This window comes from Sminthopsis crassicaudata, chromosome 3 (genome assembly GCF_048593235.1).
Source record: "Sminthopsis crassicaudata isolate SCR6 chromosome 3, ASM4859323v1, whole genome shotgun sequence".
NCBI classification, from domain to species: Eukaryota; Metazoa; Chordata; class Mammalia; order Dasyuromorphia; family Dasyuridae; genus Sminthopsis; species Sminthopsis crassicaudata.
This window is the reverse complement of record NC_133619.1, coordinates 375933010-376005098: the sequence shown is the minus strand read 5'-3', so window position 1 is coordinate 376005098 and position 72089 is coordinate 375933010.

Below are 72089 nucleotides of genomic sequence, written 5' to 3'. Positions count from 1 at the left end.
TAAATTCAATAGGACACTGGAAAGTTATTCTATTAGAGACAGCCACAAGCATCATTATTTAAAAGGAAAAAAAACAATAAGTACCAAAGGAATACAGTAAGAGCTTGTTCAAGAAGTCTACTGCCCACAGAAAACATTTTAGTGAAAAAGCAATTACTCAAAATCCTTTTGATGTTATAAGGGTTTTGTTGCTTTGAAAACATTTCCAGAGGGGAGAACATTTTTGAAAGAAAAAAATAATGGATATATTACCAACTGTATTCTGATGGATCTAATTAAGTTGTCTAAGTTCCTCAAGGAGTAAAGATGCTTCAAAATCCACTATATTTCTTAACTTTATTCAATATAAATTCAGATGTCGATATATATCAACTTTTATGTATTAGTAAGACTGGTGAGAAAAAACTCAAAAGAAGCTACATTTTCAACAGAGAAATATGACATACATAATAAAATATGCTTGCTATTGATATAATTTGTTTTCACTCATGCTTCAGCTACCATTTACTTACTAGCTACATGGAGAACTGGATTTATTACTGAAAACAGAAACAATAAGCAAAAGACAAATGGCCCAAATAATTTTGAGTCCTCAAATATAAGAGCTGAGGAAACATCCATGGTGGAATTATTTTAACTAGATCAAGCAAATCACAATAAAAATGCCAAAAACAAAGGAGTTTATTAGTTAATATGGTACCTAAGCCTGGAATGTTTTTACAGTAAGTCATCAGACACAGCAACTCAATCATATCAAAACAGTGACAGATGCTTGGGTACAAATTCTGTTTTCAGAATGGACAGACAGTGCCCCTATTGATGCCAAGGGTAGCTATGTGGCTCCAAGAGCCAGATTTGGCCTGGTCTGGAAATTCCAAAGTAAAAACATCCAGTTCCCTGTGTAGGCAGCTCAAACATTTTCTTTTAACAGGTGTTGTCACAGTCTCTCCTCAATTCTATTTTCTTGGATTTTATACAACTCCTGAAATCCAAAATCCTTTAGTGATTTAAAAAAAATGTCTAGTTAGTATGGCTTCTTCACATCTTGATCTGAACAGTATTTTAAAACAAGTTCTCCCTGTGGCTTAAATGAAATTTTCTGGTGTACCAAGACCAAAGTTTGCCTATCCATGGGAGAGAGAACTGGACTCTGCATTGGAGACATAAGAGAGTGAAGGAAGAGACTTAGTCTCACGAATTTACCTCTGGGTTGCTTCTCTGTTGCTATTTCTTGTCTGTTTTTTGGGTGACCATCTAGTTTGTGAGTTATTTTGGCCCCTTATTTCTCTGCCTTTTCCCTCTTAATAGAAAACTTTCAATACTCCATTCCTCTTCCAGAGAACAGAGGACTTCTAATTGTAACTATACAACAATAAGGTTTAATTTTCTTTAAAACATAATGAACACAGAAAAGAAGTCATATTTCAATACTTACTTAAAGCAATAGAGACCTGTTTTATTAGTCTCTGTTTTGCTGTCCAGCTTATGGTCCCAAACATTTCTTTCCATTTTACGTTTCTAAAAGTCAGAGGAAAACAATGTTAAAAATGGAAATGACTCTTAGAGATGGTCTAGTCCCAAGTCTCTTTCGGTATAGATGAAGAAACCGAGGTCCACCCACATGAAATAAGGTACCCAAAGTCCCATAAATTGTAGCCAACCCAGATCTCTTGGCTTTCAGTTTTGTATCTTGCTTAAGTCAGTTTAGTGGAGGAGAAAATAAGTTAAAATATTTAGCCACTGATAACTGACAATCTTTTCACATACTTCACTCACATTTATCTAGAGCTTTAAAGTTTAGAAAGTATTTTCTTCACAACAACCCTATGAAGTTGGTAGCACAAGTATTATTATCCCCATTTTATAGATAAAGAAACTGAGTCTAAGTGCCTTCCTCAGGATCATATAGCAAGTGTCTGAAGCCAGACACTATGTCTCCAGATTCCATGAGAAATTCTCTTTCTATTATATCAACTGTCTATCTTTCTATGCTTCTTTTTTCTCCCTTTGAATAGATCAAGACTTAGTCTCCTTTTCTAATGATTCAAAGTACCAGTGAAAGTAAAGAGACCATTGATGGGTAAATAAAATGTATTTCATTATTATAGAACCAAAGAAATATTATCTAACTTAATAGGGTAACCTAAGCTTCCTTGGTTCACTTCCAATTGGAGAATGAATCAAAGAAATGTGTTATCTCACCTCTCGGAATAACATCAGTAAAAAATGCAACTAGGTTGTAAAAGGATTTAGAGAAATTAATGGACAATGGCTTCACAATATAGCAAGGAAAAAGGGACAAATATTCAAGGCAAGCCTCTAATAATTTTGAGGCTAAATTTATGAATAAGGACTAGAAGTTAGAAGGGACTTCAGTGGCTGTCTAGCCCGCTCCCCTCTTATTATGATTGAGTTTGAGAGACTTTTCCAGAAGTGTAAAATAGCCACAATTAAAGGTAGGAGGCCCTCTGATTACAAAGCCAGTAAGTAGTCTTTTCACTACACTAAGATTTTCTTATAAATTATACATTTATATAAATTTATATAAATTATACAACCACATGCTAAAAAATTCAAACTGAATATAATAAAATTATAAAGTCTAAGAATTATTCAAATAAAGAGCCACAAGACAATTCTTCCCATACCCACATTTGTGGAGGTGGGAGGGTCATAGGTGTTAGATTGTGTATATTTTTGGATTTTTTTCAGGGTATCAACCAGTTATTTTTTTCTCTCTAAAAAATTCTATTTTTACATAGATAGCTTTCTGAATTAGGAAAGAGAAAGGATGATGGGGGTAATAATGATGTTGTAAGACACAGAAATAAATAAAAACCTGTTAAAAACAAAAAACCTAAAAACCTAAACCCAAGAAAGTCCCCTTTGTGCCATTGCCAAAGATAGTTTATTAGGCCAGAAAACTACTAGGGAAATTTATACCTGATTTAAGCAAAATATTTCTTTGTAGTTAAATTTATTTGAAATTGGGATGGAAGACTTCAGAAGTTTCTGGATTCATTATCACCAGAAATCTTCAAACAGCATCCATATGGGGAATATTTGAGATGTATGGATTAGAGCAGCTAGTTTATATGAGGCCCTTCAATCTTACTATCATAATTCTATGACTGTTCAGAGAGGAAGTTTTGAAATGATTGGCTAAGGGGCAGCTAGGTGGTGAAGTGGATAGAGCCCCAGCCTTGAATTCAGGAGGACCTGAGTTCAAATTTGGTCTCAGACACTTAACACTTCCTAGCTGTGTGACCCTGGGCAAGTCACTTAACCCCAGCCTCTGAGGGGAAAAAAAAAAAAGAAAAGAAATGATTGGCTAATATAATTTTCTTGGATAACAGAAATTTCTCTTATCACTATCTGAAATTGCCCTGAGGATCTGAGACTCCTTAAATAATTAACAATTATTCAACTAATTAAATGATTATTTAAAAATAATCTGTCTTTAGAAGTTTATTAATCTCTGATTTGACAAATAAAAAACTGAAACGAAAATAATCATAGGCTCATAGATTTAGAACTAGAAGTCACATTGGAAGTCATGTGGCCTAACACCCTTATTTTACAAATAAGGAAACTGAGACCAGGAGATTTGAAGTCAGAAGTTTCGAACATCCTGGGACTACATGGGGCCTACAACACTGCCAAGTGTGACCTGAATCAGATTAAAATTTAATTAGCAAATGTTTATAAAATAAACAAAAATACAATAAAACACAGATAATATTGCATTTTTAAACTGGTCAATATGCCTCCTACCTGGATGCTGATATGCAATTTAGTGGCCCCTATTTCTATTTGAATTTGGTATCACAGTATTAAGCAAGTTGTACAAGGACACATAATGTAAACTATAAGTGACTGAGATTTATCAAGGGCACAACAGTGACCAATATTTAGCCCAGGAATTCTGAAAACTATACACATAGGACCACTCACTCTCTTCCTGTTGCATCCCAGCTGGACCCATTTTCTGCTTCTGAAGCTGCTGCTCGTTACTTCCCTGGAGAGATGCTGATGTCATCTGCTACTCTCTATTATCTGCTAGAGTACTGCCTATGCTGCACTATAGGCAGACACTAATGCCTTAGGGATCTACAGAACCCTGCTGATTCTCTGCTGCACTTCTGTATGGTCATATCTTAGCCCCGCATTGTTGGCTGTCTTTTTGTGTCCGAAAGAACTGTTTCAGCTCCTTTGAATAAAACCCATAAGTTTATCCAGACAACCTAGACTCTGATCAGGTGTTTTCTGAATGGCTCTGGTTCCTCCTTCTTGGCCCTCCTTCACATCCGATTCCTATTTGGATTAGGGTGAGAAAATTCCCATCAGCTCTCACCAAGCCTCTGGTCACTATTGTTGAATAGTTTATCAGTCATGTCTGATTCTTTGTGACCACATTAGGGGTTTTCTTGTGGGAGATGCTAGAATGGTTTATCATTTCCTTTTCCAGCTCATTTTACAGATGAGGAAACTGAGGCAAATAAGGTTAAGTGACTTGCCCAGGGTCACACAGCTGCTAAGAATTTGAGATCAGATTTGAACTCAGGAAAATGTCTTTCTGACTCCAAGCCAGCATTCTATCCACTGTGTCACCTAGCTGCCCCTGTCTCTGAACACTGGGTTCATGCAAATAAATTTGATGCTTCACTTTTTGAAATGGAAGGGATAGAGTGGATCTGCTGACCTTCATCCTGCATTCCTGCTGGTACCAAAACAGCTTCTTTCCCTCTACAAATTTAGGTAATAAGTCACAAAACAAACATTTGGGTTAAGTAAAAAAAAATAGAGAGAGAGAACATATGTTTATATTTATTATATAAACACATGCATATATATGTAAATATACATAAATATATATATATATATGGAATTGACAATCCTTCACCTCCTGTATGAGACTGAGGAGAAACCTAAGGATGTATGCTGAAAGTAAGAACAGAGCTTTTAGAGCACAAATGAATGGGAAGGAGAACAACATCAGATCACATATTGTAAAGGAATGGGCACAAATAGAGTTGGCCCAGTTGAGTGGAGATGTAGGATCAGTTGTGAAGCAGAGAGATGGAGCTACACAATCAGTCTTGCATTGAGGTCTGGGGATGCTAAAGCATCCTGTAGATAACTATAGACCACTGGCTCAATATTAACTCTTCCTGACCATCCCATCGCATTTCCATAAATATATAGAACCCAGCATCAGAAGGAGATCCTGCATTATCATTCCTCCTGTGAGTCAGGGACTTTACTAAGTAAATGTTTGGAGACCATGAGTTTAGACAACAAAGCAGAGATTAATGGAAGGGTCTCTCCTGCTTTATTAAGGTTTGAGATATGAATTCTTTTCTGTGTTTATTATGCCTTAAATAAAATGATTCTTTGTTTAATGTTTTTGTCAGCCTTGTTGCTTAGAGGAATGCTGAAAGCCCTTTAAAAGCATATTAGATTCTGATGCTTCTGGAAAGGAGATTCTGGGAGAATCCATAAACTACTGAAACTATTATTAGAGATAAGCTTTAAGGTCAAAATGCATCCATGGATCAGACTCTGACCTCTGATATAATGGACTAAATCCAATTTTAGGGGACTCTCTAACAACAACTCCAGATCTATATATACATGCTGCTATCAAGGTGCTAAAAGTAAGTTGATGGTGAAGTCATAAAAGAGCAATTGTTATTAGTTAAGAACAATGAGTAAAAATAAATCCTAAGACTTATTAATAGCAGTTGATAATTCAACATAGAAGAATTGGTTAAAAGTTCAAAAACTAGATTCTAACAATGGATATAAATCATCCTCAATTTATATGCTACTTACAAATGCCCATTACATATAAAATACAGCTTCCAGGTGCCTAGGTTAATAGTATACTGGGTTGGAAATAACATGAGGTGATTCCCCCATACAAATATTCTTACTACTAGTGTTTGCTCCTCTCACCCCAAAATTGATAGATTATAATACTCTTAGTTTATTTCTACTTTTACTACTGAAAATATCTTCTTCCACATATTTCTCAGTTAACGTCCATCCAAAGTATTATTTTTGCAAAGTATTATATATATATATATATATGTATATATATATATACACACACACACACTATATATATATATATATATATATATATATATATATATATATATATATATATATATATATAATTTAAGCTCCCAATAGTTTAAGATTATTCCGATAGACCTCTGGTTCTTTCAGAAAATAAAAACAAAAAGTTTTTTTTTCTTTGACAGGAATAGACAGGTGTTGATGACATAGACCTGGCTTATTAACAAACAAGTGATACAAGGCAAGGCAATGAAATGAGTGTGGTAAAGCTCAGGCCAACATCCCACTCAGTTTCCAACCAATGGGAATCAGGAATGATTTCATGGAGTTAGTATTATTTAATTTGGTCCATGAGTAAGGATTATCCACCGAGGCACTACTGTCAAATTCTTATATATCTAAAACTCCTCACTATATTGTGGATTCATTTATACTCCAGAAAGAATCATGCTCCCCATTTAATATACCTTACTAAGTAGAACAGAGAAAGCTTGTGACATGAATAAAATCTTACTCTTCTAACTTTAGTGTTTTCCATAATAGAGTTCAATTATATTTAACATCATAGTGACCTAAGTTAATTCATCCTCCAAAATTGGAAAAATGCTTATCATACCTCTAAGGAGTAAGATGATCCCTGAAAAAATCTGACTCAGTATGTTAAAAAATAAAAATAAAAAGCTTAGCATAGGACCATGAAAATGGGATTTTTCTCCATGACAACCAGAGATTTTTTTTGGCTAACATTTGTTCTGTAGAAACCTCTGCTTTCATTCTTTTCTTGCTTTGTTTTGTTTTTGCTGTTTTTTGAAATTGGCTTTTAAACAATACCCAGTAGGTAGCTGGCTCACTTGATGTCTGGTGTTTCACTTTCCACATAGGACACTAAGACTATTCTGAATTCAAATGGTTCAGGTACCTTTTGTAGACCTGGCAAAAACCCCTTTTCTTTTGGATTATAGAAAGTCAACATTTCAATTCTGTTCAGAGGAATATTGCTTTAGGCTCTGAAGTTTGGCAGATGATTTAAGGTTGATTTAAGTCATCTCAAAGCAGATTTGAAGCAATTATCTAGGGAATTCAAGAAGAAAAAGAGATTCTGGAAGAAGTAGAGTTTTTGTTCTGAGTTTTTCAATTGGCTGTTACTTCACCACATGGCATGCTGGCGACCAGAAAGGATGTGCCAACAAGGGCAAAATAAAATGAAGAACTGGAGCAATTTATCCAAATGTCTAAACAATACAAAAAATATATACAGTTAAAGAGAATTTGCCTGGTCTGAATGGCTTAGATCATCCACTCTCAGCCAGTGAATTTGACGGATAAATGTTCAATTTCCTATTTCACTTTACTTTTATTTTTCACTTGTCATTCTTGTGGTTTTTAACTTCCACACATCTCTTCTTCCTCCACTTTTCTCTTCTGACACTAAAACGGCCCTGGTACAGATGCCTGAACTATTGCAATAGTTTGGTTAGACTCCCTGCCTCGGCTCTCTCCCCATGCCATCCTCCTTCAGCTGTCAAATTGTTCTTCCTGATGCAGGACTGATCATTTCCCGCCCTCATTTCTTACCTCCAATCAATAAACTCCAGGGGCTCCTTATAACTTATAGGATCAAATAAAAAAAATCCTCCATCTGGCTTTTAAAGCCCTTCTTAACCTGGCACCTTCTTATCTTTCTAGTCTTCTTACACTTCATTCCCTTCCAAGTATCCTGCAATCTGGTGACAGCAGCTTCTTTGATATTCCTCGGAAGGCCCTCCTTCTCCCAACTGGGCTTGTTTTCTCTGGCTATCCTCATGCTTGGAACACTCTCCCCTCCTTGTCTCCAGCTCCTGGTGTCTTTAGTTCCTTCAAGGCTTAGATGAAACCTTTCCCAATCCCCCTTAATTCTAGTGACTTCCGTCGGTTGTTTATCCCCAACTGGTCCTGTTCTTTTGAACATCATTGTTATTTGCATATTGTTTTTCCCATTAAGCTATGAGCTTCTTGAGTACAGGGCCTGATTTTTGCATCTTTTTGACTCTCCAACACTTAGCTCACTTCACTTCACTTTACATGTAAACGAAGACAAAGGAAAATCTAATTACAACTATTCAAGGAAATGAAACAAATACAGAATAAGTCAGGGGAAAAACACTTTGGAAAAAATAATGAAATTCAAGATTATCTAGTATATTAGTTTGAAGAGTAAAGAGGTATTGAAGAGAAAGATTCAAAGAGATTGGATGAGAGAGGGTCTAAATAAGATGAGTCTAAATTGATTTTAAAAATTATTTTGTTTTTTATTTTATTCTCATGTAGGGATTTTTTTTTGCATTGAAGTTTTATCTATTCGATTGTTTTCCCTCAAAAAAATTTAATTCCCCACTTTTATTATTATTTTTTTTTACTACTACTCTTGATACCTCTGTACCTATGTCAACACTACCTTTCAGGAAGGAACAGATCATGGTATGCAGGCAGGCAGGATTTTATTAGCATCAGAATTTGCTCCACCAAAATGCTTCAGGAAATTATCACTTGAACATGCATTCACTTGTATAATAGGAATAATATCTACATAACACCTGCAACATAGGCTAGGGTTGCTCTTCTTAAAACCCTACTCCACAAAGTCCAATCTAGTACTTCCTTAAAAGGTATCTGGGAATCATACTCAAGACTAAGTGGTCCAGGGAGCAAAGGCTAGAACAGCTGTTGTACCTTCATGTACCTAGCCCAGGAGACAGGAGCTCTTCTCTCAGACCTTACAGATTATAATAATGTAAACCTCCTTTTATTAACTGCTAAGTGGAATAGGAGAGTCTTATTTCTTCAGATCCTGATCCTGAGCCACAGGACCAGCCTGCAATAATTTCTGTTCACGAAAGATTTCTCTCCTAAGGCCTTCGGCTAGTGTTATAGGAGCTGCAAAAATCCCCTTTATGTTACTCCCTCTTGTTTTAGAAAGCTCTGAGTAGCAGTCTAAGGTATTTGCATAATCCAGCCCAGTTTTCCTAGAAAAGTATGGGGAAAAAGTAGAAGAAAAAAGTAGAATGTTTTTTTCAAATGCCCTCCACTCCACCACCAAAAAAGGTTCATGCAGATTAAACAAGATGTACTATCTAGAAACTAGGAGAAGAAAAAATTGATTAAGTCAAATTTACTATCCCATGACCAGGAGTGGAAAATAGAGACCCTTTGGAGAGATTAGGGAGAAAGCTCTTTTCACAGCCACATGACACTTGAGGTGGTTTAGAGAGTGGTACTATAAGATTTGTTTGCAATATCAGAGATTATAAATAGCCAAGAAGTATTTTGGCTTGAAAGCAGGAAAGAGCGGCAGTACTGACACGTAATAACCAACCATTCCATAGACCAACTGCTCCAAAACTAGACCCCTGGAAGCTTCTATCACCAACAGATGGAGAGCAGCAATGATAGAACACTGTGGAAAGAAGCCAACACAGAGGAGAAATGCCAGAAAATGAGCATCATGGGGACTAGAGCACAAAAGGGGAGCTGCTGGGGAAGAGCAATGCTCTGGCAAAGAACTAACATGGGGGATTGACCCCTAAGTCTTTCTCCTTGCTAGTGCCAGACCCAGAGTGATACTATAAGACATAAGGATTGTTCAAGTCCCTGGCGAGGGAGAAAGATGGATTACCAGGGGGTTAGGAACAGGGGTAGGGAGAAATTCTTATTCTTTATTATACGCTCAGTTTTGAATTTTTCTTTCTTGCAGGAGCCCTGACCAGAATCTAAATGTAAGTTAAGAGGAGTGTTTTATTATTTATTTATTCCCCCCCCCATGCTTTTCTTTTTTTTTAACATTCTTTTTTTATAGGATTTTGAGTTTCAAAGTTTTCTCCTTTTCTCTCCTCCCTCAAGACAGCAAGCAATCCCATCTAGGTTATATATGTGCAATCATGTTAAACATATTTCCACATTAGTCATATTGAAAAAGAAGAAACAGAACAAAAGGAAAGAACAGTGGGAAAAAAAGCAAGGAAAGTGAAAATAATGTGCTTTGATCTGCATTCAGCCTTAATCAATTCTTTCTCTTGAAGTGAATAGCATTTTTCATCATGAGGTTTGGGGAATTGTTTTAGATCACCATATTACTGAGAAAAGCGAAGTTTCTCATAGTTGATCATCACACAATATTTCTGTTCAGGTTCTACTCACTTCATTCAGTATCAGTTCATGTAAACCTTTCCAGGCTTTTCTGAAATCCTCCTGTACATCTTGTACCACAACTTGTTCAGCTATTCCCCAATTGATGGGCATCCCCTCAATTTCCAACTCTTTGCCACCACAAAAAGAACTGCTATAAATATTTTTGTACATGTGGGTCCTTGTCCCATTTTATGATCTCTTTGGGATACAGAATTAGTAATGTTATTGCTGGATCAAAAGATATGCACAGTTTGATTGTCCTTTGGGTATAATGTTTTATTATTCAACACCTTGTAATCTAAGGTCATGCAAGGAGACCTGAAGTTTATCCTTCTCAAAAGTACCAGGGATTGACATTTTCAGGTTACCAACTGAAGAGAATAGCAAGACAGAGATCCCTATGGTGGACTTTTTATACATGAAGGGATTTTCTAACACAAAAGTCAATCAATTTAGCATTTATTACATATTCTCTATACTATGCTAGAGACTGAAGATACAGAAAAAGACAAAAGATAATTCCTGTTCTCAAGAGGCTCACAGTCTAATAGAAATGCAACAAATAAACTCTTTATAAAGAAGCTCTTTATAGGATGGATGTCTCTAAAGTTTCTCAGGCTGAATTTGAACTCAGGTCTTCTTGACCTCAGGCCAAGAGTTCTATCTGCTTAGTCATCTAGCTGCCTCTCAAAAACATAAATATCCCCTTTCAAAATTATTTTAAGGTCATTTAAGGTAACCCTAACCCTAAATTCTCACCCTAAAAGGCTAAAAATTCATGGCAAGTTAGTGAAAATAAAAATATAACATTTTTCCATCAAAGTTCATAAACCCTATTTCCCTAGATCTTTCCACCAGCCCTCAGATTAAGAATCCCCCTATACTTCCTTTTTTTTTCTTGAAGCAACTGGGGTTATGTGACTTGCCCAGGGTGGCACAGCTAGGAAGTGTTAAGTGTCTTGAGTTCAAATTTGAACTGAGGTCCTCCTGACTTCAAGATTAGTGCTCTATCCACTGCACCACCTATTGCCCCTGAATACTCCTTTTTAAGGATAATGATATCAACAAATCCCACATGATAGCAATTATAGTCATAGTTTTCATGGATTGAAAAAAAATACATAAGATGACAAAAAACTACTGTAAATTCAGCAATAATCTTAAATTAACTTGTATTTTATTTATAAATAGCATCTATATTTTTAGAAATATTAATATGTGCAATATATTTATTCAATCTTCAGAAGGTAGGTTTTTTTATGGATTCATAGATATATTTAACAAGTCTTAATAATTCCAATCACTGTCCCCCACACTGGCCCACATTACACAGGATGGAAACTGCTGGTCTAGATAATATGCATAAATAGACAAAGCCTCCCCTAAGTAATTTTCTATTTTCTTCAAAGACTGACTTATCAAGGACTAACAGCTCTTGGCAAATCCCTCTAGAAGCTTAAAGAATAGGGGTATTTTATGATAGAATCTTGAGATTTGGAATAGAGAGAGGAAAGATGCAGGAAGGAGGGAAGAGACACTGGGAAAGCTATCACAGTCAATAAGCAATTAACTTTAGAATTGATTGTATGACATGGGAGACACTGGCACAGGACCGCCCAGCATGGTATGACCTCATCAGAGAACGTGCTGTGCTCTATGAGCAAAGTGGAATTGAATTAGTCCAAAAGAAACATGAGATGTGTAAAGTTAGAGTCTACCCCAAATGTTCATAGGGACTATTTGTGTCCGACCTGCAGCAGAGCTTTCTGAGATTGTACTGGTCTGACCAGCCATAGGTGGAAACACTAATTTGACTCAGTTATGGCATTTTGTTCCTCTGAGAATGAAGGACAATAATCTGGACAAGGACAAGGACAAGAAGGCAGAAAAATGAAGGACACTGTATAAGCAGTAGGGAAGAAGGACAAAAGGGAATTCTTGCCCTCGAATAAACACTAGACAATTAATTTAAAATAATCAATAGAGGGAGGGCACTAGAATTAGGAGGGATTTGAAAAGATTTTCTGCAGAAGATGGGATTTTTTGCTAGGACTTGAAGGAAGACAGGAAGCAAAGATGATGAGGGAAAGCATTACAGATATGGGGGGAGAGAAAGGAGATCAATGTGATATCAATCAAAGAATACCTGGAACACATAAGGACTAAGTTATGAAGGATTTTTAACATCAAACACAGGATTTTTTGATTTGCTATTGGAGGTATCAAGGAACCACAGCAGTTTTTTGAGGATGAGGTTAACATGGCTGACCATGTTAATCTGGTCAACAATGCTCTTTAGGAAAAATGACTTTAACTTGTGATAGAAAATGCCATCCACATCCAGAGAAAGAACAATGGAGACTGAAAGCAGATCAAAGCATGCTATTTTCACTTTTTTTGCTTTTTTTCTTTATCAGTTTTCCCCTTTTGTTCTGATTTTTCTTTCACAGCACGACTGAACTGGAAATGTGTAAAATTATTATACATATATAACCTTCATCAGATTGCTATCTTGGGGAAGAGGGAGAAGATAGAAAAATTCGCAACTCAAAATTTAAAAAAAATGAATGTTGAAAATGATCTTTATATGTAGTTAGAAAAAATAAAATATTGAGTAAAATAAATTTTAAAAATTACTTTGATGACTGAATGAAGGATGAATTGGAATGAAGAAAGATGAGGCAGGCAGATCAATGAGCAACTCATAATGAAGCAGGTTGTGGTCCCTTTAAGAAACTGTATTTCCTGCAAATTAAGACAACTCTGAGATACCACTATACACCTGTCAGATTGGCTAAGATGACAGGAACAAATAATGATGAATGTTGGAGGGGATGTGGGAAAACTGGGACACTGATACATTGTTGGTGGAGTTGTGAAAGAATCCAACCATTCTGGAGAGCAATCTGGAACTATGCCCCAAAAGTTATCAAACTGTGCATACCCTTTGATCCAGCATTGCTGCTATTGGGATTATATCCCAAAGAAATACTAAGAAGGGAAAGGGACCTGTATGTGCCAAAATGTTTGTGGCAGCCCTTTTCATAGTGGCTAGAAACTGGAAGATGAATGGATGTCCATCAATTGGAGAATGGTTGGGTAAATTATGGTATACGAGTGTTATGGAATATTATTGCTCTGTAAGAAATGACCAACAGGAGAAATACAGAGAGGCTTGGAGAGACTTACATCAACTGATGCTGAGTGAAATGAGCAGAACCAGAAGATCACTGTACACTTCAACAACAATACTGTATGAGGATTTATTCTGACGGAAGTGGAAATCTTCAACATAAAGAAGATCCAACTCACTTCCAGCTGATCAATGATGGACAGAAACAACTACACCCAGAGAAGAAACACTGGGAAGTGAATGTAAACTGTTAGTACTACTGTCTATCTACCCAGGTTATTTATACCTTCGGAATCTAATACTTAATGTGCAACAAGAAAATGGGATTTACACATATATATTATATCTAGGTTATACTATAACACATGTAAAATGTATGAGATTGCCTGTCATCAAGGGGAGGGAGTAGAGGGAGGGAAGGGAAAATCTGGGAAAATGAATACAAGGGATAATGTTGTAAAAAAATTACTCATGCATATATACTGTCAAAAAAGTTTATAATTATAAAATTAATAAAAAAAAGAAACTGTATTTTCTATTGATCTGCCACTATAGAAGTCAGTCTCTTGGTAAATTGATTTCTATCTAACAATAAACTTTCATTTTGTAACTAATAATTTGGAAATTAATGAATTCTTTCACTCCTAGAACCTGCGGCTGATTTAAAGGTGATTCTTAACAACTCTCTTATTGCCATTAACCTCTACACCACCAGGAATCTAGACCAGTCGAACAACATCAATAACAATATTCTAGTCACGGGGAGATGGCTTGCAAAAGAATAATGGTGGTATCAAAAGAGAGAAAGAGAGAGTATTTGAGGGATATTGCATAAGTGGAATCAAGAGGCCTTGGAACAAATTGTATATGAGGAATTAAAGTGAAGAGTTCAGGATGGAGTTAGGTATAAGCCTGGGAGACTGAAAGGATAGTGGTGTCCTTACCAGTAATAGATTCTAGCTAAGGAGGCTGGAGCAGAGGCAACATTTAAGGAAGGGATGAAAAAGTTTGCAAGTACCACTGTGGAGAATAAGACAGAATTATATTAATCCTAAATTTACATGTTTTTTTTCCAAGATAGAAAAAGAAAAATTCAGACATCAATGCAAAGGGCAGCAGAAGTCAAACTGCTGAGAACAATCTATTGTATTTATCTAAGTTATTGATAAAGTTGGAAAGAGCAATTTCAGGGAAAACTTGAGGCTAGAAACTAGAAGAGATTTAAGGAATTAATTGTGATGAAGTAGAAAAAGGAGTACTGATTACCCATTCAAGAAGCCAAAGAAGTCAACAAATGGAATAGTACCTGGAAAATGTAGAGGGAATACACATTTATGAAGCTGTTCTGAGATGCTTCATTACTAAGACTAATTGTTTTTGTTTTTTGAGAATTCAATCAAAGTGGATCAAATAGGTCTAGTAAATCAGTGAGAAATGTTTCAGTTTTATGTTGTGGGATTTTTAATTAGTGTATTTTAGTTAGAGAAAATAAATAATATTAGACAAAGTTTCTATTAAGTCATTTAGTAACAAGATTTCTTTGGATCTATGCAGATTCTAATTCTACTCTGTGGTTTGATGCAGATTGTAGTCTTGATTTTGCCTTTTACCTCTGCTCATTTTTTTTCTTGCCTTCTATCCTTTTATTTTCCATTAACATATTCAGAATGATGTATGTTGTCTGGGGTGGGGGATGGAGGAGTAGGGAGTGGAGATGGAATGCTTGGATATGGAAGTGGACCATAGGGAGATAGGGTTTAATGAGGTGAGAATTTATTAGAGGGAGGCAGGATACTATAGTAAAAAGCATATTGAATTGGTAATCAGAAAACCTGGGTCCTTATCAGGGCTATGACTGAGTTTGCTTTTCATTACTAGGCAACTGTAGATAAGTCATTTCATCTCTATGGGTCTTAATTTCCTCATCTGTTACATAAAGGGCATAGACTAGACGCTATTTAAGATGCCTTTATACTCTAATTTTCCATAAGTTTCAGTCCCAGAGAATCTTATCATTTTGCTTTCTAAGCTCTGTTCTTTGGTTTGGCATTTTTTCATTAAACATCCTTTGATTTTTTTCCCTCCCATTGTTGACTATCTCCCTGCACATAAGATTCCTAGGCCATTCAAGTGGCTACTGGTTAAAGTCAGCCTGGAACAGATTACTTAGAACAGCCTGCTGTGACATTTTTGGGGGAGGGAATGAGAGTGAGGGTGACATGTATTTGTGGGGATAGTCAAATGAGAATAAATCTTAAAGGGCCTCTTCTTCTGTTCAAAATCTCATGCATTACCAAAAGTCTGATATCAAAGGTGATTAATGTTTCAAGAGGCCCTCATCAGGTCTTTGCTTTATAGTTACTGCTTGCACACTGAGATAAAGCTAGTTAAAATAAAAAAAAACACCCCTATTTTCAAAATCCCATTTTATTTATATTTTCAGTTAATCTAATAAAATAGCATATTTTATAAGCTGGTATGTTTTTTAAAGTTTGCATTCACAATAGAAATGAAAGTATTGCTTCTACATCCTGCCTTCAGAGAAAAGTACCTCCTTTAAAAATATACACAAAGAACTGATCCAACCATTCTGGAGAACTATTTGGAACTATGCCCAAAGGGCTATCAAACTGTGCATACCCTTTGATCCAGCAGTGTTTCTATTGGGCTTGTATCCCAAAGAGATCTTAAAGGAGGGAAAGGGACCCACATGTGCAAAAATGTTTGTGGCAGCCCTCTTTGTAGTGGCCAGAAACTGGAAACTGAGTGGATACTCATCAATTGGAGAATTGGCTGAATAAATTGTGGTATATGAATGTTATGGAATATTATTGTTCTGTAAGAAATGAGCAGCAGGATGAATACAGAGAGGCCTGGAGAAACTTACATCAACTGAGTATAAGTGAAGTGAGTAGAACCAGGAGATCAATGTACATGACAACAGCAACATACAGAGGGAGGATTGTGAGGACTGAATGTGGATCACAACATAGTTTTTTCACCTTTTTTGTTGTTGTTTACTTGCTTTTTGGGTTTTTTTTCTTTTTTTTTTCTCTTTTTTATCTGACTTTTCTTGTGCAGCATGACAGGATGTGAAAATATTTATAAAAGAATCACACATGTTTAACATATATTAGATTACATGCTTCTAGGGAAAGGGGTGTGGGAAAGAAGGGAGAAAAATTTGGAACACAAGGTTTTGCAAGGGTGAATGTTGAAAACTATCTTTGCGAGTATTTTGAAAATAAAAAAACTAATATTCAACTAAAAAATTAAAATATACACAGAGAAGATTCTATAGGGGTTTCTAATCATTGTACCTTCAGGGTTCATCCCTTTTATTGTTTAGTAGACTACTCATGAAAGACAAATATGGATAAATAGAAGGGCACTTCCAATTTATATATGGCTTTAGAAAAAGTCTAGGGTCTTTATAGTGGTAAAAGTGAAAAAAAAATGCTTTGCCTTCATTCAACTATTAGTAACAAGATTTTTTTATGTTATTTGAACCAATTTAGATCATAGTTAAATACTGAAGAATCTGGGGGTCAATTCTTCTATACATTTTGGGAAAAACATTTGGAAAACTATTGAAAGTCTTGATTTAGAATCCTGTGGATTTTTTTGGCTTTACCTGAGTTATCTCTACTTGTAAAACTCAGGAAATGAGTCCATTTAATAAATTTCATAAGGGATGTCTAACATTTCATCCAACTTCATTTGGGATTCAGTCTATTTAAAAGAGGCTATGTAAGTGTCAAACAAGCTGGCCACAGCTGGCACAAAGCCCACAATATTTCAGTAATTGGGAAATATTTAACAAAGTAAATAAAAATATAATTATAAATAAATAATCTTACATTTTAAAACTAAGTCAATATGTGGCTTTCAAGAATCCTTATGTATGGATCTAAGGCCTCCATTTCTATTGGAATCTAATATCACTGGTCTAGAAGGGCATTACATATATCACTCTTGTCTTTATTGTTCTGTGTTAAGCATCTGCTTGATCAGTGAGAACAAGTCCCCATAACTGACATTATGAATGCAAGAAATGATCATTCATCTGACTCAGATTAGCTATAAACTGTTTATATCATTCAAATTAGAACTTTGCTAATTTTAAGTCTTTTTGGTTAGAGAAACTCAGCACAGAAGAGAAAACTGAGCCCCAAGACCTGAGTTTTCAAATTCAATTTCAGACATTTTTTTACTGTGACTTTAGGTATATTGCTAAATTTCTTTCTGCCTCAGTTTCCTCATCTGTAAAATAGAGATGATTTTAGCACCCATTTTCCAAGATTGTTGTGAGGATAAAATGAAATAATATTTGCAAAGCACTTTGCACAGTTCCTGAGATTCATAGTAGATTCTTTATAAATGCCTAGCTTATTACCATATGACACAAATTCTAGCACCATCTCAAGCCCTGGAAATACAAACAGAAAAGTAATACTAATTCATGCTCTAAAAGAGCTCCTATTCTATTGGAAGTGTCAACATATTTATAAAGTAGAAGGTAGTTTTTAAGCACAGCAAATTATCACAGATTTGGGAAATAGTACTTTTTACAATGCCATCTAAAAATAAATTGTTGATGATAATATCACATGAATATTTGAATGTGGCATTTCATAATAATGAAAACTATTCCCCATATAGGACCCTATTTCTCCCACCTCTATGACTCATTCCTGGAATATACTCCCTGTTCATGTCTGTCTCTCAGAATCCCTAGTTTGCCTCAAGGCTTCTCAAGGGCCACATTTCATATAGTGCTCTTCCTGATTCTCCCAGTTACTAATAGCTTCCCTGCAAAAAAAAAAAAAAAAAAATCCTTTAACTACCTTATACATATATATATATATATATTATACATACATATAACCTGTATGTGTGCATATTTGTGTATACACATATGTACAAATTTAATTTTTTAAATATCTAAACATCTGTATTGATTTTCTTCCCAGAGTGGAAGCTCCTAGAGGTAAGGAACTATTTTCACTTTGGTCATATAGCTAGGATAGCAGGAAATAATATAGTGCCTGGCCCATGGTATATACTTCATAAATGCTTTTGATTGATCTTTGTTAAGTAATTGCCTACAAAGTACTGGTTTGTGAAAAAATAAAAAATATTCTTCTTTTTTTAGTTCTCCAAAAAAGACAGTTTCTAAACCTCCCAAGGCTTAGTTTCCTCATTTGCAAAATGAGAAATTTGGATCACATGCTCTCTAATATCCCTTCCAATTCTAAATTTCTGATCCTAGGACTGCCCAAATCTGAAAAGTAAATCATGAATTGGATCCCAATTTGGAAGGATGGATCATCGTATAATAGATTTTTTTATTAAAAAAAAAAAGTCTAACCTTTTCTGTATCATAGACTCTGTGAACTATTCCTTCTTATGATACATACAATAAAATACACAGAATTATAATGGAACAAATTATATTGATATATATAGGTAGCCAAAAAAAATTTTAACCAAGTTTATGGCCCCCTGAGCTAAAAGGGACTTCTCATATAATCTAGTCCAATACCATTATGAGGCTATAGAGCATGAATGACATCTGAAGTTGTTAATATTAAAGACATGACTTAAACCCAAGACTGACTCCAAAGTCCATTCTTCCTATTATACCACAGAAGGAAGGTTGGCTGAGGGAGTGGAGGAACTGCATTCTCTCCCAGATGAACCATGTCTACGGCCAGAGAAGGAGTCAGAACATCCTTGGTGGAGACTTAGATGCACTCGGTCACAGGAATATCCGCCAGCAGACATGCCTTACACCCAAGATGGGACTAAGAGTAGACAGTGGAGGAGAGAGATGACAGACAGGAGCAGGAAAAGCAGGAATAACAGGTAAGGGAGTGGAGTCAACAAGGTCTTTTAAGTTGCTTGAAATCTTGCCAGCACTGGCCGGCTGGGCTTAAGACAACACAGCTGCTTCTTTCTGGCAGCTCAGACAGCTGGAGCCAGAAGGACGGGGAAAGTCTAGTTGGCCAATGACCAAAACGAAGTCTTTACAACATCCTGTTAAAGACTGCTTTGGGGGAGCATGCTTTAGTTAAGATAATGAACCTTTTTTTCTTTAAGTCCAGTCTCTGTATTTTCTCCTCCCTAGCATCCTTTGTAATCTGAAGGATCCTGATGTCCCAGAAAGTCAAAAGAACTGTCTTAAATTTTCTAATTTGACACCCAATTTCAAACAAATTGTGTTTATTACACTCACAATTTTTTTTTATTTTGATGCTTCTTTATACATTTACCAAAGTCTCTAAGGATAGATATTCCCAAGGTTAAAGCTTTGGTTTTCTTTTTTTTTCTCTCTGCTCATTTCCTTAACCATTTCATCCTCATCAGTCTATCAGAGTTACAGCACAGAATCCCACTCCTTTAACCCTTTTGAGATCTCCAGAAAGGCATCTCCAACTACCTTTAAGACATCTCCACCTGGATGTTCTACTCCCATTATCATCAGCAACAAGCTTTTATTAAATGTTTGCTAAGTTCCAGGCACAATGCTAAGTGCTAAGGACACACACACACACACACACACACACAGAGGCAAAAAACATGGCCCCTGCTCTTAAGGACCTCACACAATCTTCTTTGTTCATTCAACATGAAGTCATCAGAACAGTGTCCCACCTACTACCTGCAAACAGCCATGCTAACCCCTGGGGTTACAAAGACAGAAACAGTCTCTGTCTTCAGTGAATTTACATATTATAGGAGGTAAATAATATATACACAGATAAATATGAAGGAAAATATTTTTGACCAAATATGATTTTATTGTTTTGGAGAATTTTCTTTACCAATATGGATTGCTGGCTTTTCTGCAAATGTATCTGGTCTCAGAGAGTTTCCTAAAGCATTGAATTCAAATCTGACCTCAGATACTTGAGAGTTGTATGATGCTGGGCAAGTCACTTAACCCCCTTTGCCTTCATTACTTCATGTGTAAAATGGAGATGATAATAATACCTCATTCCCAGGGTTGTCACGAGGATCAAATGAGATAATAATCATAAAACACTTATCATACTACTTAGCAAATAGTAAGCACTATATACATCTTACCTATTATAATTATAATTAATTGTTGTAAAATGGATAGAGGTCTGGGCCTGGAGTCAGGAAAAGTTCAAATCTGGCTGCCTTAGTACCTGTGTGATGCTGGGCAAGTCACTCAACTCTGCCTCAGTTTCCTCATGTATAAAATGAGCTAAAGAAGGGAATGACAAATCCCTCCAGTAATTTTGCCAGGAAAACCCCAAATGGAGTCATAAAAAGTTGGACATGAAAAAACAACAGGTCCTATATGTGGGGATGCAAAGTACAAGGTACATATCAATTGAGGTGAAAGGAGCGGTTTTTATTTTTTATGGCCTCTACTGACAGAATTTTTCATGTCTTATCACACTCTAAGTAAAATCAGTTCCATTCCGATGGTTTCTATAAGCCTAAGTGTTTCTAAAAGTGAACTCCTATCATCATTGGGAAGTGTCTGGTCCTTATGGCACCAGAAAGCGAGAAAAATGACATAGAACAATATTTAAGTGCTCAAAGTATGTCCAGGCACAAAAGTTGCAATAGGATTCTTCCTGACATGGATCATCCAGTTCAACTGCTTCATTTTACATAGAGGGAAACTGAGATCCAAGAGCTTAGAGTCTTCTTCAGGGTCATAGAGGCAGAAAATAGCAGAGGAGAGATCTGAGTTCATATCTTCTTAGCCCACATTCAAATCAAATCAGCAAGTACTTATTAAGTACCTACTGCATGCAAGGCACTAAGAGGAACAAAATAGCTCTGCTTTGCTAAACAGCTATAGAGGATATCATCTTTTATTATTACTAAGTAGCTAACATAAAATCTTTATAGTAATTCACCTTTATTCATCAAACATATTCTAGACCTGTGACCTCAGTACCAATATTTATTTATTAGATCTAAAACTATCTTCACTTTTTTTGGTGGGGAATAAAAGACGGGAAGGAAGAAGAGGATAATTGAGGAGCATAAAATATACATTTTAGGATTTTTCTATTAGCTAACTGAACTGTTTTTCATCTTACCATTATAGGCAGATTTGAAAAATCTAGATCATTTTATTATTTCGAAAAATTTTGGACAATTTCCTAAAATGTGACAAAAATATCCATTTTATACTGTGAATGTATGGTACATTGGCATATTAAGTATGTTGAATAAATGATTGTTGAACTGAATTTATTATAGATAGGCTGGCCTTTTCATCATTTATGATACCACTCCAGGATACCACTAACTTAAGCTTATTCAGCTCTACAATGAGAAGGAAAGGGGACAATTCATGAATTCAGAATCTCTCATAAAATAGATCAATAAAACTTATCTAGAGCAATGGTTCTACAACTTTTCCTTATTAAGGATGATTTTTTAAAGTTTGTGAGATTTTTTTTTTATTTCAATGAGCAAACTACTTCATTTCTTACTTTCACAGATTCATGCATCTTTCTTTCATAACCTTTTTCCTAGTTGGTATCTTTGAAATGCAAAATATAAACCATGTCTTCATAATGGTGCTTCAACAAACTTATTCACAATATAATTAACATTGACCAAATTCTGCTCTAAAGTAGGTTTATCTGTTACTTTTTTGAGAGTGCTCCCTACCCAGGCTGGTTCAGTTCAGTCTCTGGACTGAATTCAGCTGCCTGGAGCCTATTTGCAACTTCACTGAGACTTTTTCTAGGACATCTTTTCCCCTTCTTTTCCCCACTTCTGCTCCCACCATACAGAGAAATGTCCAGCATACTTCCCACATCCCTCAGCCAGCTCAGCTCTTTTCCAGGTCTGTCTCAGTACGACCTCATTCTAATTTTCCTCACCAAGATTATTTTCTACTCCCATAATTTCTCCCTATAACTTTGTCTCTATGAAATCAAATCTTTAAGGAACCACTAGTTAAGGATGTTGGAATAGGTGTGTCTATAATTGTTTTACTGTAAAACCTTTCCCCTAGGCATGAGGATGTTGGAATAGGTGTCTTCGATTGTTTCAGTGTAAAGCCTTTCCCCTAGGCAAAGTTCCTTTGAACTTTAATAATGCTTATTTTCTGTACCTTCCATTCGTTATTCTTCTTCACTCATTTTCAGTTGTGATCCGAGACCCACTTTGGGTTTTTCTTGGCAGAGATAATGGAGTGATTTGCCATGTCCTTCTCCAGTTCATTTTACAGGTGAAGAACTGAGGCAAATAGGGTTAAGTGACTGACTCAGGGTCACACTATTAGTGCCTGAAGCCCAAATGTGAATTTACAAAGGTAAGTTTTCCTCACTTCAGGCTTGGGACTCTATCCTAGCTGCCACCTAGATGGCACTTGACATAGCATAAATAGCATTGTAATATCAGTTATTTGCTTACTATATCTCCTGCTTCCTGAAAAAGTACAAGTTCTGTGAGAATGGGGATTATGTCTGCATTTGCTTGGTTTTTTTTTTTTTTTTCTTAATCCCAAGGGAGCCTAAGTACATGCAGTGCACTGAATGTATTAGACATAAAACTTTGATAATAATGTTCCTGCCACAGCTTCCAGATGCCATGCCTTTGTCACTGGGATTGTTCAGCTCTTAGTGCTAATAACCAGTTGTTCTCTCCAGAGACCGAGGATAGTAGAAAACGATGAAAGTGGTATTTCAAGGTTTTCAATAATAAAGATTCACTCAGTACCTAAGTGTATAACATTCAAGGCAAAGCAGCTAAATTAGTCTTCAATACTAAAGTATTTTAGCTGAGTGACTGCTGTGTACATATCATTTAGGGAAATGATATGGATAATGCAAAGCATACTATAGAAATGGGATGGGAAAGACTGAAGAACTTGAATGTTGTCCTATAGGCAATAGGGAAGCACCAGGGTTTCTAAATTTGTGCTTTGGGAAAATTAATCTGATAATGGGGTTCAAGGTGAATTAGATAGGAAAAGACTTGTGGTAGAAAGATCAATTATATTGACTAATTGGGAGAAATGAAGCTGTTTATCACAAAGTTCATCACAAAGATAGAAAGAGCTGGGACAATCCAAAGAGGAAAATGAGGAGGAAGAGCTAGAAGAAACACTGCTAACATGCATCACACCAGCCAGTGTCATTTTTAGGGTTCAGTTCCTTTATTGAGCCAACCACTTTCCCTATCTGACTGTTCTCTCTTTTTCACCTAAGGCACATCCTCCTTTCTCCCTCTGCAAAGACCTGATATTAAAAATCCAGAGTTTTACTGCATTATTACCTTTCCCTATATGGCTTTCTTTCTTTGTTTCCACTCATATTTATTTGTTTAAATAAATCTTTATTGTTATCTTTTGTTTCCAATGGCCTAAATTAAACCCTGAATCTCTCCCTCTGATCTCCTAGTAGACAGACATTCCATATTATAATGAATTTTTTAAGGAAAAAAAAAGTAAGAGAAAAAATTTGTCTGCAAAATTGATCCATACATTGGAAAAAAATCTGTTAATATATGCAATGTTTCACACCAATGAATTATCTTCTTTCTTCTACAAAGAATTAGGCAGAGGTGTTTTCTCATAACCCTTCTTTGGGATCATGCTTGTTCCTTGTAATTTTGTAATATTCATTTTCTAATTTTTATGGCAGTTGTTCTTGTTTTCAGTTTCACTCATTTTTTCAATGCCCATCTCAAGTTCTCCTTACCCCAGTAAGCTTTCTGTGATTACCACAATTCCACAGAGATCTCAACTTCCTATGAATTCTTATAAATAGTCCTATTTACACCATCCATTTGGTACTTGTCATAACCTTATTATTGTTCATTCGATAAATATTTACTGTCTGATTGATTGGTCCGTTAAGACACTGCCACAGTCTTTGTCATGTGCTGTGTCAATGCTCTGTGAAGATTTATTACTAAAAATATGTAAATATTATTTCCTTTATTCTCTTCTATCCTCATCCCTTTGAGAGAATAAAAGCTAGGTATTATCTCTAAGACCTGAATAAGCTCAATGACAAAGGCAAGGCACTACCACAATATATTTGTGTTTTTACCCTTGCCTGTGTTTTATTTCCCCTGTGGTAACAAAGGATACAGAGATAGAATAAAACAGATGGGGATAAGTGCAATTGTATTTCAGCATAAAATAATATCCTGCTCTTGTGTAGATGTGACCTTTGAAAATCATATTTAATCAAATAATAAACACCAATCAGAAATGTGTCTGAGTACATTCCAAACACTATTTATCCTAGAAGTAAATCAGTTGAATAAACAGTGAACTTTTTCATTTGTTTCAATTTGATCATCATGAGGTATTAAAATGAATACATAAAATCTTTACATAGCTTTAGGAATATTCCTCAAAGTGAATGTTAAAAATTAAATGCTGCTTTCCTGCCTAAATACATTTTAAAAAGAAAAAGTATAACCTTTATACCATTGCAGACACGAAAATGCAACATTAAAATAGAACTGTCCAACATGTCCCAGCTTTCTTCTCCATGATCTCCCACATGCTATCAATTTAGGTGTTTTGTCAAGTCTTCCCTCACATCTTTCAGATTTTTTCAGTAATTACCCTAGTTCAAGTTCTGTCAGCACTTGTCTGGATTCTTGTGATCTCCTCCTAACTGTTCTTCCTATTTCCAGTCTTTTCCCTCTCCAATCGATGGTTCATATAGCTACCAAAATAATCTTCCTAAAATTTCACTATATGATGTGACTGCTCCAAAATCTTCAGTGACTCCTCCACTGTCTAAAAATAAAATTCAAACTTAAGCTCATATTTAAGGCCCTCTATAAATCTGTCTCCCACCTACCCTTCCAAATTATTCAATTTCTTTTCCCAAGTTTGCCATTTCAATCAATCTAGACTATTAGCCATTCCTTAAATGCAACAATGAATCCCCTGGGACATGCATTACAACAAGCCATTCCCAATGTCTGGAATACACTTCATCTTTGTTTCTCAGAATTCTTATTTTTTTCAAGTTCAGTTCACATGCTACTTCCTCCACAAAACCCCTGATTGCACCATTGATTGGCATTCTCTCTTTCTCTTCCACTCTACTTATTTCTACACATTTGTGTGTTCCCCTCTCCCTTCTCCTCCCTCTATCTCCAGGTAGAGCAAAAGTTCTATGAGAGCAGGAACTGTTTTGTTATTGTCTCTATAGTACCAGCATCTATCACATAGGTGCTAGCCTCTTGCATATAGATAGCCATTAATAAATATTTGTTGAATTGGATTCATAGTATGTGGATTTAGGAAATGATAAAATTGAATTTAATTGAATGTTGAGGTTGAGTAAATTTAAATAATTATGTGAACATGAAAGGGTATTCTAATTCTAATGTAGGTCTTGACCTTCAATCTAAGTTTAAAAACAAAACTTCAGGGACTTAAAAATGTCTGCCTAAAATATCAGTTCCTACTAAACCTAATATGCGGCCTAGATCTTTCAGGTTTGGTAGTAGACTCAAGTAAGAGACTGTACTATGAAGCAGGCATTGTAGTGGGAAAAATTATATTATGCACCAATTTTAATAACATCTACAAATGTGAGCTGCTATTATTTTCTATTAAACTCAAAAAAGACTGTACACACAAGGTAACTTTGTCACCAGGACAAGACACACTATTATTGCCTTCATAACCAAATTAGTCTGCAATATTACTTTCATTCAAGGCTGTTATATGCCTAATAAGAAATGCCAGGACAGTATGTGCTCAGCATTTTCACACTCATTTATTGCAATACCTCAGAGTATTACAGAAATTTCAATTGAAATATAATTTTCTAGCTAGGCTGCCACTATAAAAAGAGTTAAGGAAACTTAACCCCCAGATTTTCTCCAGGAGATTTAAAACTCTAATTCTATTATGACTGTCTCAACATGTCAATGTAAACCCAATCGTGTAAAGTTACACTCACCAGAACAGAAAAAAGCTGGAGTTTCTAGCATAATGTAACCAAATGAAAGCTACAGACTTAAAATGGCATTCTAAAAGGAGACATAACTAATGTCAGAACTGGACAAGATGGAAGCAACTGGATATCATATAGCCATGTTAACATAGATCAGTACAAAATTCTATTGTACCAAGTCAGAAATGGAAGATTTGTCAGCATATTTAAACATGTTTATTACATCTAATAGACACAGACAATTGCCAGGACAATATTCTTTTTTCTTTTCTTTTCTTTTTTTTTTTTTTAAATTTTTTGTTTGTTTGTTTGTTTTGCTGAGGCGATTGGGATTAAGTAAGTGACTTGCCCAGGTCACACAGCTAGGAAGTGTTATGTATCTGAAGTCAGATTTGAACTCAGGTACTCCTGACTTCAAAGCTAGTGCTCTATCCACTATACCTATATTCAATATTCAAAGCCTTTCCAGCTTGGTAGAAGCTGCCAAAGACTGCTTCAAAAACATAGCCTTCAAGTACCCAAGAGCATTTTGGTATAGCCATTCCAGAAAGTAATTTGGAACTGAACCCCAAAAGTTATTATAAAAGTACATATCTTTTAACCAGTGATACCACTACCAGAAAGAAGAAAAAATAAAAGCTCCTAGATGTGTCCCCATATAAGTCTCTTAATCTTTGCCTCAGTTTCCTCAACTGTAAAATGGGAATAATAATGGCCCCTATCTCACAGGGTTGCTGTGAAAAACAAATGAGATGATATTCATAAAAGTACTTAGCATAGAGCCTGACACAAGTAGATGATTAATTAGTGATCTTTTCTTCCCGTCTTCCTTTCCCATATATAAAAAAATGAAAATTAAGCATACCCACCAACTGAGGAGTATTTAAATTATGACATATAAATGTATTGGAATACTGCTGTGTCATAAGAAATAATGAAATGCATGGTTTTAGAGAAACCAAGAAGACTCATGGTAATTGCTGAAAAGTGAAATCAAGCAAAACCAGAAAAAATAATTTCTACAGTAGCAACAGCATTTTAAAGACAAACAGCTTTGAAAGACTTGACAACTCTAATGAATATAATGGCCAGTCATGATTTCTAATGTACTATTTGTAAGATATAACTTGCTACTCACTTCTGGACAAAGATATTATAGGCTCGGGATACAGATTGAGATATATAGACTTTGGACCTGATCAATGACATAATGTGTTTTGATCGACTATGCATATTTATTCAAGGTGTTGTTTTCACTGGGGGTGGGGGAAGAAGAAGGAGAGAAAAGATACTTTTGTTAATTGAAAAAAGGTAATAAGAAAAAAAAAAAAAAAAAAGAGTCCAAGGGCACTTCCATGCTCATGGATCTTGATGCTTCCATGAAGCATCAGAATAGGAATTCATAGAATCAATTAAATTAGATAAAGAGATATTTAATGCATCTAAATCTCTTATTTCATATAATACTTATCCATTCAGAATCCCTAAGGCATCACAGGTAGTCCCCTGAAAATATTTACCCATAAATATATGTATTTGAAGCATGTTATAAGTAATGCCACATTTGTGTAAATTAATACATGATGTAGGCAGCAGAATGTGATTCTTTGACCCTTGGATGCCAGTCCCAATGGATGATAGCTTGAGTGAGAGCAGGAATTAAAAATTTCCTTTCTTTGTGACTTTTTTGTCTCAATCTCAACTTTATTTCAACATTGTTTGAGGCTTTATTGTATTATTGGGCAGGGCAAAGCTGATAAGAGCAAAGGAAAAGACCTAACAGTTTGGGGAAGGCAATATGGATTTCCTCTAGAATCCATTCAATGACACACCCTTGGAGCCTTGAAACATGGGAATTTCCGACTAAAGTATGTACCAACATAAAGTTTAATATAGTCATCATAAGACTGATGGAGTCAGGGTTGAAGAACCCAGACTGGTATACTATAATGAACTCAAATACAAGTTTAAACTTCAGGTGTATTTCGGGGCTTTTCTATGGATATTAGAATGATCCTAGACTAAATGGCTATACTTTGAGAGGGAAAAAGATTTTTGTGCAACTTACTATGAACTGTGAAGAATCGAAATGATATGCTTGAGGACAGCAACAACACGGAACCTCAAAGGGGAAAAAATTTTTAAATCCACTTCTGAAAACTGATGAATGTCACATATTATGCTGACGGGATATTCAATCCAAAAGGATTTGCTTCTTTCAACTGTCCTACAAGTTACAGCTGTGACTGTCACATTCTTGGGGTGATTCCATGCTCTGTGGCAATCTAAGCCTGATCCTCCTAAAAAGCTAACAACCTCAAATATGCAGCCTGCTGTGCTATCCTGACCTCCCATTGCTAACATAAACACTTCTAATATTGTTTGATTCTGGAAAGAGGTAAGGGATTGGACCTGCTGAATTTTTTCCTCACATCTGTGGAGGTTTGTTATTAGGGGTTAAGGTGGACAGTGTAAGAAATTCATGCTTTTATTCTCTATTTATCTCATTCCCAAAGTCCCTATCTCCCTTCGCTTGAATAGAAGTCTAAACTGGTAGACTCTTCTGCAAATAAAAATGGGATTCCTTTGGCATAAAGATATTCTTTTCTCCTCCAGAAGACATTGTCTTTACTGTTTCTACTATTAACTTGATTAATTAACTGTGAATCTCCTAAAATCAGGCCAGGGAAAATATGGTAAATAAAAGGACAATTAAGTTGGGATATAAAGAGAAATATATAGCTATATATGTGTATTGTGTATATTTGTATGGATATGTTATGTAATATGTATATATATATATGTATGTATATATGTATGCATACATTACACCTGTGAATACCATACTATTTCCACTTGCCATTTGAGCCTATATGAGTCAATTTCTTCCCTTCTCAAATGAGAATAAATAAATATTCTAGGGGATCTGAACTCAAGAGTGTTCAAATATTCTGCTTTCCTCTTTTTAAAAGGAAAAGTAATTTGGCACTTCTATCCTACTTGTTGAAACTCAAACAAAAATGGATGTGGGAAGAGGTGGGATGATGATATGCAATGTTATCTGTCCATCATTGGTTCCAAGCCTTTTAGTAGTCTCCTTTGCAGGTTCCTTGTTAAGTTTTGACCATACACATGGCTATGTCTTTGGGCTCTAAACTGAGCCCTCTTCTTTTTCCTCTATATTCGCCCTTGGTTATCTCATCAGCTTCTATGGATTCAACTACCATCTCTGCAGGAGAGAGTGAGATGGCTTTGCGCTGCTCTGATTCACTTCTACGCAATTCACAAACAAGCCAATTTATCATTCTTGTGATGTCTTTGGTCCTCTTCAAGAACCATGGGCCAAACAAGTACCCCTCTCTTTGCAGATGAGGTCCAGGTCTACCTCTCCAGCTCTCATCTTTTTAGAAATAGCCAGGTGGCGAAGTGAATAGAACACTGAATCTGGACCCCCTTCCTGAGTTCTAATCTGGCTTCAGACATTGATTAGCTGTGTGATCCTAAGCAAGTCACAAAACCCCTATATGCCTCAGTTTCCTCAACTGTAAAATGGGGATAATCATAGTATCTACCTTCTGAAGATCAAATGAGATAATATTTGTAAAGCACTTAGCGTAGTGCCTGTAACATACTGGGCACTTAATAAATGCTTGTTTCCTTCCTTCTTTCTCCTACGCTTTATTCTTACATTTCCTATTGTAAGTTGGCCATCTTTACCTGAATGTTCTATACATATCTATCCAAAATAGAACTTATTCTTCCTTTTAAACTGGTCTCTTCTTCTAGCTTCCCTGTTTCTGTTGAAGGTTCCACTATTCCCACTATTCAAATCACCAAGATTTGAAACCCAAGATTCATCCTCAACTATTCACTTTCATTTACTCCACCACATCCAATTAGTTTCCCAGTCTTATTTATTCAACCTTTTCAACATCTCTCTCACACATTCATTCCTTTTCACTCCTCAAGTCATGATAATCGTAGTTCAAACCCTCATCACTTCTTCTCTTAAATCGTATAATAGTTCGACTGTCTACTTGTTTTTAGTTTCTTTCCTCTCCAATCCATCCTCTATCCAGATGTAAAATTGATATCACATCTGTCCATATCACACCACTGTTCAACAAGTTCCAGTGGCTCTCTTTTGTCTTTGGGACAAAATACAACTATTCTATTTGATTTTTTAAATAATTTTTATGTCTTTGTTTTATACCACCATATTTTCCTCCAATATTCATCTCCTTACCACAGATAGCTATCTCATATGATAAATAATGTTTTAAATATAAAAAAACTAAGAGGAAAAATCAGTATAACTCAATACATCAAATAAAGTAAAAAATAAAAAGTACACCATACTTGTAAATGTTCTACCTTTTCAAAGGAATGGGGTGGAATGTCTCCTTGGAGCTATTCTTATTCTTTGTAATTTTGTCACATTCACTTTTGGGTTTTTTTGTGGTCATTTTTTCTATTTACGTTGCTATAGACAGTGTGTGTGTGCATACATGCATGCACAGGTATTCTCACATACCCATACGTACCTGTTTGGCTCTCCTTACTCCACTTTGTGTCACTTCATGTAGCTCTTTCCATGTTTCTCTGTATTTATCATATTTGTCATTTATTATGGCAAGTAATACATTACACCCATTACATTCGTTTGCCATAAATAGTTGGATACATATAGGGATTTTCTTTTACTAGTGTCCTCCTTGGTATACCAGTCCTAGTGATAGAACCTCCAAGTCAAAGGGCATGGATATTTTAGTCACTTTGCATAATTCCCAGATTGCTCTCCAAAACAGTTGTACTGATTCCTAGCTTCACCAACAATTCCTTACTGTGCCTATGTCCTCCTTTCCAACATTGACTAGTCCCATCTTTCATTATCTTTGCCAATTTCTAGGATATAAAGTGAAACCTCAGGATTGTTTTGTTTGGAATTTCTGTTTACTAATATTAATTTAGAATATTCTTTCATACAAGTGGTCGATAGTTTCCAATTCCTTTTTACAGAATTATTTATAACTTTCTTTGACTCCTTATCTATAAGGGAATTTTTTGGTCTTATATACATTTGATAATTATTAATATATTTGCATCAGGTAAATTTAATACAAAGACTTTTCCTCTTTTCAATCACTTCCACAATTTGGTTCAAGCCTATCTTTCCAATTATTACACATTATTCTCTCTCACATACTTTACACTCTGGCCAAATTACATTTCTTGCTATTCCCTGCACATGGCATTCCATCTTTGGTTTCTGTGCCTTTGCATATGCTCTTGTCCCATGTTTGCAATGCCCATTTTTCTTATCTTTGCTTCTAAACATCTCTAGCTCTCTTTAAGACTAAACTCAAGTACTACCTTCTTCAAGAAGACTGTCTTGTTTCCCTCAGTGTTCCCCCAAAATTATTATACATTTTAAAAATCTATCTTATATTTACTTATTAATGGAAATGTTGCATCCCCTAGTGAAATGAGAAAGCCTAGGGAATGAAAAACAAACAAACAAACCAGATGATCTAGAGCAAGACAACTCTAAGGACTTACTGTTTATCACAGTTTTTTCTTATAAGTTTTTGTGTTCTTATGTGTTGTGTCACTAGGGAAGTAGTTCTGTGTGCTAGGCCATGATGCAATCTGTCCAATGTGATGGTCATAGGGAACACCAAAAGATTTATGTTTGTAGTGGGAAAGATTTAGTTTGTATATCTACTGTAAAAGATAAGAAACAGTCTTATCCTTCCCAGTACTTTCTGACTCCTCCCTCTTCCATCTCTTTTACCAATGTGGAAGGACAATTGCTTCTGTGATTCTTATTGATGGCATGCTAACTGATCTAAAGGCTCTTTGATGAAACTCAGGTTTCCAAGGCTCCATCTATCTTTACCATTAGAAAGAAAGCAACAACCCAAAATGTATCTCAACCTTCTATTTTTTTCATGGATATTATGTGAGAACATGTTACATGTGGTGGAGAAATGATAAAATGACTTCTATTTTCTAGAAGAGTTAAGTTCATCTATAAAAGATAATTCCTAGTTTTTACTTCTTATTGCAAAAACTCCCTACCTAATGATAGTATGTATCTTGGGAACTGCTTAGTAATATAGTATCACCAGGTACCTGTCTTGGATTATTTTTAAGTGTCAAATTTCAAGCCCTTGAGAGGCTATCATTGGATGACTGGCTTCAGTGTGAAATCTATGCAGGAGCTAATCCCACAACATATCATCTAAGTTATCCTTAAAATATCAGTGATAAGACAGATGGTAGAGCTCTGTAAAATAAGCAATAATGCCCTCTCCAAGCTGTTGATTCTGGTGATAAAATGTAAATCTTAAATCTGGTGAGAACTGTGCTTTCAATAATTTCACAAGATCATCAAATATCTTAGTTTAAGTGATACATGAGTAGTGAGGGATGCATTTCAGTCCCATAGATTACATCAAAAGCACAACATACTTCTGCTCAGGAGTCTCTATTCTGTGCTATCCTAGAAATAGTCTCTCAATTTTCAAGCATCCTAGGTTGCTGGAGGACCCTTATCAAACCAAAATGAATCTCATTAGGCATTATGTTTACTTAGGTTCTATGTGGAGGCAATATTCTACTAGCATTCTTTCAAAGTAAAGTAGCACTGCTTTCAGGGTTCTGCCCTTAATTAGATTGAGTCCCGTTTTGGGTTCCAATAACAAATACAAAATTAGCATTATACTCTGTCTACTGCTACAAACCTATTCTAAACAAAACCCTCCTTTGCATGATGGGAGATGAGTGAACTCAGGAGTTCTGAACCATAGTATACTAAAAAGCCCATTGGATTTTCCCACTAAATCCAGAATCATTATGTCCTCGGGATATGAGGACAACAGGCTATCTAAGGAAAGGTGAACATCCCCAGGTCTGCAATGGAACAGTTCAAAACTTCTATGCTGATAGTCAGACAATAAACATTTATTAAGTACCGTCCATGGTATTGTGGTAATCGTGGGAGATGATAGAAAATAGATAAAAGACCTTGACTTTGAGAAACTAACAATCTAAAGTGAAAGATGACAAACAAATATGTACAAATTATATACAAGATAAATAGAAAATGATTTATAGAGAGAGGATACTAGAATTAAGAAGAATTGGAAAATTCTTCCTTTTCAAATCAGAATTTTAGTTGAGACTTGATAAGACTGGGAAGCTAGAAGGAAGGTTGAGGAAGAAGAGCATTCCAGGATTGGGGGATAACTCTCAGCCAAAGCTGAGAGATAGTTTCTTGTTCACAGAACCATGAAGAGGCTAGTTTCACTAGATCAGAAAATATGGGAATTAGGGAGGTTGAGTTGTAAGAAAAGTGGAAAAGTAGAGGGACTAGGTTCTTAAGGGCTTTGAATGCCAAACAGAATGGTTTTCATTTTATCTTGAAAGCAACAGTTTGCTAGTAGACCTGATTAAATATAGGAGTGACATGGCCTTGCTTTTAAAAAGGAAAATATCTTTGGCAGCTGAATGGAGGATGAACTGAAGTTGTGATTGCTGTTCCTTCTTCATTCTAGAGAACTAGTGAAATCACAAAGGTGGTATCTTGACTTGCACATGAATTGGATTTAAATGAAGCAGAACTTCAGAAAGTCATCAGCCTCATTCTCTTGCCAGAGTCATCAAAAAAGTCATTGGCAAGACATGACTGGTGATGGTCTGGGAGTTTATATTTTGTAAGATATTTTGGGCTTTGAGAGCTAGATTTTCCAAATTATTTATTTATTTATCATGGTTATGATTACTGATGTTATCAATGTTATATGTTATGGTTTTATTATTTTACTATTGAAGTAAGGAGAAATGTGTGGCAGGACGATTCAATAACTGGCTGTTGCAGTAATTCAGGTGATAAAGGCCTAAATCAGAGTGGTGGCAATAACTGAGGTGGGGGCAGTATTTGAAAGACATTGCAAAGGTAAAAATCGATCAGCTTTAGCAACAATAAGGGGTGAGAAAAAGTGAGGAGTCAAGGATGACTCCTACGCTGTGAACTTGGGGGACTGGGAGGATAATGTTGTGCTCTACAGAAATAGGGAAGTTAGGAGCAAAGGGGAAGGCTTAAGGGAAAAGACAATAGTTCTAATTTGGACACGTTGAATTTAAGATGTCTGTGTTTTTCTGAAAGACATTTGGAGATTTGAGATTGGAAGTCAGAAGAGAGGTTGGGGATCATCAGGATAATGTGGTAATTAAGTTCATGGGACCTAATGAAATCACTAAGAGAAGGAGGAGAGAAGAAGGTCCAGAACAGAGTGCTGTGTAATACCTATAAGTAGAAGGCATAATCTGAAAGAAGATGTCACAAAAGAGGCAGAGAAGAAATGGCTAAATAGGCAGGAGGAAATGCAGAACCAACTGTCCCCAAAAACCTAGAGAGAAGAGAGTGAGTAATAAGAAGTGTCAACAGTGTCAAAAGCTTCAGAGGTCAAAGAACAAGGATTGAGTAAAGTCATTGGATTTGGCAACTAAAAGAACATTGGTAATTGTGGAGAGTAGTTTTGGTGGAATGATGTGGCTACAAGTCAGACTGTAAAATGTTAAGAAGAGAATTAAAGGAAAGGAAGTAGACACATGGCAACCAGCCATGTTTAGGAGTTTAGTCAAAAAAGAGAGAAGGAATATAAGGTATTAGGAAATGGAAGGATCAAGTGTTCTGAGGATAAGGGAGACATGGGCATCTTTGTAGGTGGTAGGGAAGTGGCCATTAGATAGGGTAGGTGCAGTTTGAGGTTGGGAGAATAGTGAAGACGAATTCAAAACAAAACAAAATTCCAGCCATGTACCATATACCATATATAGTAATGATCAACTATGGGAATATGAATAAAAACTTGCATAATACTGCAAAGTTTACAAAGTACTTTCCTTGTCATAACCCTTTGAAGTGATTAGTTCCTATTATGACCTATTATTCCTATTATTATGTTCCTATTATTACTGATGAGAAAACTAAGGCTCAGAAAGATGAAGTAAATTGCTAGCAGTCATACAGCTACCAAATGCAAAGCAGAAATGGAGCAAAAGAAACAGTATACTTCCAAGAAATCAAAGAAATAAAGATATTCACATTGCACTATTACATTTCCTAGAACACATAAAGGACATCTAATATAAGAATCCTTTCAGAGAAAGAGGTGTCTACTACTTCTTCAAGATCTCCAGAGAAAAACTCTGCATCTTTTTTTGGTAACACCTTGCTATATTTCTACCTTCTTTAAACATAGAATCCCTTCTCTAAGGATTTTAAAGAAAAAAGGTAGACAGCGTTGCATCTAGAAAAATTTTAATAAAGTTCCGCCTAAAGTTCTCCTTTTGCCTTCGAGAACCAGATAAGGTAGAATTCAGTCTTTTTGACCCTGGTGGTGGTGAGATAATTTTTAGGTTTCTTTCTAGAGAAAAATATTATAATAGGACCAAATCTTTTACTGATAAGTGGGTAACAGGACTGGCCTTAATCATAGAAAGCAATGTATAATTTCACAAGTTTGGACATTTGCCAAAAAATCTTTTTCTCCTTTGCTCCCTGTAACTTTATCATGAGAAATTCATTCCTTCAAGGCTCAAGAGTTTCCTGTTAAAATGCTTTTTAAATATTCCTAAAATGGTAGTAATACCTTAAGTCTCTCTTATTGGCCGTTAACACTTTATTAGAGGTCACAGAATTTTTTAAAAGGGTGGGAATGAGCTCTCAAGAGACTTTGTCATTTAAGGAATCATGTATAGAGGAAAAGAGGTTGGGACAATAAAGTAACAAAGAGAGGTGAGAAATGCTGTCCTCCCTTTCAGAATGGAAGCTCACCATGCCAATCCTTGGCCAGGTAAAGACGAAGTTAAAAATACATTAGCCAAGGATGTTTTGCTTGGGCTCCTCTGGGGAGGAGAGGGTTGGGTCTCAGGCCCGATGGTTCCCATCCTGACTTAATTGGAGTTGGGAGTGCTCTACTCACGCCCCTCAGGGTCAGAGGGAGAGTCTGTGTCATTACTTCGCTATTTCTCTCCCAGCCTGTTTGACATCATTGGCTTTAGTTGTGAGGATAACGATGCTGAGAAAGGGGATTGCATTTTGGGAGGTCTTAGTAATGTATGTTGTGGGGGAAAAACCGGCTAAAAGAATCCATTCCTCTAGCACACACAAGCACAATTTCCATCCCTCCCTCCGGGGCCCTTCTCCTCCTCCTCCACACACACAAGAAATCTCTTCCCTGATAGTCCTGCTGGAGTTTGCTTTTAACTGCATTGGTTTTGTGAGGTCCCATCGACTTTCCCACAAGATACGCGTTCCCACTGAGGGAGGTTTCTTACTCCATAAATTTATTTCAGCTGGCCACTTGGAAAAAGAAAAAGAAAAAGAAACCATGAAAGGGTTTTATTGTGACTCTGGGCTGTTTGCATGCGTCAGACAATAGAGAGATAATTTGATCAGACATCTGGACCAAGAACACGGAGCCTCTAGAAGGAGAGGACCCGGAGCTGCTCCTGAAGGCCTGTCCCCCGCGAGGAGGGGAGAGGCACAAGGAAAAAGCGGGGTGCAATCCCGGCCTCAGGAAACGGGGCACCCACGTCGCGGACCTCCCCCCGCAATAAATAGCGGTGACCCTGACACCGGCCCTGCTCTTTTGTTTCTCTCCCTTTGCTTTTTCCTTTCTGTCTGCCTCCTCCTCGGGGGCCACAATGGCCTGTGAACAGTCAGCCTGTCCCTTTCTCTCTGCTGTCCAGCTCCTTTCAATGGGGCTCCTGGAGTTACAGTGGCAGGCAGCATTGGGTTGCCCGGCAACGTCCTGAAAGGCGGCACATGTTGCCGCCAGGGCAGAGACACATACGGACTGCGCCCGTCTGCCCGATGCCCGATCCGCTCCCGCCCTGGCTTTTCCTCCCCTCTCCCCCCATTGTTGTCTCCAGCTCGAAAAGCTACAACTCCGGTCTGCACCGAATCATGAGCCGCGCAATTCTTTCCCACCAGCGATTTGTGGGGCTGAGTCCGCCCAGGACCGCCTCACAAGCGCTGGAGAATTGTCCCGCATCCATCCCCACCTAACACTTCGTGCTCTCAGATGGCTGCCAGACCCACCCTCTGCTGTAAGAGGGAATTGGCCGGGACCGATCCCCGGGCTTCCAGCTCCAAAGTGCTGTGACTGCTCCCGGAGCTAACTTTACTGGGCATTTTTCCTCGTCGCTGTCAAGTCAAGTTTTGCATGCAAATTCCCAGGCCTTTTCAGTCACTCTTTTCTGAGTCCCCCACCCTTTTTTCCGAGGGCTGTTGCCATAGAATTCTACTAGCATTTAGGGTTCATGTGTGTCTGCCAAGCTCCCACCCCCTTCCCCCAACTAAAACACAGAGGAGGACAGACAGAGCAAAGTCTTTGTGCTCTCCCCACCAGCCTCCCGGTCTCCAGAATCAAGTTCCTGCTGAGTTTGGGCTCTGCGGAGTACAAAGTCGGGAAAGTCATTAACCAAGTTTTCTTGTTTTTTTTTATTCACACAACTGCATGCACAACTGAGGGAAAGGGAACTGAAAACATTCCAAATCATGAGCAAATTTTCAGAGGAGGGACACTCCAGCAATCCATGGACAATGAGAATCATGAGAGGCAGAGTGGGACCTGAAGTCATTAGATCAGGGTCTCCATCCAGTTCTGCCTTTCTTCTCTCCCATGTCACCTCTGAAATGGAAAAGCTGGACTGGATAATCTCTTCTCCTTCCTTTTGGGCTCTAAATCCAAAAATGCAGAATTTGACTCAAAATTACTTAGTGTTTTCTGTTTACAGATCATTTCATATAATCTCTCTTGATAACTAATATTAAGATAGAGCTTTAACGTTTGCACTTTACATAGGATATCTCAATAGATTCTCTGAATACTTGTGAGAGGTAATTGAGACTTAGAGAATAATTTTAAAATAAGGTCAAGATCAATGCAGTGGTACAGCTAGATCAATCAAGATCACCTGATTGTAAGGCCAGTGCTTTTTTATACTGTGCCTTCTGTAATAAGAATTCTTATTGATGGTCTGAGAGGGATTTATATTCACAATCCTTTAAATTTCTGATAATCTATTAATAATTAATAATCTAATCAGAAGCGATTCACTATTAATTCCTAGTTTATAATGGTGGCTTTACATGGCAGCTTTTCTGGTGTGTATGACTATATCCTCATGCTACTCTGAAACCTTTTATGCTATTATTCTCATCCCTTTATAGAGCAGGGATTGAAGGCATGAAAAGTTAATTGCTAGGAAGCTCAGTGGTTCACTTAGGACTCACACATTTATAACCTATAATCTATAATTCAATCCTTTTGAGTAATGAGTCTCAAAGGGCACCCTGGCAGCCCAGCATATAGGCAAGCAACATACACACACACATTAAAACAATACACACACACACACACACACACAATTCTACCAGCAGTACTACTGTTTCTTTGTGTCTCCCATTTTTCCCACCCATTTCATTCTCTTGAGAAGTAGGAAATGCAGAAAAAAAAATACTACACCCACTTCCTTCCTCTTGCCACAAATGTTCTCTTGTTCAAACTTGGGGAACAAGGAGAGGGGGCATAAGATGTGCTCAAAGTTCATATTTATGCACTATTTTAGGAGGCATAGAAAACATAATATGGGATTAAGGTATCAGGAGAGCTAGGAACAACAAAACCTATCTGCCTTTATCCCCAGTGGCACTAGCTCACATTGCACTCCCATTTGTGATGGGAATAACTCTGTCATAATCAGTCAATCCACTAATTTATGAACTATTATTTATTGAGCATCTACTACATGCTCAGCATTCTGATAGGGATTCTGGAAGGCACAAAGAAATAGATAACATGATATCTGCTCTGAATCTAGGCAGTGAGAAAACTTAAATAAGAAAGCATAGGAACAATAAAAGATACTACAATAACTGCTAAATGATGTGATAAGAATGACAAATGCTGTAGGAGTTCAGAGGCAAAGGAGAGAAATATCAATAGGGACTGAACAGTGGGGAGAAATTTTTGTCACAGAAGTGGGGCTAAAGCTGGGATTTGAGAAAATAGGTAGGATTTGGATAAATGAAGGAGAGGAGTGGTAAAGAAAACATTTTCTCTTCTCCCTCTTTAGAACAAAAGGTATTTATTGGGGAGAGCTGAGGAATAATTTTGAATAAGTATCATAGATATATTGAAAGACATATATTAAATACAATATATTTGACATGTTGAAAGCCACACCGTGTAGTATCTTTGACAAAAAAAAAAAAAAAAAAAGTTGAGAAGCACTATATCATATACTTTAAAAAGTACAAAGGATCTACTAACCTTATAGGAACCCCATCCCATCTTTTTTAGTTTTGCTTTCCAATATTTGCATACATAATTTGCATACATAATAGTCACAGGGACTGAATTCATACAATTCATACAGATTCATACAATTTTTGAGGAATTTCTTTGGCAGAGTCTAGCCCCAAAATGAGTTTTTGAGAGGACAGGAGTCCCATAAATGGTTAAATGTGAATAATTTGTAATTTCTTACCTTCAAAATTTCTAAGTTAGGTAGTTGTCTGGAACAATGAACAGGAACTTGATAAGTGGACAGACTAAATACCTACAAGTTTTAATTAATTGGCTATTCTATGTTCTAAGAGAGCTTAGTCCCTGGAAACTTTGACTCTGTTAAGTAATAGATTCCTCTTCTTATAGAGAATAAAGTCATTTTTCCCTAATATAATGAATGGGTGTGTTGCCGGTTGATCTTCCTTACTATAAGATCTGAAACTTAAGCTCTGAGTTTAAATGAAAGATGGTAGAACTCATACCTCTATGGGAAAAAAGTGGAATCTCATCTAGACAATGGCTAATAGCTAGGTGTGGGCCCAGGAGAGATTTGTAGGATAACATTTTCAGAATTTATCAGTGACCCTACATTGTCAGAGGCATAAATTACCCTTCTATATGCAGGTCCTGGTTACATGTATTTTTCATAGGTGTGTATTACACATGTAGCCTGGCTATAGGCATGCACCATACATGCATGATAATTTTTATGCAATTTTCCATACATACAAGTCTCTTAACGTACACATTGATCATAGTCTCTTTTAATACATTTTTTGCATGTGACATGAATGTCCCATTGATATATGGGTTTGTGTGCATATGTGCATCCAGGAAAGTCTGTCAGATTTATGGGGGAAATATTCTATAATTATTTTTCTTAATATGCTATTTAATCAAATGCCTTCACTTTTAACAGGTTGAGTCTTCTAACCAACTAGTGGAATGGGAAAGGAATAAGTATTTAAATAGTTTTTACTATGGACCAAATATTTTGTTAAATATTTTATAAATATATCATTTAACTCTTACAACAATCTTGGGAGGAAGATACTTTTATTATCCCCATTTTAGAATAGAGAAGATCGAGGCACAAAGAGGCTAAGTGACTTGTTAAAGTCACGTAGCTAGTAAGTGTCTAAAGCTGGATTTGAATTCTTTTCTTCCTGACTACAGGACCAGCACTCTATCCATTGCATCACCTAACTGTCCATAAAAGTAAACATATCTATGGGCACTTATAAATTGTGGGGTGTTTTTGTTATTTTTATTTTCCCCAGATACATATAAAATAATTTCTTTACATTTGTTTTTAAATTTTTGAGTTCCCATTTTGGAGAACAGTTTGGAACTGTAGACTATCAAAGGGCTATCAAACTGTGCATACCCTTTGATCCAGCAGTGTTTCTACTGGGTTTATAGCCCAAAGAGATCTTAAAGGAGGGAAAGGGACCCACATGTGCAAAAATGTTTGTGGCAGCCCTCCTTGTAGTGGCCAGAAACTGGAAACTGAGTGGATGCCCATCAATTGGAGAATGGCTGAATAAACTGTGGTATATGAATGTTGTGGAATAGTATTGTTCTGTAAGAAATGACCAACAGGAGGATTTCAGAAAAGCTTGCAGAGACTTACAGGAACTGATGTTGAGTGAAGTATAGATCCAAGAGAATATCATATGAGCAAAAATAATATTATACAATGATCAATTCTGATGGACATGACTCTTTTTGACAGCGTGATGATCCAGGCCAGTTCCAATAGATTTGTAATAGAGAGAGCCATCTGCACCCAGAGAGAGGAGTATGGGGACCAAATGTGGACCACAACATAGCATTTTCAAACCTTTGTTGTTGTTGTTGTTTGATTAAATTGTTTTCTTTCTCACTTTTTTTTCCTTTTTGATCTGATTTTTCTTGTGCAATGTGATAATTGTGGAAATATGTATAGAAAAATTGCACATGTTTAACATATATTGGATTACTTGCCATCTAGGGGATGGGGGAAGGGGGAAGGGAGAAAGGAAAAATATCTTGTAACACAAGGTTTTGCAAAGATGCATGTTGAAAACTATCTACGTATGTGTTTTGAAAATAAATGGCTTTACAAAAAAATTTGAGTTCCAGATTCTCCCCTTTCCTCCCTACACCCCCTTCCAATTAAAAAGGCCCATGTGAAATTTTACAAAATATTTCCATAAAAGTTATGTTGCAAAAAAAATAGACCTCCTCACCCTTCCCCCCAAAAAAACTCTCAAGAAATAAAGTAAATTTAAAAAGTAATTTTTAAGTTGTTTTAAGTTGAACTTGGCATAGTTTTTCTGGAGTAGAAGGCAGCATCAGCATGTCTGGTTGTCCCCAAGTGTTTACAAATAGAAAATAGGTATCTATTGAAAGGAAGAAAAAATGATTACTTTGAGAAAAAATTGTGTTTATAATCTAATAGGAGAGATAAAAAATATAACTAACTGCAATAAAAAACAATATATGATAGAAAGTCATCCTGTTCTGATGCCTTCTTATGACATGGAAGGGATGTTTAATTCTCAAAAGCCATGCCAGTGGCCAGAAGGGTATGAGAATAATCTAGCAATGTACAAGCTCTGGCAAATTCTGCCAACTGGGAGGACTTTGAGAACTGACCTGATGATGACTGCTGTATGAAGTCTAATCCATATTAAATCTAGAAATGTTTATCACCAGATAAGGCTTAAGGTGATGAATATAGGGGCTATGGCAACTCTTGAAAGACATCTCCTATGTGAAAGAGCCTTAATCTTTGTTCATGGAAAGAGTACTAATATCTTGAAGTATGCATTGGGTGTCATAGGATAAAATGATAACTGCTTCTGGATATGTTTAGTTTGAGGTGGTAATGGTGGTAAGAGAATAGGTTTGAAATCAGAGGATTTCTTCTCTACTTTCAGCCTCTACTTCTTCCTATCTTGTGAAGTTGGGAAATTTGCTTTATTACAAAGTTGCATTGCTATAAAATGGGGAGATTGAATTAGATTACCTCCAAGGTCCATCTGTGAGTTTATCATTTCAAGACTTCCAGGAAAATCAAGTAGCCAATTCAATTCAACAAATATTTATTAAAAACCTCCAATATACAAGGCGCTATGCTAGGCAATAGAGATACAGAGATAAAAATGACATAGCCCCAGCATTTAAGGAACTTATATTATACTGAAGAGGATACAAAAAGCACACAGATAACCATAATGTAAGGTAAGAAGGAATGGTGGCAAAGGAGAGATCCAAACAAAATGTTCTAGGAAAACCTGGAAAGAGAATACTTCTTGAAAGTTGAAGGGATACGATCAGAGAAAGCTTCCCAGAAGAATTAGTATCTGAGATAAACTTTAAAAGAAGATTCCAAAAGATAGAGTTGAAGAGGGTGTACATTCTGAACAGTTCCAAATTACTCTCTAGAATGGCTGGATCATTTCACAACTCCACCCACAATGCATTGGTGTCCCAGTTTTCCCACATCCCTCCAACATTTATCATTATCTTTTCCTATCATCTTAGCCAACCTGAGAGGTGTGAGATGGTACCTCAGAGTTGTTTTAATTTGCATTTCTCTAATCAATAGTGATTCAGAGTATTTTTTCATATGACTATAGATGACTTTAATTTCTTCATCTAAAAATTGTCTGTTCATATTCCTTGACCATTTATCAATTGGGGAATGACTTGTCTTAAATATCTGACTCAATTCTCTCTATATCTATATATATTTTTAAAATGAGGCCTTTATCAGAAACACCAATCATAAGAAAAATTTCCCCAGCTTTCTGCTTCCCTTCTAATCTTGGCTTTATTTATTTTGTTTGTGCAAAAACTTTTTAATTTAATGTAATCAAAATATCCACTTTGCATTTCATAATTTTCTCTATTCCTTGTTTGGTTATAAATTCAAAGAGTATTTTTTTAAGTTTGCATATGAAACAATGAACTTGATTTGAGGAGTGCTACCAAAATACCCTCCTTCCCTACAACCATTTCCTCTACAGGAAAATATGAAAGCCATTCTTTTGGATTAAGTAGGATATTGTGTTTTCATCTGTCTCCTTTTCAACTGCAAATATAAATCAGAAGCAGGGCAGGACAAGGCATTATCAACCACTTACATCATAATATGTACTAGCTTTTTGGATTAGAACTAGTAAGGTCCAAAGGACATATGGCTAATGACAGATTTGTTTTTATGTTGAAGTTAGGGTGGGTTTCATCAGTAACCAGGGTGAAGGCAGCCTTCAAAGATGCTACAGTTGTCATTAAGGCACTGACAGTCTTCATAAGGACCAGAGTAGGAAAGAAAGGAAGGAGACTCTGTCCTTCTGAGCTCAAGATTTTTATACTCCTTATTTACAATATCTATCTTTATGTAGGCAGAAAATCTCCTTTTCATTAGAGTAACTAAATAGAAAATAATTTGCTCCACAGAGACCACCACTTTAAGGGAGACAATGGGTAATGTTCTACAACTGTTTGAACCCCCTGGCAGTTTGCATAGTTTTTGGATGGGCCTTTTTTCCATTGACTTTGATTCTCATGATTTTGTACTCATGGAATTTTTCTCAGAGAACAGTCCCTTTGGCAACTCTATGCTCACAATTGGCATCAGTATCAATAGTAGCTATGTAGACATGTTAGCAAGAGAATAGACCTCTCTGAGTAGTAGAGGGGGAAAGAATCTGTCTCCTTTTATTTCTAAAAATAAAAAACAGAAGACAAAAGATTTTTACCACATATGGTACAGTCAAAAGAAGAGGAAATGAAGATTCTCTCCATAAAATGAGATGCTTTGTATGTTTCAGATGCATGTTATGTGGTATAACAAGGAATTGGCTTCAGCCCCTTGGGCTTTGCATATGAATTGCACAGACATAATAAAAAGACACCGAATTCTTCTCCATACTTTCCTGCCCAGAAAAATATAACAAAACAAAGGTGCTGAAAGACAGCATCATCTGGAGACAGCTTGTCTTTGTCATTTATATCTTTCAATAGTGAGAAGAGTCCCCAAAATAATTTAGAAAAGATGGTAATAATGGTCATAACTATGTAGTCAACCTCATTCTTTTCCACTGAAATTTTAGTTTAATATTTGCAGTATTTTAAAGTACTGGATTATTTTTTCAAGCATCACTTCAACTGTTTTTGTGTTGAAAAGTTCTATCGCCATTTTGGAAACTATTTCTTTTCTGGGAAGTTCATTGTGAATTCATCATGAGTTATATCAATCAAACTTGGGACTCACCTATAATACACAGACACAATGAATAGTGCGCTCCTTTGTTTGAGAAGTTGATGCTACCGACTCTACAATCAGTATTCCTTTAGCACTGTGTTGCAGTTGGGGTTAGAAATATAGTGAGAGACCTGAAAACAGAGAAAAGTGAATTGATCTATAATGGTGGTATTGACCTCAATAGTAGAATCAATCTGCTGAGCAGATTCATAGAAGCAGCCTCGTGTGGCAGGTAGTGTTAGCCAGATTTAACAACATAAAGACTTGGGTTCAGCTCCAGCTTCTCTCACTTATTAGGTGGGTGAAAAGGAAGGGAATGAACATTTACATAGTGCCTATGTGTGCCAGTTACTGTGCTAACTGTTTTACAAAAGTTATCTCATTTAATCCTTAAAATGACCACGGGAAATAGATACATCACCTCCATTTTTATAATTGAGGAAACTAAGGCCCAAAAAAAAGGTTGTTACTTGCCCAGTGTCACACAGATAATAAGTATCTGAGTCTGGATTTTTAACTCAGACCTTCCTGATTATAGGCCTAGTGTTCTACTTCCTGTACCATTACCTGTCTCAATTTTGTAAAATAAGAATTATAGAATTTCAATCACAGCATTGTTGAGAGACCAAAATGAGATAATATATTAAAAGCAATATGTAAATGTTAGTTATTATTAGATAAGAGATGATGGTTAAAATGAAATTCCTTTATAAATTCATTCACTTCAGCTACTGACTTCCCTGGCTTCCTTTAAGTCTCACCTAAAGTCCTACCTCCTATAGTAAATCTTCCCCAACCTCTCTTCATTTCAGTTCCTTCCTTTTGTTAATAGTTTCTTATTTATCCCACGGATAGTTTTGTATATAGCTATTTGCATGTTTTCTCCCCTTATAGATTGTAAGCTCCTTGAGTCTGGGACTGTCTTTTGCCTGTTTTTATATTTCCCCATGCTTAGCACAGTGTCTGACACATAGCAGTCATTTAATAAATGTTCATAATTGAATTGAATTCATTCATCAAGTACTTATTAAGCATCTACTTACATGAAGAATTGTACTAAGCTCTAGCTTCGGTTTTCTTCTCTGTAAAATATAGAGATTAAACTAGTTGACTTCTCAGCCTTCTTCAGTTTAAAGACTAATTCTATGTATGAGATGGCATTTATCATCTATTTGTATTCATTTTTGTATTTTTACATGAAAAGATTACATAAAACCTTTTCATATCTAGAAATCTGATTCTTTTCCCACTACAAGTTTTTATTTTTAAAGTAGGGAAAGTCAGATGAATAAACTGTTAGGTAGAACAGAGGTGTCAAAATTGTTCTTGGTCCAATTAAACCAGGTTAAAATATTATTGGGAAATATTTAAGAAAACACAATAAAATATAAGCAATGTTAATTTGTGGTTTTTCTAATTCAATTTGGAGGGGCAGAGAGGTGTCCTGAAGGATGGATGCAGAGTCTGGAGTAAGGAAGACTCAACTTCTGGAGTTCAAATCCAGCCTCAGACACTAGCTCTGTGATCCTGGGCAAGTCACTTAACCCTGTTTGCCTGTTTCCTTATCTGTAAAGTGAGCTGGAAAAGTGAAAAGTAATTGACAAACCACTCCAGAAAACCCCAAAAGGAGTCATGAAGAGTCAGACAAAACTGAAAAATGACTAAAAAACAACATCAAAAATGCATGATAAAAATCAAAAGTCTTTGCCCTCCAGGAGTTTCCATTATTCTAGTGGGAAACAATGCATGTAAAGATGAGTAAATATAAAATATAGCATAGACAAAATAAATACCAAAAAATTCATTATGGCAGAGTGGGGAGAGAACTTACATTGGAGTCAGGAAAGGTCACCATCTGGTGGACCTTAAGTTAAGCTTTGCCTGGACTAGAGATTCCAGGAAGCTAGAACGAAGCTGGAGAACATTTCAGGTAAAGGAGAAATGGCCAGTGAACAGTCATATATGAACAAATAAGCCAGTGTAGTTGGAATCTAGAATATGTGTGAAAAAGTAATATAAAGTTAATCTGGAAAAATGGCTTGGAACCAAATTGTAAGGATTTTGAATGCTGAAGGTTATATTTGATCCTAGAGGTGCTAAGGAAGCACTAGAGTTTTGTTGTTCGGTTTTGGGGTTTGTTTGTTAGTTTGTTTTTGTTTTTTTATCAGGGGAGTGACATAGATAGACTTGTGCTTTTGGAATATCAATTTCATTGTTCTGTGAAAGATATATTAAAAAAAAGAGAGAAAGAGTGAACTGGATTGAAGGAGAGTCCAACAGTCCAGTGAGGATGAGAATCTGAAATAAAGTGAGGAAAAAAGACAGTGGCTGATTGGATATACAGAAGGGGAGAGGGGAATGTCGAGAATTTGAAGACCTGGAAGACATTTGCATTGAGATGATGACTGAATTTATAGGAACTGAAAAAATCATCAACAGAGAGTATGTAAAGAGAGAAGAGAAGAGGTCCCAGGATAGAGCCCAGAGAAACATTGCTACTAATAGGACAAATTCAATGAAGTCCAAAAAGGAATGGTCAAAAGGAAAGAGGAAAAAGTATCAAGGAGGAAAGAGTGGTCAATTTTGTAAAATGCCATAGCAAGTTCTAGAAGAATGAGATCCATAAAAGGCCATCAGATACAGCAGTGAAGATGATTAGTGGTTCTGGAAAAAGATGGTGGGATTGGGAGCCAGACTGCCATGTGCTGAGAAGTGAGTGGGAGATGAGGAAAGGAAGCAATAAATCTTTGAACTCCTATTAAGAAGGAGATACTGAGAGGTCATAGAGAAATCCAATTTTCTCATATAAATCCCAGCAATTACTACTAAAGGACTCAGAAAAATCAACAATGGAGAAAAACAAAGAGAAAGCTTATGATTACCAATTCAGTAAAGAATTGGATGGCCAGATGTCAGTGATCAGAAATAAAGGTAAGCCCCCATGTATGCTCAAAGAAACAAGTCAGCATCAGGGATGAGAGCTTGGGCCAGGGAAACCAGCCCCAGCCCCAGGAAGTGGCCTGGAAGCTAGTACAAGCAGGACAAAGACAATGGAAACTTAATGAACCCAAGATCAGATGTCAGATCCCAACAGGAAAGTACAGTCAACCTCAACAGTAGAACTTGATCAAGATATAGGCATTGCACAGGCCAGTGAACACTGGCCAAATAGTCTTACTGGTCAAACTGAGAGCTTAATTATTCCCGTTCACCTGAAGGTCATGGCAATATGTCATAGATCCTTTCAAGCACTCAGGGTTGCAAGGACAGAGGAAAGAACGGTAAAAAGATCATCTTGGTTTCTAGATTTAAGAAGCAACATGCTATGGTGGACTGAGTCTAAGACTTAGTCAAAAAGACATAGTTTCCAATCCTATTTTGCATCTTTATCAGGTGTGTGACCATGGAGCCGTCACTTACCTCCTCTGGGCCTAAACCCCTGCCCTCACTGTCCCAAAGTCAGTAAGCACCAGAACAGATTCAAACTCAGCTCCTCTTGACCCCAAAAGCAGCATTCTTTCCGCCACCTGGAATTTTCTCTCCAGATTCACTAACTTGTTTACTGCCTCCAGACAACAAGGCCTAGAGTAGGGGTAGCAAACATGCTATCTCAGCAGATGCCACCAGCTTTGAAAAGCCAGATTAAAATGTAATTGAAAGATAGTTAACAAAATAAATTTTAAAATACAATAAAACATAAACAACCTTACATTTTAAAACTAAGTTAGTATGCAGCCAGCAAGGATCCTCATGTACAGATTAGCAGTGCCATTTCTACTTGGGTTTAGCACCACAGCTCTCAAGCTGTCCTTATTAAAACAATGCCATTCGCACAGTTCAGTGAACTCCCAGAGATAAATCCTTGCCAATCAAATCAAGAGAAGCAGATGAGGAAATGTCTGTGTGGGATTCTCCTAACGACCAAGCCAAATATTTGAATGTAACAAGCACAGCTATAGTAGAATATATATGATAAGCACTGAATATATTACAGATCTGTTTTGTTTATTTACCCAATAAACACTGGGCTGTAATTGCTTAAATTTATTCCTCTCCAGACTGCACTCTAAAGCTCTTCGACAAGGCCCCAGCTTTTCATACTCCAGCCCTGGAACTGGAGGCATTCAAAGTACCCTCTCTTCCCCCCACACTGTTCCTTCCATCTGATGGCTCTTCCCAGATCCTTCATTTAAAAGCACATCCAGACCAGCCATGTCTCTCATCCCTGTTAAGGATGCACACTAGATTTCCCCACCTTCCTCTACCATGCCTCTGAATGAATATTTTTCTTTTTCCTCTCCCCATCTTTTTATAATTTTCTTTCAAGTAAACTACTTAAGGGCAGGGATTTTATTTTTTCTAATTATAATTGCATTCTCAGTGTTTTGCTTAGTGTCTAGTACATAATAAGCACTTAATATAGGCCTGTTGACACTGAGACAAGTCCTACTTCCACTTAGAGTAGCCAAGAGGAGAGGACAATTTCGAGCTTTTGTAGTTGGAGGCAGCAGTAAGGCTCCCATTGTGCATGGCGCTCAGTACAATCACTGTTGAACCTTTGGGAGTGTATTCCAGTGTAGAATATATACAATATCCTTTCATTTTTTGTCCCCTTTTGAAAGCATAAGAATTGGTATCAGTCCTCCAAGCAGTCCGGTGTGAAGGTTTACCCAGGTTTCTGGTAGGCAGCTTGAGCCAATCCAAGTATGAGAGTTATAGTTAAATTTTATCTGATTTTTGTGACCCCATTTGGTACTTTTTGGTAAAGTTATTGGAATGGTTTGCTATTTCCTTCTTCATTTTATTTTATAGATAAGGAACTGAAGCAAACACTTGCCCAGGGTCACACAACTAGTAAGTATCTAAGGCCAGATTTGGACTCAGGAAGAGTTCCTGTGTCCTGGCCAAGTGCTCTAACCACAGTGCAACCTAACTGCCCTACAGAAGTATGCAAGCCCCCCAAATAGCACCCAAATCCTAGGTCGTTAGTACTAAGAGAGTGTCTGGGCATAAGAGTTACATACATCTAGAAAACTCAAACCTGTATTCTAGACTCCATCTATACTGCACCTCTCAAAATAAATCCAAATCCTCACTACTGGCCATGAATTCCACAAAAGCTCATTCTGTTACTATTTCCTCCATTGGTCAGAGACTAAACCAGCCATCAGTCTGACCTTCACTTGGCCCTTGTGGTTGCCCTTTTCATACTCAGAAGCTAAAGAGATTCCCTCTTCAAACCAGTAAAACATCAGTCAGCTCTCTGAGATCTGAAGTCAAACAGTTGTTCCTAAGGTTCATTTGTATTCATAAAGGAAGACTCTATTCTCTGTGCTTCAGAGGTAGTTTAAACAGGATCTTAATGACATTGGAATTGAGAATTTAGTATATCACAGGATAATCACTTAACCAAGTACAATGCATATGGCTATTTTCCTTCCTGCTTATCCTTTACACCCCCTTTTTTTCACCATCTAATTCACTGTAGAAGAGCTGTTTTCTTCACTATTCCTGACACACATTAGAGGCTTTCAAATGGAATCACTTCCTCTAATTCCTGATAGGTTAGGTGAGTGACCTCTAGTTCCGCTTCATCTGCTTCAAACTGAGATACCATCAGAATTCACATTTCCTTTCCAATCCTTTACAAATTACTCTTGTGAACAGATCACATTTTTTAAAAAATGCAATCTCAGCTCTTGAAAGTATTTAAATGGAACATGGAATTTAAAAGACATGACATGCTGTGATGTAATTTTTTAAATGTCTCGTTAGCCCATTATAGTCCCAACAGAAAGAAGCAATTTAATTCAAACCTCAGAAACAACAGTCTGCAATTATCTTCTTGGTCATTGTATTAAGAGAAAAAGGAATCTTTTCAAAGGAATAAACTCTTTAAAAAAAAGTAACAAAACTTTGTATCAACCCAAAGTTTTTCAGGATTGTCTTGTTTTAATTTGTTTTGTTTCCCCTTGTTTATATTTCCCTTTCAACTTCCTTTTGACTTTCTCAGTAGCTTCCTCTTCACAGTGGACAGAACACTGGCCCTCTAGTTGGGAGAACCAGAGTTCAAATCCAACCACTTACTAGCTGTGTGACCTTGAACAACTCACTTAACCCCAATTGCCTCAAACAAAAAAAATTTAAAGAGAAAATGATATACAAGTATTAAAAGCTGTACAAAATGATATAGTTGTATAGAAAGAGAAAGATTACTTCTTACTATAAAGAAAAGGTTCATTGAGAAGCTGACACTGGTTTGTCCTTGAAAGAGAAAGATTTTGACAAATAGAAATTCAGGAGGAGGACATCCCAGGTGAAGGTTACAATATTTATAAGATAAGTGGGAAGTTTATGTCATATCTAGAAATAGTGAATGATCTATTTTAGCTGGAGTGTAAAGTAAATTATGAGAATCAGCAAAAGATAAGACTGAAAAAATGTAGACTTGTGACCAGCCCATAGACAGCCTTGAATTTCATACTAAGGAGTTTATTCTTGATTCTGGGGAGACACTGTTTGATTTATATAGCTTTGTTTGATTTGTACTTTAGAGAGATTATCCTGAAAATATTATGTAGAATGCATTGAAAGGAGGAGACATTGAAAGAAGACGACAAATGCAAGGGGGGTTAATGAGGACTTATTAAAATGATACCATTAGAAATGAAAAGAAAGAAATGAATGAGAAAGAAATTGGGAAGGAGTAATCAGCAGAATATGTGACTAATTCGGATAGTGTTACATGGATATTGATATAAATATAGATATTGATATGAAGTGCCTATAAACATAATCAAGTTATCCCAAGCCTTTAAAACTCCTTATTTGAATCTATAATCCTCTCAAACTTGCCTCCTTTTGCCACACTTCTAGAAAAAGCTGTTACGCTCATTCGTTGCCTTTATTTCTTTTCTTTTCATTCACTTTGAAACCTTTGAAATCTGACTTCTGACCTTGTAACTCAATGGAAACAGCTCTCTTCAAAGTTACTAATTATCTCTTAATTTACACCTGATGGTATTTGATGGCTTCTTCTTAGTCCTTGATTTTGCCTCTTTATAGCATTTGATATTTTTGGCCAGCTTCTCCTCCCAGATATTCTCTTTTCTAAGCATTTATATGTAGCCCTGTTCTCTTGATCTTCCCCTGCCTATCTGACCACTCCTAGTTTCTTTTATTGACTCATAATCCATAACATGCCCCCTAATTATGGGTAATTAGGCTCTCAAGGTTCTATTAGATCTTTCTTTATACTATTTCTCAGACCTCATCAATTCTCATGGGTTTAATTATTATGTCAAATTCAATTATGTCCAAAACAGGGTTCATTATTTTCTTTCCTTAATCATCTTTGAATTTCCCTATTTCTGTCAAAGGCAGCATTATGTTTTAAGTTCACAATTAAAGGTCTTCAATTTCAGCAGTATTTTTGACTTCTCATTCTCCATCACTATATTTAACAACTTAGCTGCAAAATAGTGTCATTTCTGCCTTTACAACAGCACTTACACATGACCTTTTCTCACTATTCAAATGACTACCACCTTAATTCAGGCTCTCATCACCTCTCTCTTGCATTATTTTAATAATTTCATAATTGACCCCCCTATTTCCTCTCTACCCTCTTTAAACTATTTTCCATCCAAGTTTCAAAATGATTTTCCTTGAGTGAAGGTGTAACCCTGTTATCAGCCCATTTATAAACTCTGTCAACTTTCTCTTACCTCTAGGATAACTATAAACTATAAACTTTAGCTCTTCATAATCGTCCTTAACTTACCTTTTCTACCTTATATTACTTCTCTTTCTATACTATGCAATAAACATACATATATGAAGTAAGGATACTCTGTAGGATACTCATAAGGCCAAACTATCCTAAACATCTTTCAATGTCCCATCTCAACATCTTTGTACTGGCTATGGCTCCATGTGTTAGAATGTATTCCTTCCTCCTCTCTCCCTCAAGATTCAATTTAAACACTACTTTCTACATGAAACCTTTCCAGAATCCCCTAAGTTTCCTGGGCTTTCTCTCTCCAAAATACTTTAGTTTTTTGGTTACTATTTCAGAAATACTGATGTAATTACATGTTTCCTCTGATAGCATATAAGCTTTTTAAAGATTGGAACTCGTCCAATTTTGTCTTCATGTCCCCAGCACCTGGCATATCACTGGGCACACAGATGTGCTTTAATAAATGCTTGCTGATTGATTGTCCAAAAGAAAGTAAGAAGAGACAAAGTTAACATTAGAGTTCAAGCTTGAGCTGCCTGGAAGAATGGTGCTACTAGTGACAGAAGCAATTTGGACATCTGCTTTTCATGAGATGGCTGGGTGAAAGTCAACTGAAAATGTGAATATAGAATTCAGACAAGCAATGTGAGATACACACATATATTTGAAAGCCATTTACAAAGTCCATGGAAATGGATATATTTGCCAAAGGAGGGAATGTAGAGAAAGAAAAAGTTCCCTCCAAGAATTTTGTGGCTAGTCTTGTGAGGAAGAAGACTATCAGGAGAGTCAGAGAAGTGATCAGAGAATCTTGTGTCAAAAAAAGCAAGAAAGGAGAACTTTTAGAAAGAAGGCAAGGATCAACAGGGTCAATTACTTCAGAGAGATGAACAATAGAAAATGAGAAAAGGCCAGTAAATTTAATGATTAAGAGGTCATTGGGGTGAAAGGAAGGCAAAAGTATGATGACAAAGAGCAGAGATGTGAGAATGAGAAATGGAAGCACTAAGTATAAAAAGCAAGAAAGATGTTAAAAGGAACAGCAAGGTTAGAGGAAGAATTTAGCTTTGGAGTGGGTTTTTTTAGGCTAAAGTAGACTTGAAAATGATTATAAAAAGGAAAGAGCCAGTGTAGAAGGAGAGATCAAAGATTCAATTGAGGGGATAACTGATGAAATAAGAACAAGGAGATGGTAAAGGATGGAATTGAGGCAAGAAAAAATAGAAGATTTAATTTGGTACAGGAGGAAAAAGGAAAGGATGTGTAAAAATCACAGAGGAATTGTGAAGTAAAGAGAAAATAAGATGAGCAAGCTTACAACAAATGATTATAATTTCATTAAAAAGAAGGCAGGATCATTTGTGTAGAAGAGAAAAAGAATGGAAAATTTAAATAAGGTAGAAAATATATGAAATAACCACTGTGAAGGATGTAATGGAATCAAACTGATGGATAGGATTCCAAGCTGCACAGAAAGTATAAATCTGATATGAAGTCATGTCATAAAGACATGATTCTTTCCTTTCTCTTATATCCTGAGAATCCTGCAAATAGAAACAGAGAAATTCAGTGGAGTGGAAACTGGAAGGACCAGCATAGCAGAAGGTCAAGGGAATAAGGGATTTTACAAGTACTAATAAGACTGTAGTTGAGATGTCTGGTCATAGGGCCCAAGATCACTAGGGAGGAGACTAAAGCCAGGAGGAGGCTGATGAACTAGGAGATAAAGGAAGGGTCAAGCATCTAGAAAATCACAATGAAGATAAAGAGCAAGATAAGTAGAATTGAGGGAGGGGAGAAAGATGAAGTTATGAGGCAGAATGGTATAATTATTAAATCCTTATATTTGACATCTGAGGAGCTAAGTTTAAATCCAAGGTTATCTACTTTTATGACCTTAAACAAATTACTTAGTTCTTACAACTTCTCTAGGCCTCCATTTCAGCATCTCTCAAATAAGGCTAAATTAGGCAATCTCTAAAATCTCTTTCAGCTCTAAATCCTGTGATTCTATGCAGGTATAATCAAAGACAAGCACTTCAGAGTTTGCTCTCTTGGAGGCAGAGCTATTCCAAGCCTGTTCTGCTAACATACTTGTGAGTGGTTGATGTATAGTAGAGGTAAAACTCATTGAGGTAGAACAGAAAAAAGAATTGTAGGGTGTTCCAGGGGCTTGAAAATGGCATCAGTGTGAATCCTGAACCTTTAAGGTAGGAAAGAAGGAAATAAGCATTTATAAAATGTCTACTATGTGACAATAATTGTGTTAAATCTTTTAAAATCTCCTTTAATCATCACTATGATTCTAAGAGGTAGGGATGCCATTATCATCCCAGGAAATTGAGGTGGACAGTGATTAACTTGGGTCACACAGCTAGTAAGTGTGAGACAGGATTTCACCTCAGATCTTCATGATTCCAAGTCCCAGCTCTACAACTCCTGAGGTATCCAACTGCATCACTAGTTGGTGACCTTTTCATAGGAAAAAGTGTACATCAGTAGACAGCACTTCCCAAAAACAATAAGAGGGAGATATGAGTAGAAGGATATACTTTAAAAATTGTAGAAGATATGAAGCAATAAAGATGGGAAAACAGTTTGGCATTCTCAGTTGTAAGAAAAAAAAACTATGTTGATCATTCCTTTGGGCCTTGTGAAGAAATGAAAAAAAAACCATGTTTTCCATTGGTTAATATTTCAAGAAAAGGGGTGTCATTAGGACAAAATTGGGTTTTTGTTAAGTTTGAGGAAGTAGAAGGCAGATGTGGGAGGAAAGGATGTAAGGGGAATTTGTTCAAAGTTAAAAAAAAAAGTAATAAAGGACAATGGGGCAAATGTATATGTTTGGAGGGGGGGAATAGCTAAGCTGGATAGGGATGAGAATAATGGAGAAGTTAGCAGAACATTACACTCAGGTATACCAAGAAATTTTGCTGAAACAAAAAAATCTACATCGAAAGGATATTTAGGGAAATTCTTCTCACTTCCTTGAAGGTACTGGATTGCTGTTTTACATTGTGGTTTCATAAAAGGAGGGAGTTAGGATAGAACTTTCCTCTGAAAAAAAAATTTGATCTGAGGGAGATAGAATAGGAGATAGAAAGAGATAGAAGGAGAGTATAAGAAAGAGAAACTCAAGGACCTGTTCCTAGATAACCTGAAGTTTGTTCATATGATAGTTCTTCCCAGTTTCAATATAATATGTATTTCTGGCAGTGTAAAGAATGAGGCAGAAATCTTTAGATGGAGAACTATTTTCTAGCCAAATATTTTGATCATGAGTGGCATCTGATTTCAAAGGGATCAGATTTTCAATAGGAGGATTAAATGTATAAATGACAAAATCAGGGAATCAGTCTCTTGCTATTTTAACAGGTACTGTTTGGCTAGAATCTGGAAGATGAATGGATGTCCATCAATTGGAGAATGGTTGGGTAAATATATGAAGGTTATGGAATGTTATTGCTCTGTAAGAAATGACAAGCAGGAGGAATACAGAGAGGCTTGGAGAGACTTACATCAACTGATGCTGAGTGAAATGAGCAGAACCAGAAGATCATTGTACACTTCAACAACAATACTGTATAAAGATGTATTCTGATGGAAGTGGATATCTTCAACATAAAGAAGATCCAACTCACTTCCAGCTGATCAATGATGGACAGAAACAACTACACCCAGAGAAGGAGCACTGGGAAGTGAATGTAAATTGCTAGCACTACTGTCTATCTACCCAGGTTACTTATACCTTCGGAATCCAATTCTTTTTTTTTAAATTTTTTTTATTATATATATTTTTATAATATTATCCCTTGTATTCATTTTTCCAAATTATCCCCCCCTCCCTCTACTCCCTCCCCCCAATGACAGGCAATCCCATACATTTTACTTGTGTTACAATATAACCTAGATACAATACATGTGTGTAAATACCATTTTCTTGTTGCACAATAAGCATTAGCGGAATCCAATTCTTAATGTGCAACAATAAAATTGGATTTACACACATATATTGTATCTAGGTTATACTGTAACACATGTAAAATGTATGAGATTGCCTGTCATCTAGGGGAGGGACTAGAGGGAGGGAAGGGAAAATCTGGGAAAATGAATACAAGGGATAATGTTGTAAAAAAAATTACTCATGCATATATATTTCAAAAAAGTATAATTATAAAATTAATTTAAAAATAAAAAATAAAAAAATAACAGGTATTATTGTTGTTCAGTCAAGGCATATTCTTCATGACCCTATGGACCATACTATCCATGGAGTTTTCTTGGCAAAGATATTTATGATTTGTCCAGGATCATATAGCTAGTATCTGAGACTGGATTTGAACTAGGGTCTTCTTGAAGCCAGATCTAACACTCTGTCTATTGAAACACCCAGCTTCCTCCAAATACTTAGAGAATCCCGGCATTAAGACCTTTTGCATGCTATGCAAGCACTCTACTATTTGAGCCAGTTCTTTTCTCTTTAACAGATATTGCTTCATTTAAATGTTGAATTGTAATAGGTTAGATGAGGCTCTATTTGCTTGTCCTTTTAAATCCTTGCTGCAGCCACTATATCTGCAAAGCCATTATTTTTTCTCATACCCAATAGGTGGGGTGAGAAAAGAATGAGTTTATTTCTTTCAGGCATCAGAATATTTTGCTACAGGAATATTGTAGGACCAACTAGAACAGGAAGGCTCATTTGCCCTGTCAGGCAATAGACAAAAGTATGTAATAAAAACCAATTTTCTCAAGCTTCTGTGGGGGGAAGTAGGGGGAAAGAGGAGAAGCATATGATCACCAAGTAAACCTTCACCCATATCTTAAGAAATATAATCAGTGAGTCACATTTTAAAATTGGCATAACTATAGGGAAACATTCCCTTTACATGAGGGACTGTGGAAAGGGTCCAGATGCTTCAGCTGTACAATATGTGGTGGGGGTGGTGTTTTCCCTTTGTTCTCCAAGAGGACCAGGACATCAGGGAGGTGGTCACTTCTGACTTTTTATTTCCAGTGCCAGTGGGAACTTAAAAAACATTCATTTGCTCCAACAAGCCTAAAAAAAGAGATAACTAGTCTCTAGATGAAGATTCCTACTGGGTCACATCCACTTCCTCTCCTCCGCTCACTTCTTAACTTCTAATCTAATTTCCAAATTCAGCAGCCAACTGAAACTGGTCTTTTTCAAGTTATAAATGATCTCTGATTTTCTAAGCCTCATCACCTTGTCTCTGTCCTCATCCTTCTTCACTCCTCTGTAAAAATAGATTTTTGATCAATTTTTTGTTCTGAATTTAACAATCATGAAAAAAGAACATTTCAATACACAAACAGAACAGGAAGATTATATGTGAAATCTTAAATTAAGTTTAGTTTGCTTTTTCTCTAAAGATAGAATTTAGTTCTGCTTGGTTATGTCTCCTTCTGCTCTCTTTTGTGCATTTAAAAAATGTTTCAATGAATGTCTGAATTAATAATTTATGAAATTATGAAGAGGGGGCAGGCATTCCCAGTTCTTAGAGTACTCACCAGGAAACACAATAGCAATGGGAAATACAGCAGCAATCACACTTTAATAAGGCACAGAGAGCACCGAGACAAATGGAGAAAAGAGCAAGAAACATGGCTTGAGACAGAAGGATGGGGCAGGGAAAGAAAGTAGGCAGCATGGAAAAGAGAAGAGGGAAAGGGAGAGGTAAGAAAGTGTCACTCACATAGCCATGCATTAGAGTTGGGAGCATTACGCAGTGTGGACCCAATGGAGATGAAAAAGTTCTCAGGCAAGGCAGGGGTTTGAGTCTCATTTTTATGGAGTTTTGGGGAGAAGAGACTCATTCTTATCTGTGCCACCTTGAGGTTAGATTATTAATGTATCCAAATAATCTTAAATTTAACATATTGACAACATTTCAAGCTTTTTAAAAATTTCTTTGGGAAGTATGAACTTTATCTTTGGCAATATAGTCCCAGTAATGGTATTCCTGTATTAAAGGGTTTACACAGTTTAGTGATGACTTTTGGGGACATTTGGGAGCAGAGTTCCAAATTGCTTTCCAGAATAGATAGATTAAGTCATAGTTCCACTGATATTTCACCACTGTGTCCATGTTAATGCAACCCCTCTAATAGAAGTCACTTTTCTTTTTTGTCATCTACTCCAATGTGATGAATGGGTAATGGAATATCAAAATTGTTTTGAATTCAAATTTCTCTAATTTTTAGTTATTTGGAACATTTTTGCACTTTACCCTCCTCCTCTATTATAAATAATCTCTTTCACCACAAGTTTTCTACCATTCACCCTAAGCCTAGCTTTCCTAAATGTACCACATCTCTTGTCGCCTTCTTCAAGTCTGGTCACACTCCTTTACTTGTAGTCTATTCTTCTATTACTACTTTTAGATTTCCTCCATTAGCCCATTATTTATTTATTTGTTTGTTTTTAATTTATTATTAAAGCTTTTTATTTACAAAACATATGCATGGGTAATTTTTCAACACTGACCCTTGCAAAGCCTTCTGTTCCAAATTTTCTCCTCCTTCCCCTCACCCTCTTTTTTAGATGGCAGGTAGTCCAATACATGTTAAATATGTTAAAATACATGTTAAATCCAATATATATGTGTGTGTATATATATATATATTTATACAATTATCTTGCTGCACAAGAAAAATACGATCAAGAAAGAAAAAAAAAACTTAGAAAGAAAACAAAGTGCAAGCAAATAACAATAGAGAGAGTGAAAATACTATGTTGTGTTCCACACTCAGTTCCCACAGTCTTGTCTCTGAGTGTAGATGGCTCTCTTCATCACTAAACAATTGGAACTGTTTGAATCATCTCATTGTTGAAAAGAGTCACATCCATCAGAATAATATTCGTATAGTATTGTTGTTGAAGTATACAATGATCTCCTGGTCCTGCTCATTTCACTCAGCATCAGTTCACATAAGTCTCTCCAACCCTCTCTATATTCATCCTGTTGGTCATTTCTTACAGAACAATAATATTCCATAGCATTCATATACCACAATTTATTCAGCCATGCTCCAATTGATGGGCATCCAAGTAGTTTCCAATTTCTGGCCACTACAAAGAGGGCTGCCATAAACATTTTTGCACATACAGGTCCCTTTCCCTTCTTTAAGATCTCTTTTTTGGGAGAAGTTCTAATTCAGTTCCAAATGATCAATGATAGACAGGATCAGCTACACCCAGAGAAGGAACACTGGGAATAAATTGTTTGCATTTTTGTTTTTAATCCCAGGTTATTTTTTCCTGTGCAACAAGAAATTCGGTTCTGTACACATATATTGTATCTAGGATATACTATAACATATTTAACATATATAAAATTGCCTGCCATCTAGAGGAATGGGTGGAGGGAAGGAAGGGAAAAATCAGAACAGAAGTGAGTGCAAGGGAAAATGCCAGAAATATCTTCCCTTCCTCTTTTATACTCTCAAATTCCAGCCTGTCCTAGGTCCATAGAGTGCCAAGTCTGAAATCAGAAAAGCTCATCTTTCTGAGTTCAAATTTAGCTTCAGACACTTACTAGCTATTTGACCTTGGGCAAGTCACTAACCTTTTTTACCAAAAAAAAAAAAAGTTATAATTATAAAATAAAAAAGATCTCTTTGGGATATAAGCCCAGTAGTAAGACTGCTGGATCAAAGGGTATGCACAGTTTGATAACTCTTTGAGTATAGTTCCAAACTGCTCTCCAGAATGGTTGGATCCTTTCACAATTCCACCAATTAGTATCCCAGTTTTCCCACTTCCCTTCCAACATTCGTCATTATCTTTTCCTGTCATCTTAGCCAATATTACAGGTGTGTAGTGGTGACTCAGAGTTGCATTAGACCATTATTTAACAAATACTGTTTTTCTTTTAAACTTCATTCTATCTTATCCAAATCCTTGTAGTTGATAACTATAAATTTCCAAGTAAATTCTCCTTCATACCAATAAGTTTAGTAGTGGTTCAGAGTTTTTTCTACACCAACCCATTTCCCCTTTAAAACACCTGCTCAGTTTCTCAACTCCCATGCCTTTGTCTCCAGTCTACAAAATCATATATATAAGTAGTTGTAGCTCAGACACCCCCCATCTTCAAATGGATTTGACACAGATGCCAGAATTCCTAGTTATAGTTCTATTCCCCATGGTTAAGATCTGGACCTTTTCTATAAACCTTCTCTCTTGGTGATAGAGCATCATCAATCATATATCATTTCTGTGCAGATAACTTTTAAGATCAATATGTAGAAAGAGATGTGTACTATAAATACATATACATACATGTGCATACATATACACATGTGCACATATACATATAGATACATATATGTGACATATATGTGTATAGGCACCTGGATGTACAGACATATAGATAAGTATAAATATATAGACTTATCCAGTCCTATCTATCCATCATCAACAACTGCCTGATTGACACAAGATGTGCTAAAGGCATCTCAAATTCAATATATTCAAAATGGAATGAATTATATTTTACAGAAAACCCATCCATTCTCCAAAACTTCTCATTTTTATTGACAGTAACACTATTGTTATAGCCATTCATATTACTGACAGCTATTATTTCTATATTTCTATATAGATATAGATATATTTCCTTAATCTTACTCCTGAATTCTAGTTGCATATTACCAACTATTTACCAGATCAATGGTATCAAATTCAAATAGAAACTGATCTCTGAAGACTGCAGTGACCTAGAAAAAAAAATTAGCATTAACTGTGCTTTTTTGTATTTTTACTAATTTTATTAAACTTTTCCAATAATATCTTAATGTGGTTCAAGCCACAGGCTGTAAGTTTGACATTTATGTGCTAGGCAGATATCCCTGAAAGCATCTTAACCTCAACATGCCATTATACTGTCTCCCCCAATTCCCTATTTCCTCCCAGTCATCTGGACTTATGATCCCAGCATCATCCTTGATTTTTCATTCTTCTTTATTCCCTATATCTAGTCAGATAACAAGTTTTGTCAGCTTTACCTCCAGAACATAAGTTAATGCAATTAGCCTTTGAGTGATGTTTCATGCTTTGTATGATGACCCTGGAAAATAGATGCTATTTCTATCTCTGTTTTGTTGTGGTTCAGTCATTTCAGTCATGTCTAAGTCTTTGTAATTCTGTTTGGGGTTTTCTTACTAAAGGTAAAGTGGTTTGCAATTTTCTTTTCTGGCTCATTTTACATATTTGGAAACTAAGGCAAAGAGGTTTAGTGACTTGCCCAGGGTCAAATAGCTAGTAAGTGTCTGAAGCCAGATTTGAACTCAGAAAGATGAGCTTTCCTGATTCCAGACTTGGCACTCTATGGACCTAGGACAGGCTGGAATTTGAGAGTTTAAAAGAAGAAGGGAAGACATTTCTAGCATAAGGAATAGCATGAGCAAAAGCAAAGAGAAAGGAAAGGATGAAACACCATTAACAAAAAGCCCAAATTTAACAAAGCCATTTCTCCTATTAGAATGTGAGTGCCTTTTGTACCCCGTACTTTTTGCCTCTTTTTATACCCCGGCCCTTGGCATAATGCCTGGCACCTACTAGGTGCCAATAAATGTTGATTACTTGACTAAGAAGTATATTAGATCCATGAAGAGTAATGGCAAATTGTAAGCAGATTGCATCAGATCCTGAATGCTGGTCAAAACACTTCTAACTTTACATGGTAAGGAAGATTGAACGAGCCTTGTCCTTGACCTCTGGGTTCTGGTCGACTTCTTTATCAGAGGCATTTCTTGTTTCAATCACAGGCTCTTCATATTGAGTCACTTCCTCAATACCAGCCCCTTTCTTTGATTGACTTGATTTTTTTAAAGCTCTGGCTATCCAGCACATTTTTTAATGATAGACCATTAAAACCTTGATGGGCGTTGGGGGTAAGGAGGGACCCACAGTGAACAAGAAGTTATTATTAGGAATTACAAATACATTTAGCATTTCAACATCAGCCATCGGATGTGGCATCTTGTCGAAAGAGACTTTGTTTTGAACAGTGACAGTGCAGAAGCCTTGTGGAAAGACCTACTTTCAATATGTTATCTTACTTGGTTATAGCATTAAGTGTAAAGCACCAATGCTCTATTAACAATGACATTTCACAAAAAAATTTTGGAATATCCTCTAGGTCAGATAGTTTTGTGCTTATATTTCCCTTTACTGGCCATTTAAATTTCTTTATTTCATTTTTGCATCTTTTTGGGAAGTAACACAAATTCATGTCTGAGAGGTTATTTCACAAACAGCTCTCCTTGTTGATGCTTCCTTTGTCTGCTGTAATAGTACCCCCAAGTACCATTTATTAGAAAAATAGTGAAAACTTAATGTTTTCTCAAGACTGTTCTTATTGGGGAGAAACTACCCAGTTGTCCAAAATTGTTTGCAGCAGGTTATGTGTCATTTTGCTAAAAGTAACATGTATGAGGTATAACCCAGTACCTTACATTTTAGCACTCATATTTCTGTCGCATGTACTTTAGGATACTTTTTTGCATCTTAAGCAATGGAACATTCAGAGCAATGCCATTGTGGTTAGAAATTCAGCCTACTAACATGTAAAAAAATGAGGTGAGTGAGAGATAAAGAAGAGAGTGGGGAAATGCTAAGCTATCCTGGAGCTCTCTGAATTTGTTGGGTAGGCAGGTGAAGCAGTGAGAGGAAAGCATGGTCCTATTACTTATACTTGCAATATCCCACCCTAATGTTTTTGACTCAATATGTATCCACTCATGGTTTATAGGGGTCCTTCCCTACAATCTAGAAAGAAGGTCCAGAATGTTAGTGTTTGAAGGGATCCTTAATCTAACCTCTCACTTTATAGATGAAGAAACTGAGTCTAAGTAGTTGAGTGACTTGCCAGTAGTTACATAATAGGTGGCAGAACAGGGACTAAAATTAGATCTTTCCACTATTTTGAGGTTATCATCCTATTTATTCACTACCAGATATACTGTGTGTAGTTATAGTACTGGCCATAAATAGCCTTGTACATTCCTATTAAGTAATAAATTTTGAGTGATAGACACAACTTGAGAACTATTGAGTCCTAAGCAGTCATTAATATTAACTCAAAATTACATGACTATGGAATCTATTTAAAAAAAAAAAAAAAAGGAAAGAAGCTAGGAAAATTAAATAGAATTTTTCCTGTACCTCGACAAGGAATTGTTTGTATGTTTATTTTTAAACTCATCCTGGCAAAGAATGGAGAAGGAAATCTACAGAATAAGAGAATAGAAAACAGAGAGAAAGAAATAGGAAAAGTGGGGGGCAAAGCAGGGTCAAAAGAAAAGGAGGGAAAAAAGAGATAAAACAAAACACCAAAGTAGAAAGAAAAATCAAAATGATTAGAGATTTTCTTGTTTAATATAAGCTTAAGAATAGTCTTAGTGTTGAGGAAAATAATAGATTAGAAAGGCAAGTAGTGAGTGGATAGAGGAGCCTTAAGAGAGAAAAGAAAAATAAGATTTCTGAGATTAATGTGGAGTATTGAAGAATTTAGAACAAGGAGGGAAAAAAGTATTACAATTATGACATTTTTGATGAGAGGATTGAAAGAGAAATGAATGAGGAAGTCAGGGTGAAGATTTTTCTGTTTTGTTTTTACATAACAAATATAACAAATATGTATTATTTATTTAAAGTTAGTTGAAAAGTCCAAGTGGAAAGCAAGTGGTTGGTGGAATTAATCCATGCCTATCTTTTAATGTAACTTGTTTGTTCCATATATTTTAAACACAGGAATTTAGGACAATGTAACTCCTTCCTTTAAAAACAAGTAGTTTTCCCTCCTGTCCACATCATAATAGAATTGTTGGACTATGCTGTGCCTGATACTCATGAATTTGGCCTGCTCCCATCCCTCCCTAACAGCTTTTGGAGCTTCCTGGTGTTATGTGCACTTGAGGAGTTTTCTTTTGGCTAGGCCTGTTTATAGCACTATTGGAGGAAGAAACAAAGCAATTGTAAAGCTTGTTAAGAAGTAGTTCGAATGATATTAAAGGTGACCTTGCCACTTCCACTCCTATTTATTCCACTTCCTTCCAAATCTGGGCAAATCCTTCCTTTCAGAGCAAGAGCACCGCTTCGTGGATGCAGCCTGTGGGAACCTCGAAAAGTACAAGCCCTCAGCTTTCAATTCATTCATTACCAGAGTCTGGAAATACTGTATTTCCCATTGACTCAAATGATGTGTCACTAAATCACGGCTTCTTGGCAGTAGTGGCTGACAGTCGCCTGCTTTTTGCCATTGCTTTGAGGGAGAGCAGTATTTGTTTTTGTTTACTGGAAGAGATTATTCACTTTGTCAAGATTTATGTTCTGGTCTTCTACCCATTCTAAAGAATTTAAAACATTTAAAATTTTAATTTTTCCATAGGAAAATTATTTTTATTTTTCATGACCTTAAGAGTTTACAAAAAACATGGGACCCACAGCAATCTCCTTTGAACAGCCATAGCAAAATAACCTAACGAAAAGGGTCCAAAGTTCTTCCCACACATGGATTTAAACTGGCTATGGTGGAAGTTTTGTTCTGTATTTATGAATTTGTCAGGAAGTAGAGGCATTTCCTAAAGATCCTCAAATACCCATCAGGTGCAATGCTATTTTTAGTCTTACATTTAAGTGTTATGGTCTTTGGGAGTGGAAAATGTTTCAAAAATATTACATCAAATATGAATCTTACCCATCCTTCAAAGTCTACTTCATAGAATCATGGAATGTTGGAGTGGAAGGGAAATTTTAAGATGATTTAGCCCGGATCTGCAAACTACAGTCCATTTTTGCATTACAGATCATTTTTCAATGAAGTTTTATTGTATTTAAAAACATGAAAAAACATTCTTAGTTTTTAGCTCTTAGATCACACAAAAAGGGGGGTAAGGGGCTGGATTTGGCCCTCAAGCTGTAGTTTACCTATTCCTGATCTAGTCTAACCCCCATATTCTACAAGATCCACCTTTTCCATTAAGACTACCCCAGCTGTTTTCTATGGCTCTCACTTCCGCCCTTATTGTACAGTGGCTTGTACTCTTAGCTACTTTTATAAGTAAATGCCATCAAGATTGAAATCTCCTTAAGGGCAAGAACTATGTCTTATACTTCTTTCAATAAATCAACAAGCAATTATTAAGTATCTACATAACCTAAGGGCTGCTACATTAGATTTATATTTTATGAGGTTTCAAGTTTATTCAAATTTTGAAATATATGAATGACTTGTAACTATGTGCCAATTTAGAGAGATACCCTTCATTAATTTGGGTTTTTCCCCTGTGTTTTTGACCATCTTTTGGGGTAATTATGGGGCTCACAGAGTCAGCCCTATGGTATTCCAGGGCTTGATATAATCCCAAACAGAAATATCTAGAAAACGACATTGCATATGGGGAATCTCACCTCAATTTAGACTACTTATTTTCTGTTTTAATAGATGTTTAACATTAGAGTATTGTTAAACAAGGTATTTCTGTAGTTGTTACTATCAAGAATCCTTTATTTCCTTAACATCTATATAGGAGGTACCTCATTGGAGGAGGTACCCCATTGGAGTACTGAAGGCTACATTTTCCTTTGCAAAGTCAAATGTTTTTTCACTATATCAAGACATTTTATTCTCAATACCTTTTAATCAATCATGTCAGTGTGATGTGGCAGCAAAAAAGGCTAATATGATCTTAAACTGCATTAAGGAAAACATAATGGCCAGGACCAGGAAGGTGCTAATCCTATCACCTCTTGTCTGATCATACTAAATCTGGAATATTATGATGAATTATTGATGCCATTTTTAGGAAAGATATTGATAAACTGGATAAACTTGGTAAGCTGGAGTTTCAAAGGATGTTGAGTAGGTTGATGAAGGGTCTTAAGATCATGCATGTGAGGAATGATTGGATTACCTTGAAATGTTTATTTTGTAGATGAGCATTTTGGGGATGGACACGGTAGCTGTCTTCAAGTATTTGAAGAGCTATAACAATCTATATTCTTAGTAACAACAATGGAGATACTATATCTGGATTCTAATATCATAGTCCCTGATATACGATATATAAGAAAGGGCATTTAAAAAAAGACAAGGATGAAAAGAGAAGTTACCCCAGATCAGTTACTCCAGTACAGAAGAAGTCTGTACTGGAGATGATATTTTAAAACAATTGAGGATTGACTACTGTCAAAATATTTGAAAGAAAGAAGGATATCAAAAAATCACAGATGTTATTCCAACTGAGGAAATATTAATTACTACTTTCCCGTTACCTTTGTCTGTGAGAGTCAATGAAAATAATCGATATGTGTACTAAAAGCATCCTTGATAAAGGTATGAGAAAGAACCAGGTCAAGCTTTACAATGATAGTCATAAATAGCAATCCTTATTTTTATAGTTATATAATTTGACTGAAAGATATAGAAATGGTTATTGTTTGTTAACCATTAAAAAGCACTGACAAATACAGCTAATGTAATTCTGCAGGTTCTCCCTCAAAGGGGTAATCCCATGTATATTTGTAATGATATAAGATTCCCTGAAAAATGAAACAAAAGATGATTTTGTATAAGAACTTTCTGACTATTAATATTAATTAAAAAAAACCAGGAAGGTGAATTTTAATCAAAGATATTTGTCACTGTCATGAAAATACAGCCTAGGAAGAAAGATTCCCACTAAATGATAAAGTCCTCCAGATTCTTTTCCTTGCACACATACTAGATGTATCACTCTTTAGAACAATGCAGGATGTCCTATATGATGTCTAAATGATATGTCCATTATAATTCAAAACAATGTAGCTTAACTATTCAGAATGAAAAAACTAAATGGATGAAGAATAACTATTATCATTCTATGCTTTGTTGTTGAATAAATGTACCATAGAGCTGGATCATAGATTGATATATCATGGATAGTCACTGAAAATGAGTAATTAATTAGATGGAGAATTAAATATAAGGAAGAAAAGAATTAAATTAAAATCTAAAGTATTTTTAATTCCCCTATACTTCTCCTGGGAAAAAAAAAGGTCATTTTTATACCATTGTATTCTGGTAAAGCTATATAATTGCTAATCATCAAATACTACCTTCCAAAGAATTAAAATCACATTTTACCTAAAAAGTGACAGAGAGATACACGTTGGACATATATAGGCTGCTGCAGATTATCAACAAAAAAAATTGCTAAACAAAATCAACTTAAAAGATATTACCTTCAACAAGGCATATGGTCACAAATGAAAGCAGACCAGTCATATAGAAAGGGTGAGAGATGACAGATGGATAGGCTGTAATCTAGTGATGTCAGACTCAAACAACTGATGGCTACAGGGGTATATTGATTTAGAAAACTACAAATTAACACAATCTGTTTTATGTATTAGATTTTTTTATCCTGTTAAATATTTTTCAATTACATTTTCATCTGGTTGGGCAGCAGTAGTTGTGCTGTATTTGTGGCTAGTGGGCAACAAGTTTGACTTTGCTCTACACCAAAAGTGGAAATACCCATAAGATAAAATCATAAGTCTGTATCAAGTATTGAAATGTCATCTAGTTTAAGGATTTTATTTCTCTGATTTATTCTACTTAGTTCTGGAGGACAGAACTACAAGCTATAATGGAAAATTGCAGAAATATATATAGACAACGTACAGAAAAACTTTCTGGTTTTTGTTGTTTGGTTGTTTGGTTGTGGCTGACTGTGATCCATTTACCTTTTTAAGGTTTTCTTGGCAAAGATACTGGAGTGGTTTGCCATTTCCTTCTTCAATTCATTTTGCAGTTGAGACAAACAGAGTTAAGTGACTTTCCCAGAGTCACATAGCTAGTCATAGCTATGACAGAGTCACATAGCTAAAGTCAGATTTGAACTCAGGAAGATGAGTTAAGGCCCAGTGTTCCATTTACTATACCATCTAAACCCCTTTCTAACCGTTACAATGATCCAAAAATGGAATGAATGTCTTGGGAAACAATAGGCTTCCTCCACTAGAGGTCTTCAAAAAAAAAGGCTGAATGACCACTTTGGGGGCATATGAGGGGGGGGAAGTGTTTGTCTTTCTAAGCATTATGGAGGTCTTGCATGGCTTATAAAGTCTCTGTAATCTCTTCCAGCTCTAAGATTCCATGATTTTTTGAGAACTTAATCCACTATAGAAAATTGCTTGTGAAAGACTAGTGCTTCCCTTCACATATTGTCATCAAAGGTTCCTTTAAAATGTATGTCCATCATTTTTAGATGATGAAATTGAAACTATTTCTAGTCATATGAAAAGGTGCTACAAATCATTATTGATCAGTGAAATGCAAATTAAGACAACTCTGAGATACCACTACACACAGAGCTCTCAGATTAGCTACAATTGACACGAAAAGATAAAGATGAATGTTGGAGGCGATGTGGGAAAACAGGGACAGTGATACATTGTTGGTGGAGTTGTGAAAGAATCCAACCATTCTGGAGAGCAATTTAGAACTATGCCCAAAAAGTTATCAAACTGTGCATACCCTTTGATTGTGTTACTACTGGGCTTATATCCCAAAGAGATTTTAAAGAAGGGAAAGTGACCTGTATGTGCAAGAATGTTTGTGGCAGCCCTCTTTGTGGTGGCCAGAAACTGGAAACTACGTGGTTGCCCATCAATTGGAGAATGGCTGAATAAATTGTGATATATGAATATTATGGAATATTATTGTTCTGTAAGAAGTGACCAGCAGGATGATTTCAGAGAGACCGGGAGAGATTTACATGAAATGATGCAAAGTGAAATGAGCAGGACCAGGAGATCATTACACACAGCAACAGCAAGACTATGATGATCAATTCTGATGGATGTGGCTAACAACAATGAGATGATTCAAACCAATTCCAATTGTTCAGTGATGAGGAGAGCCATCTACACCCAGAGAGAGAGGGTGGGATCTGAGTGTAGACCACAACATAGCATTCTCACTCTCTCTGTTGTTGTTTACTTGTATTTTGTTTTCTCTCCCATTTTTTAATTGATTGGATTTTTCTTGTGCAGCATGATAATTGTATAAGTATGTATACATATATTGGATTTAACATGTATTTTAACACATTTAACATGTTTTAGACTACCTGCCATCTAAAGGAGGGAATGGGGAGAAGGGGATAATTTGGAACAGAAGGCTTTACAAGGGTCAGTGTTGAAAAATTACCCATGCATATGTTTTGTAAATAAAAAGTTTTAATTTAAAAAAATAAAAATAAAATGTATGTCTATAAATCATATAAATATTTACACAGATGAGAAAATAAGACTATGGGTCAAGAGTTTTCTCTACCCCTTTTTTTGTGCAATGATACCATTCATAATTTGTTCAAATTATTTGTTATCATTCTTTCTTTCAAATATCTTGCAAACTGATTTCTCAGTGCTCCCTGTTCAATTCAATCCACCAAGATTTATTTGCCTGCTTTGTGAAAGTCACTGTGATAGGCCCTGGGATATATAGACAAAAATGAAGCAGTCTCTACTCACCAAAAAGATTGTATTACAAGCTAATTTGGAAGAGAATACTAACACCTGAAAGGGAAGAGAACAAACATTTCTATAACACCTACTGGGCTGTGTTTTATGAATATTATCATACTTGACCCCCACAGCAATCCTGTGAGATAGGTGTTTATATTATCCCCATTTTGTAGTTGGAGAAACTGAGGCAAACAGGGGTTAAAAGCTACTTTCCCAGGATCACACAGCTAAGAAATGTCTGAGGTTGGATTTAAATTCAGATCTTCCTGACCCCAGGCCCAGTACTCTACCCACTTAAATGACCAACTGCCTCAAAACAGCTTTCCCAGCTGAGAGGATCATAAAGCCCATTTAGACAGAGATGGAGCATGAATTGGGCCTTGGAGAAACTAAAAATTCTAAAAAAAGGGAGGGGAGGAAAAAGTGTATTTCAGATATGGAAAACAATGTGAACAAAGACCTTGAGGTGGGAACTTCAGGGTAATAATGAGTAGGTCAGTTTAGCTAGAAAATTAAGTATTTGAAAAGCATAAAAATCTGCAAGAAACTTGTAGACATATTTGAATCCAGTCTGGGAAAAGTTTTAAATGCCAATTATATATTCACACACACACATACAAGCCAATAGGGAACCATAGAAAGTTCTTCAATAGGGGATTGACACAAGCAAACTACTCGTTTAAAAAAAAAATTATTTTGTGAAAACTGAATGGATGCCCATTAATTGGAGAATGGCTGAATAAATTGTGGTATATGGATATTATGGAATATTATTGTTCTGTAAGAAATGACCAACAGGATGCTTTCAGAAAGGCCTGGAGAGACTCACATGAACTGATGCTGAGTGAAATGAGCAGGACCAGGAGACTATTATATATTTCAACAACAATACTGTATAATGATCAATTCTGATGGACGTGGCCATCTTCAACAATGAGATGAACCAAATCAGTTCCAATAGAGCAGTAATGAACTGAACCAGCTACATCCAGGGAAAGAACTCTGGGAGATGACTATGAACCACTACATAGAATTCCCAATCCCTCTATTCTTGTCCCTTGCATTTTTTATTTCCTTCACAGGTTAATTGTACATCATTCTTCTTGTATAGCAAAATAACTGTTTGAACATGTATACATGTATTGTATTTAACTTATACTTTAACATATTTAACATGTATTGATCAACCTGCCATCTGGAGGAAGGGATGGGGGGAAGGAGGGGAAAAATTAGAACAAAAGGTTTTGCAATTGTCAATGCTGGAAAATTACCTATGCATAAAATTTTTGTAAAAATTAATTAATTAAAAAAAGAAAAAAAGAAAAAATTTATTTTGGCAACTCTTTGAAGGATGAATTGAAAAGATGCTGGATGCCAGGCATTCAGTTAAGAAAGCTGTAAAAAAAAAAAGGAAAGGAAATGAACCAATCAATAATTAAGCATTTATTAAGTACTTTCTTTCTTTAGAATGAAAATTCCCTGAGGAAGAGATCTGCATTTTTACTTTCTTTGGTCAAAGGTGAGACAAATACAGAATAAAGATTGGATACAATTTTACTCAACAGGAAAACAACAGGGAAAAGAGGAGAAAGGGGGAATTAGAGGGAAAGGAGATAAAAGGAGAGATTGGTCTTAAGCAAAATAAACTCTAAGGACATAAAAAAAAGTTATAGCTCTTTTTAAGATGTCAATTAATGGAAATCTAAAGAAGAGCCCATCAATCAATTTGGAAATGGCCAAATGGAATATCATTGTGCTGATGAAATAACAAAAGGGAAGATTTCAAAGAAACTTGGGAGATCCTGTTATGATAAAGAAGAATGATTTGTTAAATGATAACAATATTATAAAGATAAGCGATTT